This window comes from Siniperca chuatsi, linkage group LG17 (genome assembly GCF_020085105.1).
Source record: "Siniperca chuatsi isolate FFG_IHB_CAS linkage group LG17, ASM2008510v1, whole genome shotgun sequence".
In the NCBI taxonomy this organism is placed as follows: Eukaryota; Metazoa; Chordata; class Actinopteri; order Centrarchiformes; family Sinipercidae; genus Siniperca; species Siniperca chuatsi.
Genome location: NC_058058.1, coordinates 14,890,240 through 14,962,328, shown reverse-complemented (window position 1 = coordinate 14,962,328; position 72,089 = coordinate 14,890,240). Strand labels below are relative to the sequence as shown.

Genomic DNA, 72,089 nt, shown 5'->3' with positions numbered 1-72,089 from the left:
AGAGTTGTGTGAGTACTTTAACAGAGTTGGTGGAACAATAGCGTGGTGTCCAGGATGCTGCTCTCTGCCCTCTGCAACTTCGCTGGCACACAGAAAAGGGAGTGAGAGACAGTAAGTGGTTTAAGGTGTGTGTGGTGAGTTGAGAGAGGAGCATGCATCTGTGTGTGGGGGCGAGAGAGAAAGTGTGTTTTGTGTGTTGCGAAGGATGACTGCGTGTTTGTGTCTATCTCACTATGCTAACATACATGTTTGTGTCTGCCCACGCACGCATTCCTGTGTGTGTTTGTGTGTGTGTGTAAGCAAGTGTGCGGCCTACATTGTGTAGGCTCTGCACCAGCTGTGTGGGCCATGTGGAGGAGGATGTATCAAGGGGTCAGGAGCTAGAAGCTGGCAGCTGGCAGGGAGGGAGGGAGGGAGGGAGTCCAGCGCTGTATCTAGAGACCCAGACATTAGGAGCTGCTTTAACACACTGCTCAGAGTGTGTGTGTGTGTGTGTGTGTGTGTGTGTGTGTGTGTGTGTGTGTGTGTGTGTGTGTGTCAGAAGAGAGTTTTGGTGAGAAACAGAGAAAGTGAGAGGGAACACAAGCGTGTTGTGCAAGCATCCAGGTCTATTAAATCAGATAAGCACATTAACACATTAACAACAATGAAAACACACACTCCCACCTCATAAGAGTTCCTCTCTGTCGATAGTTGTCCTCCAGAGTCAGCGCACACACTCATCATCCACACACTGTGTCGAGTTTGTGGCTGAGCAGTCATTAACACCTTCAGCAGGCATCTGGTTTTCCTCTGACATCACTGATGGATTTGACCTCTGTAGTGGAGGGGTCATACACAAGCCAAGTGTTGTTTCCAGGGGCCACATAACATCACCACAACATGTCTCACACAAGATATGGAAGATTAAAGCTTCTGGGTGTTCTTTGATTCACTGATTCGATACTTTATTGAACAATTCAGGTTTATTACAACTTGGTCTTTTATTTTGTTAGTTTTGGCTATCATTTCTATCGCTTATGATAACCATGTACTCACCAAAGTCATAGATGAGATCTGGGAACAAAGGAACATTGCTGCTATCTGATGTGGCAACAAATGAGCTGTCAGACGATCAGACAGGTTGTTAACAAGCTAACAGATAGTATCTCAGATTATCTAAACCACTTTATTTGGAGTTAAACTGAAAGTGAGCACACAGGAAATGACAATAAGGATCCCTATTCCACTTGAAAACTGTATGCATACAACTATGGGAAGTAGGAACCAGGAAGTCAGTCTGTAAACTTTGATGAATATTTTTAAATTTGGTAATAATTTTGGATAAAATTAGGTTCATTCATCATTTCATCATTCATGATTTTAAAGTTTTTCTCTTTCAAATAAGTTTGTCTAATGTGGGAATGTGGGAAAAACCTTTCTCTCATACTTGTGTTTCTCGTCCCATCAAACTTATTTTTACGATTGTTGTTGTGTTACCAGATCTCAATTCAACTTGTTAAGTTTCCTGTTATTTATTACCAACAACAATGATGGCACAACTACAAGAGCAAGACCAAAGTTTGAATGCACCATAATTATCCTTAAATAATGACTTGGAGTTGCCACATTTTCTCACAAGGCAGTTGCTCTCAAAGCATTAATTTAGTATGAAGCAGTTTGTGAACATTTTTGTGTCACAAAAAGGTAAAAATTGATAAACAAAATTTGCATGACTATCCACAGTGCATCTGGGTTGTTATTAATTCACAGTAAAGCCTGTTTCATTAACTAACCTTAATTACACCAATAAAAGTTTAAGTTACAAAATGCGTTATTAGCCAATAGCGATAACAACAGTGATAATAACAAAATACTGTTATAAGACATCATTATCCACAGCAACTGTAACCCATAAATGTTATCCAATATTGTGTGTTTTCTAAACCTCACAAACCAAAGGCCATTCCAATCAAACCACCTCTAATCATTACTGTCAGTGACTCCCTGAGGTGGATGTAATGTGTCTTGCTCCCTGATAAAGCTTCTGTGTGCTGGCAGGTCTAGAAATATGCTGCAACATCTGTGAAGCTACTTGGGGTCCTAATGTTTCACTCCGCTCCCAGCTAAAGCAAACAAGGGGAAACATATTGGGAAGGAATTAAGGGCAGATTTGAGACAGGCTGTATTGTTAAGCCTTCGCCACTGACATGTCTGTTTCAGTCAATGTCTACAGACGGCCTGACCTGGCAACCGCTTTATGGACATGGCAACCCCAGCCAAGATTTGTGAGGCACTGATTTGCAAGGTCTGGAGGTTTAAAATGTACATCTATTAGGTAGTGTACTTTTTCATGGAGACTTCAGGCTGCATGTGCTTGAGGGTTTTGTTAAAAGAGAAATAGAAATAATGAAGAGAGAAAAAACGGGTAAAGACTAAATGTGAAACTTGCACTTTGCTCTAATCCTTGCTCCATCATGTGCACCTCACTCTATCCTTCCCATCTAATCACATTCATTCAGGACAATCTCTACCAGTCCTCTCACGCCTCTACACACAGAGAGATGCACACATGCAAACACAGACCAGCAGACAGACGGACACCGGCTCATTTGCTCATTTGCTAGCTGAAAAACTGAACAGATGACGGCTTCTCCTTTCGGCGTGGTGCCGGTCGTAGTGGCAGTAGCGGTGGCTGGCGGCAGCGCGCTTATCATTCCACAAAACCCCAGCCAGATGTCCCCGAGCCTGGGAGGCAGGTGGGCCGGGGCCCCCCTCTGCCGCAGCGCGACGGTGCTGGCAGCTCTTCAAACCTGCTGGGTATAACCTTTAATTCACATGCTTTTCCTGGCACGGCGGGCCGAGAGGCTGCCATCTGCCCGGCCTGTTGTGGTATACAGAGAGAGAGGAAATGAGAGAGGGAGAAAGAGTGGGTGTGTATGTGTGTCTGTGTGAGTGGTGGGGTGGCACAGTGAATGACAGAGTTGCCCAGAGGCCACCTCACAGAATATTGTTCCGGTGGTCCATCAGTTTGGTATAAGACCCTCTTGGCCCATGTGGCACACACACACACACACACACACACACACACACACACAGAGAATCATCAAAGGAAATGCAGACAGCTACAGTTTATTCATAAAATCATCTTTACTTAATGCTTACTATTTAGTTAATGTGTCATCAAGATCACACAAGATGACTTGTAATGGTTCACCAGTAGAGGAATTTAAAAGATGTCCTAATAATGACACAGCAGATTGTTGCATCAAACATCAACACCTTGTGGAGCAAACAAATTACTGGTCTCTCCATCCAGATGCTCACCAGAAGCAGGGATTTCCACTTAAATCAAACACAACTCAGATTATTTTACAGTATCCCTTTCATCTGAAAACTAGCAGAACCTTTATTGCCTTTCAGTACCCTCAATCATGGTGGAAGGGCTGCGCTGTTTGAGCTCAGAACAGATGTCATTAATAATCCCCAACATAATGAAACGCTGCTGATCCCTAAGTCATGATACAGTCAACAAACATGGCAACACTCACCCTGGAGGTGAGCAGGAAAATGGGGCTGCTTGAGTCGTAAACACGGGGAAAAAAATCATATTACAAAGTTGGGAATTATTGCCAGACTGAATTAACTGATACGATCGAGGGAGGAGTGGAAAAACAAATTGAAATGGTCTTATCTTTGGATGTGGGGTAAATCTCAAAGAATTGTTTTTGCACCATGTTGTAATTTTTCTTTCTGTATGTCCTATCTGGTGAAATGTTTTTAAATGATATGAAGAGGTTTGATTTCAGGGCTTTGAAACATAATGGAACTTTTCACAGTTAGAGCTTAGAAATTGTTTTAGAAGATACAGTATTAATAAATACATTTGTGAGACAAATGAAGTGTTTTACATCACATTATAAATGAGCAAAAAGCCTTTGATATACCTATAATCTATATGAGGTAACAAAATAAACAGCCAATATACAGTACTTGTAATTGTAAAGCAAAATGATATAGTCTTAAATGTCAACTGTAATTACACAGTCACTATTGTCTTAAAGATAGCTTAAAAACTAGAATTTACAGCATTACAGCTAATCATTGATCTGAAATTATACACCAAAACCTGTGCAAATATTCTCTTACCCATTGATACTAAAAAATATTACCCCTGGAAGATATTATAATTAATTGTTGAATGATGATTCAGAAATGATTGCAAGCATCATCACACATTTCTAATTCAGCACTGAGGCATATTGGCATAAACCCATGTCTGGGTTTGATCTTGCACAAGACAGTTTAAAGTCAATCTTGTCCCATCCCTACTTTTTCCAGCTTCAGAGGAAATAGAAGATTAAAAAAGGCGACTGTGTCAGAGGAGCAGAGGGAGAGAAAAAAGAAGACAGAGAGGAAAAATAGAGTGAGTCAGACCCGAGGAATTAAATAAAGAGAAAGAATGATAAAGGCAGAGAGAAAGAGAAGGAGGCAGAGTCAGACTGAGAGAGGAGAAGAGAAGCTAGATGGTGAGCAATACACAGCACATGCGAGAGATAATGAATAGACAGAAAACGCCAGAAATAGAAAAAGAGGAAGAAGTAGAGAAAAAGGAGAGACGAGTGAGAGAGAGGGGTGCTGCAGAGAGGCAGCCACAGGCCTGCTGTGCAGTGCATGGCGGAGACTCATCATTCAGCTAATTATGATCAGGCTTTTCCCTGCAGGCACAGCAGCGCTGGAAATGGAAAGTCTTTGTTCTCACACACCCCAATGGAAGCGATGGGGCATGGCGCCATGCAGATGAGATGTGTGTACACACACGTACACTCATATACAGACACATGCACACAAACACACGCAAGTGTGTGGCCTCATTAACACTACATGCACACACTGTGCTTACTCCCACACATACATTCTTGTATACAGAGCTCAGAAAACACACACAAACACGCAATCACCATTCACACTACACTTTTCTCTTAATGCATGTTGCTAGTCGTTTATACATTCCCCCTCACACCAATACACACCTCTACCTCTCACCCCCACTCATAATCACACAGTGCAAAAATGAATACAGACTCGAGGTATTACACACGCATGCAGACAGACACACACAAGCAAACACACATTCACACAAAATCCTACACAAACATCATCAGATTCAGCTTTTCACCAAGAATGCACAGGAACATTATGATGATACTATCAATTAAGTTTGCACCTACTGAGCCAAGTCATCCATCTCTATTATAGAATACAGACCTCTTTTAGAAAGACCAGTGGGGTATTCAATTAGAAAAGTGAAGAAAACAAGAGATTTATATTCAACAAGGACTAAAGAGATTTTAAAAAGGTAAATTCTTGCTTCAGTGACCCAGCCTTTTGGTGCCAAGTTTGAGCAATTAGGATAAATGCACAAACACAATATTCTTAAGCAGACTTGTGGGTTCAGATATCAAACCAAATTATCCATAATGGCAACAACTACCTGTCACTACCACGCTGTGAAGTTCATGGCCACTGAGCAGCACTTATTAATTGAAATTTATGGGTATTTCAAATGCTTAATTACAAAAACGGACAAATAATTGCTTTATTAATAAATAAAGCAAAAGAGAAAGCCTGCCAAGAAATTGGCACTGGACTGAATGCATAAGTAGCCTCCTTAATTCAAATATTTTACGATGGTTTGAGAAAAATTAATCAAATCTCAAGCAAATCTATTCAAACGATTTCTGAGAGCAGAAAATTGGTATGCTATTAAAAAATCCTATATACAGTGTGTAAATGTGGCAGACTGAAATCAGGATGTTAATGTGTACATTTTTGCTCTCTTAATATCAATATGTATTAGAAAAAACATCTTTGTAATTATTAAAACACTTTCATACAGAAAGAACTTAATAGCGGAGAAACAAATTGCAGGCAGTGAAAACAAAACACATATACATCATAGAAGAATTTAATTGAAAAAAAATTGTCAACAGACTATAACATCATTACCATGTAATCTCCCTGATGTATTAAAACTGATGGTAGATTATGGCAGGTTATAACCAATTTCAGAAATAGCTACTTGAAACACTAGTCAAAGTTGGCTTGGATGTTCATCTAAATCTTATAAAATAGTTGATTTGATAGTTTCCTTGTCCCTTCTACCTGCTAAATATCGCTGAAATCTCTGCTTATTGTGTGCTTGGGTGCTCATGGTGAGCAAAACTGCTCAAGAACCCTCTCAGACTGTGAGTAAGTGAGTGTTGACTGTTGCATAAAACACAAAGCTAAGAAAAGAATTTCACTTCTTGTGTTAACACAGGATGTAGAAAAGTCTACAAAACTCTATGTACAGAAGATACATCTTTTGGCATTCATCATATACAGTACATTGAATTCAGTACAGAGATCCCACACTGGTGGTCATGGGTGAGGTGGATCAAAACAGCACACACTGCAGTGACAGCAAAGAGATGTATCAGTTAAACTAGTTTAAATACCCTTCAGTTAGCTTGATTGTTGGGTGGACATAACCAAGTCAGTTTATTCGAAAAAGATCCTGAGTGATGATCAAAATTATTTGGATCAGAATAAAGGTTTATCTTCCTGCATAAAATTACTCTGAAAGCTGTAAGTTTTTAATTTGATGTAAGAATTTATTCAAAGTATTTTTTATTAGTTTTAGGTTAGGTTATACAAAATACAATTTGAAATACAGTTTGATATATTTTAACAAAGTCCCATCCGGCAATTAACCCTAACTTATTGCACCATTACAAATTTACAGTATGACATATCAAAACACAATTTCGATGGTAAGTATGTTAAACAATTTATAAACACAAAGAACACAAAAGAAAGAAAGGGGTACACAAATTAAATTGGGGGGGGGGGTACAATCTTAAATTGCATTTATGTTTTAAACAAATTGAAGATGAGTGTATCTTATCTAATGTAGATTACCATATGTCCTCAGAAGGTTCTGTATCTAGTTCTTCTTCCCATTGTCTTTTTAAACATGTCAGGGGTTCTAAATTGTGAGTAAAGAGTTGAGTATAACTGTAGATTTTGCCAATAATCTCTTTAGGGTAGGAGCTGAGCTCCAAACAGATTCAAGGAGAAAGCTGGGCGGTAATAACGGAGTGAGTTGAGTATGAGGATACAAAGCTGCGAAGTTGCAAGTATTTGAAAAAGTGAGAGATAGGGATTTTAAATTTATTTAAATTTTAATCTCAGCAGCTCAAATTATGCAAAATTATCATCGACATATACATCTTTTAATCTGACTTATCCATTCTTGGTCCAGGTATTGAAGGATCCATCTATAATAGAGGTTTTAAACATTTTGTCTTTTGCTATAGGGACATTGATTGATAAATTAGAAAGTGAAAAGGCTCATCTGAACTGTGCCCAAACCTTCAAGGAGTGCTTAACTGCTGGGTTCATAGAGTGTCTGGGTATAGGATACTATAGGTTCAGGTGATGGGAACTTGGATAAAGTATATAGCATGTAAAGAGGCAGGTCCACATGACAAGATCTCCAACTGTAACCATTTTGGGCTGCTATCTGATGCATTTGATATAAGAATTGCAAATAAAATATGTCAAATTTAAAATAAATTTCCACCGATTTTGCACATGAAGATCAGTTAACTCTTCACAAGGAGTACTACTTAGCCCGTAAAAACGATTGTAAAATGTCTTCTGTGGCTCTGGAAGATCTATGTTGAGTCTGAGAAAATAACCCTGACAAATTCATAGTGATGTCATCAGGGTTATCTCTGGGTGGGCTTGAAACATTTTTTTTACAGAAAGCTTGGAGCATGGAATTTGAAAGATGTGGGTGTTTACCGTACAGGAGTGCAGAATGCAAAGACATTATCAAGTTGCATGATGGGAATTGAAGGATAGAGATCTTTGGGAATTTGATTTTGACCATTCTTTTGCTTTATGAGTCCCCCAACTTTATGGAAGTGATATACTAAATTGCTGGAGCACTTTTTTAAAGTGGCCTTACTAAATCAAAACCCTTGACTCAATCATCGTGATTTTCTCTCATTGTGGAACCTTTTAATTATATGAAACTAACTGCCAAATTATAATTAAAAAGAGAATAGTGAACTTCAGATTCAGTCATAAATAGATTTTCGACCCTGCTACTTTCATGGTCCTATATAATTGGTCCACTGAGTCCAGTCCTTATCCACAATGATTGTTGAGAACCACTTTTCTCAGGATTGTCATATTGTGGAGAAGGCAATAATTATGTTTCATAGTACTCTTTGTGGGGTCACTCTCAGGTGGTTCACACACTTGGTAAGCAGCTCTACATCATCTGTGTGCTACTATCCAGTCCCCTAGAGCTGGCCAGCATATCCCTTGTCTCCCCACAACACTCCTGAAAATGCACTTACACAGAAAGACTATTCTTTCCACTGACAAGTTAATTGGTAAAGCTTGGAAAAATGATGTAATATTTTACATTGCCACAAATTAAGTGGGCTGTGTATCTTGTGCCTGTTGCTGGAAAAATGGAGAGGTCAGAAAGAATCTGCAGTGATGGACTGAGCCAGCGTGGCCACTTAGCCTCCATATTGCTGATGAAGCAATGTGCATCACAAATCATCTGAAGGAAAAGGGTGAATGTGGGGAACATTGGAATAAGATAGGCCAAGAAAGAAGGAAATAGCTTGAGGAGAGATGTGATTAACTACATTTTGAACTGTGGAGAGCAATAATCTACTCTATGCAAAGGTTCTGATAAACAGCACCTCACTGAAATTACCTTACGGGGAGGAGGAGGACACAGCCTATTTCACAGTGAAATCTCATTGTACTGCAGCTTACAAGAGCATTATGTCAATTAGCAGAACCATATCTGCACATTGATACTGATCCAACATTATTACAGATTTTCAACAGTTTGCCAAAAGGACTGATGCTTGGTCTTACCATAAGTTAAATTCCATGAACAAAGTTTGTTTACTGCTTTCAAATCATTGCTGGCCTGGAAAGGTGATGAACAGGCACTGATTTCATGCTTAATGCATGCTTTATACACTAAGGAATACAGTTGATTTGCTACAGTCTCCAATGTCTCTAGCTGCATACAGACGTGTGCCACTGGCAAGTACTGGCAAAGAATTACATAAATAGTTGTGCTTTCATGCAAGGCATTGTTCCTGTCCATATTTTTTCATCAAGTCTAGCATTGTAGCCCCCTGGCAGACAGAGAGGATCTCTTGGCATGGCTCTGCACCACTCTCTGTTTCCCCTCTCTTGTTTACAGTACAAACACATCTGCCTTTCACGCGTAAGTGGCTCCTCAGAGTTGTGTAACGGTAAACGATATCCCCCTGCTCCCTGATAGAGGTGTGAATCACAGAATAATGTCCCCAAAGCTGAGAGGACTTGGCAAAAACACACAGGATGTTTTAATGAGCTGCTTTTCATTGGGTGGGTGCCTAGTGTGTGTGTGTATCCAATAGACATATATCGTCACACAAATGCAACCAAGACTTTTACATAGATTTAGTGACTGGGCTTTTTTTTTAACCAGGTTTGTACAACCGTCTTATTTTATTCAGTGTCAACAATAAACTTTAGTTGTTTGTAATCCCTGCACATTATTAGCTCCAATGAAGTAAATGATTGAATGAATGAAAACTTAATTTAACATAATGATGAAAGCTTACTGTAGTTGGACTTTAGTAACACCAACAGTGACATGAAAGTAAGTGAATGTGTGTTATATTTTGTCGCCGTTCAATGAAACCCACATATCGCCAAGTTCGTTGATTTGGAATTTTTCAGATGAACAGAACAAGTAAGTGTTTCTTTATGTGTTGAGAAAATTCCCCAACTTGTTTTTTTTTATTATTATTTAAAAATGGCATTGCTACAAAGCTAGAAACAGGGCTGTCTTTCTTAGCTCATGAAAAGTTGACATTTTCGAGATACATGGTTCTCATATAAGTAATGTACATACATTTAATGATACATAAATATATACATAGATAGATGTTTGCAAAAATGTTGACAAACATCATTCAATAAAAAACAGACATTTATTTTCTAAATCATTACTGATGCATAGTACACACACAAAACTGCCTGTAACCTTTGTGAAACTTCTTGCTGCCCAGACTCTCATTAGAGCTGAATCAGTATGCCACAGAATGGAACACCTCTGAGAGGAATCTTGATGGGGGAAATTATGTTCCATTACCAGGCAAATGCCTTTTGCGTAATTATTACGTGCCGGACACAGTTACAAGCCATTATATAAATGCCCTATTCATACTGTGCATGCATATTGATGCAGCTATACTGGCTTATTACTTCGCTGCAACTGTGGTTGTTGATGGGCAGATGATGATGCTTTTTGTTCTGCAGGGAAGTGATGATGATGCACAAATGCAGTATATACTGTATATACATATATATATATATATATATATATATATATATACACACACAAAAATGCACCACTCTGTATGTCAGTTTTACCAGCTGATAGCAATCTGCTGAACAGATTATTCTCTGAGACATTTTTGGTTCTGGTCTATTTAGTAAGATCTAAAACTAGAATTCAACCACATTGAGAATTTGAATTACATCCAAATTAAGTCACCTATCTTACAATAAGCTGCAAACCCGAGCCAAGTCCTCCTCCACCTCCCCTTGCTGTTTACCACAAACCAACACCAGTCTTTTCTCATCTGACAGGCTTGCTGATTGTCCACACATCGGTTGAGTTTCCGTGGTTACTCAGCTCCACAGGAAATGCATGGACTTCCTATGCATTGTCCATCAAGTTGCTCACTGTATGTGAGGACTTTAAACTTAAATACATTAAAGCATCCCCCCACTGTATGTATCAATTACAATTTCATAAGCACATAAACTCCTTTAGCCCATTGTGGCTTTAACAATGTCATTAAACTTATAAGAAACATCCACAAGTGTAAACTTGGCCTGAATCGACCATTTTCAAACAAATGCAGCTAACAGTGTCATTGTGCAGGAGCTATACTAAGTCTATGATTCACTCTGTACAAAACAACAACAGCTAAATCAAAGAGCATCACTCTGAAATTACACATCTCTTTCATTTGCCAGAACACTGGCATGTTGGGAAAGCTGTCGTTGTGTTGGAGTGGGTTTGAGGTTTTGATGGTCAAATCAGATACAAACACTGTCTCTCCTCCTTTTGCTCTGTCTTTCTTAAACTCCCTCTCACTTCCTCCTCTACAAAGTGCGTCAATGACTGACAGAGCTGGCCAGAGGCATGTAGAGAGTGGACATCCAAACTGTGAGGCAACTCCCCAACAACCCAACTAAGCAGATAGTCAGTCAAGTAGTTGACCTCAGAGCCAACCAGCCAGTCAGCTAGCCAATGCAGCCGAGCGTCTCCTTCATGCTTCCAGCTCTCTGCTTCCTCCCAGTAGCTACAATGTGGGATTGTTTACAGCTCTTTTTATAGTCCAGTGAATAAGCCCTTATTTTCTCCCAATCTACCCCTGCTGGGAGAGCCAGCCCAGACAGTGGGAAGTGGCCCTGGAAAGTTGTAATTATATTTGGCAATGTGTGCAGAGCCACACAAGCACATACACTTACACTTACACAAACACACGTACACACACACTGAAGTGTTTAAACACTATCACTTGCACTTATGCAAAGACACCTGTGAAAGATGGTGTACTTACAGGTGCAGTACCTACACAGTGCTGAGTGCTTGTCTGCAGTGAATACACATTATACAGTCACACACAATTTTACTCTTTTAAAAACAACATGCACAAAAGGCCCAACGCCATACCCACCTTCAAAGAAAAGCCAAGCCTCCTCCGCAGCCTTACAGCTTTGCTTGAACTCGCCTCCCTCTCTGCCTGAAACATATATTTAACGAGCACTCTGGTCCATTTGGCTGGCTCCCTCCACGACGTGAGTGGACAGTGAAAGATCATGGGATGCGTGACGACTGCATATCTACTTGCCTGATTTGGCGTGTTGCATTTGCATCAACCAAATTGCTTCACACCAAGAAACACCACCAGTTATTCAGTCCTTTGTGAAGCTCCTTGCATGCTTCAGTCGAATACATCTGATATTTTTAGAATTTACAGTAAAGTGGTATATGTTGTACACTTCCCTGCTTTCACACAGAGATAATAAACTATATTTGTAAGACAATGAATATCATTCCAATGTATCACTATACATTTCAATACAATACTTTTGAATATGTGAACACTAACATGGAAGTTATCATGCATCTAAGTGCTTCAGTGTAGGAAAGTGTATTTGCTTCTGAGTCAATTTTTTGATCTTTTTTTGTTTTCCTGTGATGCCTGAAAGAACAACAGTTGATCTAACAGTTCCTTGGGGAGCAACAATGTGCAAGTGAATGCAATTAATAGTCAAGCAGTGATAGCTGTGTCTGTACATATGCTCCCACAGAATCTGTTACTGTGACTGCAGATTAAACTGATTTGTAAGAAGTAATCTGGGTGTCAGACACTCAAACTAGGGTCATAGCGAAATAATGGGAACAGTGGGTGTAATCGTTTTGCCTTTTCCTCCAGCAGCAGTTCCAGGGTTCCTCTTAAGTGCTCTTTGTGTCTGTGAAACATGTGTGAATATGTCGTAATCCATTGCTTTTCACAAATGCAATCCAGCCTTTCAGAGTAACAACATTAAATGAGATGAAGAGGCCATCAATTCTGCCACAGAAAATTTTCAGCGGAGGGCAGCACATGGCTCCAGTTGAAAATTGTATTGAACTGCAAGTGGGTAAAAATGGTTTATATTCTCCCTCTCCATCTTACCTTCCCTAGTTTGCACTTGTATTTTTTTTAACAACGAAGCAAATTCAGAGAATCTTTTCATATTCAGCTGATGCTTTCACAACACAATAGCTATGGGCAGAGGATGAATCGGATCATAGCTCTGCAAAGAAACCATTGAAGCACTACAGGAATCCCATTTATCTGTGTGTGGTACTCAGATTTTGTTATCATGCAACGTCTCCCTCAGCAAATCGGAGTTAACATGAGCAACCAAGCCTGATTTATTTGTTTTTTATACTGTCAGTGCTTCAACAGCAGGTGCAGAAGAAATAAAACAATGCAGTATTAGTGGCTACTTTTTGAAGTGCAGTATGCTTTCTGGTTTAGGTGGATACTTTTATGCATGACATAACCATTAACAGGTCACGGTATCACAGAATAGTAGTCGTGGTGGACTACAAAGAGCTGTGTATACTGAAAGCTAAGGTTTCTATGTGATGAATGTTTACCTCATCATGAGTCATAAAATAATCAATATAAATAACATTGACTGGTGATAAACTGACTTAATCCAGAAAGACATCATGAAAGGCAAACATAAAAAAATTCACTGTCTGCTCTTTGTGTTCTCCAGCATCACTGTTGCCAAGATTGCCAGTTATCATCAATCAGAGCAACACCTGATTTCAGTGTGATGTGGATAGATTGTACATGACATGGTCAGCTTGGTAGCTCGTTCGTATATCTCTATCCAGCAAATAAATGGGCGGGGGTGTGGCTGTGGCTTGGTGGTGGAGCGGGTCGTCTACTAATCGGAAGGTCGGTGGTTCGATCCAAGCTTCCCCCACCCCCATTGCTACCAAGGGCTGTGCCTGTGGTGTGTGTGACCGAATTAGTTTCCTTGCACTGACAAGCAGTTGGCACCTGCCATCAGTGTATGAATGGGGTGAATGTGATATGTAGTGTGAAGTGCTTTGAGTGGTCAGAAGACTAGAAAGGTGCTTTATCAAGTATCTGAAGCAATGCGTATTATATTAAGTAAGACATACTGTATTGTAATGTTTAGTCTCTGTTTAAAATGTTATTTATATTTACCTTGAAACAAGCATAAAAATGTGCTATGTTGGACACAGATAATAACACATACATAATTATATACATAATACAGTATTTATCTTTCTACAAATCAGTGTCAGGCAAGCTGAAAAGGTTTGCATCAAAGAGCTTTAAGAGTTCCCTTTAGTAATGGTTTAATTTAATTGAGCAATGCAGGGGTCATTTAGGCAACAGCTTTCTGTGTTAAACTGTAACCTTAAGCATTATAATTCGAGATGATTTTTTGAAAGATTTTCTTAATTTCATTGGAGAAGAGCAGAATTTTGTCATTTAAAGAACAATGTGATAAAATTAGAAAAACTGTGTTTCAGTGTGTGCTATTAATTTTATACAGGTGTGACACCACAAAGATAACGATGATAAAATAAGAGTCAAACCTGCAAATTAGCTGTGCATGCTAATTCAAATACTCATCCATATGTTCTGATTTATTTTTGCATCTCATTATCATTATGAAAAAAAGCGTTAATACAAAAAAGTGACTGAAAGCAAAGACGATGAAAAGAAAAACAAAAGGGAAAAAGAAAAGAGACGCTCAAAGGTGAGACAGACGAGCAAGTGAGGAGGGACGGGGTGTGTGGGAGACTGGGGAGGGGGAGCTGGATGAGCTTACCCCAGGCTTGTGGGTGAGTCAGGGGGCAAGTATGCAGGGGATGCTCCCTGATTCACCCTGGTACTGGCTTGTGTCAAGGCCTGGGATCCATCTGCCTCACCCCCGTTTTACACTATCTGTGGTTGAGGGAGGAGAGGTTGGGTCAGGGCTGGGTGTTTGTGTGTGTGTGTGTGTGCCTTTGTGTACATTGGAGGTAGTTAGTGTTAGGACTGAGAGGTGTGGGGGGTAAACTTGGATTGAGAGGGAATATGATGGTAATTAGTGTGTATGTGGAGCAGGGTTAGAGGGGCGGGGCCGAGGCAGGAGACATGACCAGGGAAACTCCGACTGAAGCAGAAACAGACATACAGAGAAAAAAAACAAAACACAAGCTTCTGCCTTAATAAGTCACAGGTGGCAGAAATGCATGCGCGGATGCACGCACACACACACACACACACACACACACACTGGCCAGGTCTATTTAGCACCTGTAAATGATTTGTAGGGAACTCTTCACTCTTTATTTCTCTCTGGTCAAGGTGATGGAATGATGAGGACAAGGTGTGAGGAAGGCCATTCTGCCATTCTTTATCTAAAGCTTATACATGTATATAGTCGAGGTGGTGGGAGTTTACTGAGGGATATATTTCATATTAAATCTGAAAACACCCTTTTGTGCTAGCTTGAACATGGTGATTTATAAGACTCTGAGCAGCTTTGTTTATTTTTGGGAAGGAGAGTGGGGGGAGGGGTGACAATGAATCCCAGCTGAGGAATATTTTGAATGCTCTGCTTCAGCCTGCTAAACTGCAATGAGCACTTTGGGCTCGACATTGCAAGGAACAAAACCAGCTAAAGTAAAAAAGACAAAATACTGTGAACATTTTCTTTTGTACATTTTTCGATTACATTTTCTGTATTGCTTTTACCATCTGTTTGTGCAATATATGTTGTAGGCAGTTCATTAATTTTCTGTATTGAAAACAGGAATGTTATTTGGATTTGATGGTGTAGTCCCTCATTCGTCCAGGAGTGTTCTATCGTAGAAAAGGTTTCAGAATCAAGACGTTTCGGCTCCCATCCAGAAGTCATTCTCAATTGTGAAAAATGAAAAATTTCACAATTGAGAATGACTTCCGGATGGGAGCCGAAATGTCTTGATTCTGAAAACAGTGTCCAGATGACTACAACTGAAACCTTTTCTACGTTATTTGGATTTGTATTCAGCTAAAACTGGAGGCATGTTTTGTTTGTTTTTGTCTTTGACAACCCTACTGTTTGGATATTGATGCACCAAGGTCTTTGTACAATAATGGATATAACAACAATATAACAACAATTGTCAAACAAAAACTACTTTTAATTAATCGAGCTGTCAAACCCACATCCTTTAAATGATATTCATGTTTGCTCATTGTTTGTCATCTGAAATTGATTTTTATTATTTTTATGGTTTGACAACAATAAAAAGAGATTTATTCACTACTTTGTTAAGGGAAGTTTCATTTGTTATGCCAGATGATTTTCACACCATATGTAAATAATGGACACCATTGGCTGCTACAAAAATATTGGTTTAGTCTGAAAATCAAGGCCAATGTGATTTGCAGCAGACTGTAACTTTCCTCAGAGGCTTTTATATACAAACAATTATTATGAGATTCAGGAAGAACAAATTTATATAAAGCACACTATTTGTCCTTAACAGAATGTCATGTTGGGATTCAGGAACATTCTTAGTCTTTTGAGGGCTTGTTATGGAAGACAGCTGCCTTATTCTTGGTAGAAAGATAATTAAGATGAGTAAAGTGTTTGGGAACTAACCAATCTGAGAGAGAGGGAGGCATGTTGTAGTTTGCATATTGTAGTTTTAACAGCTGAAAAAGAGCCATCCAAACATACAGTATGTGATCGTGCATATGTAAATGTGATCAACAATTCTGTGGTGGTAGACAAGCTGAAGTCGGGTGGGGTGGGGTGTCTGATGCAGCGGATGGACAGTGTGGAGACAAACACAAGATCAGCTCAATGGCCAGCCATAGGGGTGTGTGTGTGTGTGTGTGTAAATAATGAGAAGGCCACAGGTGTGTATTCTCTAATCCCATCATTAAAAACAAGTCTGGAACAGATAGGTGTCACATACACACACGTACACACACACTCACATAGTGCCCTCTGATGTGTACTAAATTTAATGACACACCCACTGTGGTGTAAGAGTTGTCCTTCAGAAAGGTATTGGTATTAGGCCTGACTGTGTAAATGCCACTTTAGCCCCAAGGCCTGTCAGCTCGCTGTCTCTCTCTCTCACTCACACATAGTGTGTGTGTGTGGGTGTTTTAGGGGAGGATATTTAGAAGTCAAATGCAAATATCACAGGAAGTTTTTTTTTTCTCCTTTGGAGAGTGGACACCTGTGTAAACTGCCATGTCACTCGATGTGCCACTGTGTGTGCAGACAGCCCAGACAGCCGTCTGTCAGGTGATGTTGATTCTGTGATAACGTCAAGCTTTTTGTACACAATGACTTCAAGGCACATTTTGATGATATAAACAGCTTTGTAGGGTTTAGCTCCATTGGGGCCTTAAGTGTCCCGCCAGTAATATTTCTGAAAATTATAATCTCTGAAGGATGACAATAAATTCTTAATGCTATAATAATAATTTTGCTCCAATGAAGCTGGTACGATGTTTTTTGCGTTGCTGAGGTAGTTTAAAGCATCGCAAAAGTGTCTGGAATACCACAAATCAACATTACAAGGCCTTACAGTGTACTAAACACAGGACAATGTTTACACTGGCAGTTCTCTGCACTTCAAAGAATAAATCAACTGGCCCTGAGTAGATTAGTGTCAAACTGTTGTGAGTGTTGCTTTGAGATGACAGAATGGCCAAAAAAAATAATTACAGGAAGTATTTCAAAATCTATTTTATACTTGTATAAGTCAGACTTTTTTTAATCAAGGCTAAAGGCCAGTTTCGCCTTGCGTCATTCATGCGAATTTGACCACTAGACTTTTTGTGTTTATACAGCCAATGTACCGACTGTATGAACATTTGCGGTTAGCTAGCTAGCAATGGACACACCGGCTGTGTGTGTGGGAGTGTGCATATGTGTGTGTTTGTATGACAACTCAGCCTCTGACTGAACTCACTAGAAACTCCAATTCGTTCTGTTATTATCTTCCAGTGTCTCTCCTTTTCGTCAATGTGCGTTCATGAAGCAGATTCATAAAGCCTACCAATAAGCGCAAATCTTGCGCTTAAATTAAGACATTTTCAACTCTGCTAATGTCAGTATACCAACATGCTTATAATGAAAATGCTAACTGAAAAATGACATTATGTCACTTGTTCCTTCCTCCAACATCTACACATCAAATATACAAAATATTTAAAACAAAGACCTATTAACAATCCATATTGATAGCACAAAGCATTTGTATAATGCATATACAAGTTTAACAGCAGGACAAAACCCAAAGTCAAACCCTTATCTAGGCACAATAAACCCAGCATCTGGCTGCCATGAAAACATATTTGAACACTGACCATTGCCCGTTGTCTCACTACCCTTTGACAGAGAATTTTCTGGCACCAAATATCTAAAATGACAGAGGTACAGAGATAAAAAAAAATAAACCAAGAGAAAAGTTCTCTCTGAATGGCACTCTTTGTTCCTCTAAAGTCCCTCTGACTGAATGATATCTGCCCTGATCTCTAGTGACCTCTGACTTAAGGGGACAAGAAAGAGGGAGAGTCGACAGTGGTGTGCAAATAGAGAGGGCAGTGTGTGTGTGTGCATTTGTGGGACACAGAAAGAGAAGAGCAAAAGGGAGAAAGAAAGAACATATGTGTGGGTGCCTGCGCTCCTTTTGCCCCAGGGGTATAAGTCCTGTGCCTCTGTCTCTTCTAAATCAAAGACAGTACAAAACTATGATCTCTGAAAGACCCTCTTGCTACCTTGAAAACATATAGGAGCTGCTCCGTCTTTCCATTGCTCTAAAAGTCTAAATCTAAAAGTGTCAACATTCCCAAAAGGAACACATGAGATCAATTATTGAGAGGCCTTGCTCAAGTAAAGACTAGAAAGTAAAGTGATGAGCAGGTAGACCTTGACACAATCACAAACCAAATTGTGTCACAGAACGACACAGACACTACATACAGTTTCTGTGCACGCGGTCCCCGAAATACTGAGACTGTGTTCTGGCTCGTTACCCCCTGTGTCATGTGATATCTGTTCGGGTTTGTTTCACCCACAAAGAGGGAACAAGTGAACAAGATGGAGAGGTGAACAGAAAGATTGATAGCCACCATCTTCTTGGACCATGTATCATCTGCCATTGTCGCTGTTGCCAAAACACAGTGACTGCTGCTTTAGCCCGTTAAATGTCACTGCTAATGATGTGGGTTGCGCTGCTAATGTAACTAATGTGTTGTTCCTATGGGGTTTGGCATCCTGACCCAGGTCAAGACCGTGCCTGTAAAACGTGAAGATGGAAGAATGGCTAATTGTTCATCATCTGTTAGGGCTAAGTATAGAGAAGAAAAAACTAAATTGAGGTTGAAATCACTTTCAGTGGAACTGCCAGTTTAGACATTTTTATTGATAAGAATAATGTTTTTTTTTAAACATGCACTAATTAATAGTTTTTATGTTAATAGCCAATCAAAAGACTATGTGTCATGTGAAATGAATCGCTCGTAGTGAAAAACCCACATAAGACTTTCACCTTTCACCAACTCTGCAGCTTCCCTCAGAACCACAGACCTTTATAGTTTCCTTCAGCTCATTATATTGCTTTTATGGCTGGCAACCTTATTGTTTTGGTTCAGTCTTGCCACTCATCTACCTCGTTTTCTTTGGTGGAGTTGGTGGAGACCAAAAACAGAGCTAAAAGACAGTGAATATTAGAGTTACATTCGTCAGGTGGCTAACACATTAGCCTTATCAACTTTATAAGGTAATATGTCAATGTTGTGTTTACAGCTTGTTCCGCTGCCCCTAAGTGGTTGAAAAAATTTATCATTACTGCTTTAACAACTGCACACAAGTTTAAATAGGCAAATAATATATTCCTACAAATAAATCTTGTCCAAACAATGAAATTAAAGTGTTTTAAATTACAAAACAAGTAAGGCAACCCCTGTATCACTTAAATGATTAAATCACTGAACTTTTATTTCAACTAGGTAGTGACTAGAGAGCCTGATGGTTGAGAAACAATCAAGTGAGTCACTATTCTATTTGAATGCACTCATCAGTGCTTGCCTACTCTCTGGAACAGTGACTCACAGAGAGAGAAGGGGGGAGCTGAGATCTCCTTACTTATTCCAGTGAAAACCACAAGAACCAGGAGACAACTGTTTGTGCTATTCCCTCAGGTAATCCCATGCTCACTAGTGCATGGCCAAGCAGACCATCGTGAGAAACACAGCAACCCTGCTCCGTTTCTTGGAGGCTTCTCTTTGCTCACTGATTATCACTTTGTCTTTGTGTCCCACACTTCAGAGACAATTTAAAGACACTTTTAAAGTCTCTAAGACAAGACATTGTAAGCAAAAGGTTGCTCATGTTTTTTGCTTATTTAAAAAATAGTTGTCTATGCTGCCTTGAAAGGTACGCTGATCTAAACAGACAAGCCATGGCCAAGTTTGGCATCTGTCACTGAAGCTTATTTACTGAGCTCAGAAATCTCTGATGCATACAGCAGCTTTTGTTGGCATGATAAACCACGCTTGAAAGGCAAAACAAATGGATGCCCAAAACAATCAGCCTTAGAGAATCCAACAGAAGTACCCGATACTTATTAGCTTAATGTGCTAACAGAGTCCTCAGAGCTCTCCATTTCCATTTAACTGATGTGTACAAGAGGCCTCATTCTCAGGTGAGTCAGTCTCAAGTGGACTTGGATGGTTTACTCAGGGTGTTGAGTCTCCTGGGAACTGCAGGATAGGATGTCAGCTGCTGCTTCCTGCTTTAGCCAGTAACAGGAACTGGCTGTGGTCCAGTGTGTTCCTGTGTGTGTGAGTGTGTGTGTGTGTGTGTGTGTGTGTGTGTGTGTGTGTGTGTGTGTGTTCGCTGTCAGACAGAAGACTGGGCAACAAGCCCAGGTACAGCAGAGCCCAGGTGTTCCTCTATGAAGAACACAATGAGCGTGTGCAAACACGGAGGGACAGACAGGCAAATGGAGAGGGATTGGTATCAGAGAGCACACCTGTTGAGCACCTGCGCTATCCGCTCATGACACACTGATTTATGGATGCAGCAGTTGTAAACACACACACACAAAGCAAAAACTTGCACATGCACATTTCCTTCAAACCACAATTATAACACTGTAGAGACAGATCAACGATGTCTTTAGTGTCAGTCAGTAAGAGTAAGTCATAGTTTTCTATCAAGAGACTCTCTCAGACCTCTAACTACTTTTAAATCTTTTCAACTTTTCTGTCACTTTCTACCTGCCCTCCCTGCCTTCCTCTGCTCTCCCACTGAGTTCTTCAGTATCTGTGTCATTAGGCAGCGCATCAGGGATTAAGACGGCGATGGGAGGATGTGATTCGCAGCAGAATCCACTAAGTCTGGTATTACCACACACCTCACAAAGCACAGGGGAGTTTCTAATCCACCGCACAGTGCAATCCTGCTAATGCATTCATATCAGACACACAGGCAATAGAGGTCGGCCGAGAATTAAACACCAAAGTATTTCTGTCAAGTTCAGCGTTGACATGGTCATGTTTGCGTTTCACATTTAAGTCTGCCGATACCCGCATTCTGATAATGCAGTAAAAACATAGGAAGATGATTTGTAGGACAAAGACCTGTATGAAAAACCATGCAGAACTTTGAATAGACTAACAAACACATATTTGTACTACACAATAATATTCTAATCTACATCACGCACTGCATTGAGAATAATATAGTACTTAAAGGTTATTAGATAATGAGTTACAGCTTTCAAATATGCAACATACCATTCAGAGTCAAAGAGAAATTTTTGTTTTTATGTTTTTGTGTCATACCTCTGACTCTGGATATATGCACCTAAGTCCCTTACATGATATAAATCTACATATTTTAACTTTTAAGCAGAACTGCAGACACAGTGAAATAAATGCAATAAAGTGAGAAATCAATGAGAGGGGGGAGAAAAAAGGGGGAAGGTGGGGAGAGAGAAAGACGGAGGAGACATTATGTGTGAGACTAGCAGTAGTACTTTGTGACATGCATCATCAGTCCTGTCTTCTCACAATATCTCCCTAATGGGAGCACAGCAGTGGGTGTCTGTGTGCACATGTGGGTGTGTGTGAGAGAGAGAGAGAGGGAGCGATGAGTCTCCCTGTCAGAATGAATTGTGTAGACTGTGTGTGTGTGTGTGTGTGTGTGTGTGTGTGTGTGTGATAGAGATAGGGACTAAATGAGCTCCTGGCGGGACTGACCCTCCTCACTTCTCACTGGTCCGTCAGAGAGACTGAGCGCTCCACTGGAGCATGGCCACAGGCACAGTGCTGAATACTGAAAATACACACACACACACACACACACACACACACATGAACACACTCAGGAGAAAGGCAGCTGCTCACATACACACAAGCACACACAAAATGAAATAGCCCCAAAACAGAGGTAAACACCATCTTACAAACTAAACAGAAAATACACTGAGGTCATTTGTGCATTTATGTTCACATGAAATCATGGACAAAAAAATGTCTCAAAATGCACGTTTGTTTATGTTTTAAACAAATACCATGAGAGCCAAACCTAGCATGCTCCAAATGTGCAGTGTCGGGTTCACCAGCAGTCATAATTATGATTCATGTCTCGGCAAACAGTCGTGCATGTATGAGAACGTTTCCTACTGCCTAAAGTGTTGGAAAGTGCGGCAACATTACATATTGTATGTTGGTGTGTAGGCTGTTGTATGCAAGCTTCGGGCTAAGTTTAATTACTCTTGGCGACACACCTCACATGACTAATGAGTAGGATTTGGGTGCACGGCGTCTAGCTCATTTGTCACAGGATGGTAAAGCTTCAGTGTGTTCGACTCCTGTGGAACGCTGTTAAGGTTGTGCTAAACGCTAATACAATGCCACTGCCTGATTAATTTCAAATGTTTGACTTGCAGTGCACAGAAGTCAGTGAAACCCAGACAATTAGCAGTTAGAGATATGTCACATTACATGTACTGACATTCATGTCCCTTTTGTCATTGTTGTGGATTAACTGCTGTGTGCATTTTGAGCCTTGCTTTTATCAATGAAAGGCCTTGATATGGCATGCAGACCAGTGAAGACATTACTATAGTCAATACAATTTAATAACCCATTACTGATGTTGTTTATAGCTTGGAATTGAAGCGATCTAAGAGAAATAATGGCAAGCTTATACCCCATAAAGTAAATTGACACTAGGATTTTTTTATTCATTAACTTTTAAGACTCAAAGTAACGACTGCAACTGCATTTAACAGCTAAATATAAACCTTCAGGGATAAAGAAGTATAAAACATTACTGGTAGTTAAGATAATGTCAAGGTGTTATCTAAAGTATACAGTGCCTGATCCACTGCTATTCTGTTTAATTGCAACCCTTACTTTATAATTGTTTAATATTTGCAATTACAGTAATAACTTTGCAACATAAATGGGCTTATATATTAAAGCATTTGAAATAATCTGATACTGCTGGCTGTTGAAGCTTATGACACCTTCTGTCTGCATTAGAGTCATTAGCTAAAGTGTTCAGTTTTAAAGGTGGAAATTTATACAACATGCTAATTTTCTCTAATGTCATGTAGCCAGAAGGTGACGCATATCATGGTATACAGTTCTAATCTAATACCATTCATTCAAATACATTTATTGAAAACTGAAAAAGTCCTTTAATTTTCTTTTACATTATGCATTATTTATATATCCTTACAACAAGAAGATAGTTTGATTTAAGCAATTTAACAAAAGAAATACAGAAAAAGAATTCATAATATATCACGCAGTATGCCGTAACCGAATAATAATGACAAAGCAAACCGTAAAATGTTTATATACCACACAAACTCAATAATAGCACTAACCATTACTCTATTGTGAAAAATATCTTGCATCTCATCTTACCAAACAAGGGTCTAAATAAATAGGTTGTGCTGCCAGATCCTTTTCATTGTGCTAATGTCAGTAGTTGGTAATGGTGACCTTTTAGATAACAGGAGTCATGTTTGAAGGTCTATTAGGTCGGGTTATCTATTGTTAGCCATGTGAGTGACTCACAGTGGTGGAGCAGGGTCAGATAAAAGCCACTGGGTGAGGGTATGGGTGCATGTTTATCATAATGGTTTCTTGGACATGTAGTCTTTTACTAGAGGTCAGGAGGTCATGGGAGAAAACCTCAAAATCTGTCTCACATTTCGAGAATCATGTCAGCCAACACACACCAAGCGACCCAGTGGAGAAAAAAAAAAAACATGTTAGGAATGAATGAATGTTAGGACGTCACAAGGCCTTTTGTGTATTTGGTATTGGCCTTTTATGCATTGTACTAATATAAAAGAGTCACATCCAAAACAATACATCAAGTGCCTTTTAGACAACAGTATTGCTATTGCTAGTTAGGCTGAGAAAAACATGGAATAGAAAGTGATAATATGAAAGATTGTGCAATTACAAACAAAAACAAAAAGCCCCTGACTGTACTCCTTTGCTAACAAAGAAAGAATCTCTCAAAAAGTGGACTGAAATGGTTAATGGAAGGTCAGTCCTTGCACCAAGTACTAGTGCACAAAGAGTTAACTGAGATCAGTGGGATAACGAGGCTTAGACAAACCTTCATATTCTGTTCTATAGAGACAGACAACAATACATACATCTGACAAGAAGGAAAATTATCAAGGTGTTCCTTGTGAGAAACATATGGGCTCACCTCTATTCAGTCATCGTTCATCTCTGTAATTTCCATTCAAATGAAAGAACAGGATCATATTTGTAATGCTAATCCTGTGGATGTCTGTCTCCGTGCTGCATGTATGTGCGGCAGGTACAGCGTGTTGTTCTGTATTCTGCACACATGTTCCATCAGAACGAGGGCTTTGTGGATTCTAATCTCACACTTTGTGATCTCCAGATATCCGGGAGGAGCGGTTTGTGCACTCGAATCTGAGGCAAGTGTTTGTCTCCATGTGACGAGAGGTTCAGCAGGAGATTTACATTTTTCTATTAGTGGGACGTGACTCCGCAGAATATGATTAACAGAGCTTGCTCTCGACTGTAGTTTGGAAGACTTGTGTAAAAAGAGGCTCATTTCCTTTGCTGAATGTAGATTTTGCAACAAAATGTTATACAAGAGGTCACTGACCTGAGGGAAAGGAAAATCAAAGCTACTCTCTCAGATCTAGGCTCAGGAAAAAAAAGAAGAAACTAACATTAATGGATGTAGAACCATAGTATAAATAATGTCAGTATAATAATGATTACAATTCCATTGCGTGTTCCCATGCAGAAAATAAAGGGAAAGAAGAAATTAAGTGTCTAGATACAAAACTATGCAAATTTCAAAAGTGGCCTGAAACTTAAGTTATTTGATGCATTGTGTCATTTCTCCAGAAGAGGCAGTTCATTGTCACTGTGTCACCAAAGGTGTATAAAAAGGCTGACAGACTGCATCAACCAATCCCAAATTAAACAGGACATTAAATCACCACTGTGGCCATTAGGACAGTAATTTGACTGTATGTGTTCATTCTTCATCCCCCTCTCATCAGAAAGACAAGAAAGTTGTCAGCACTCTGGCCACCTCTTATTAATCCACATCCACATCCAGGTTAATCTCAGTGCTCAGGTTGAGGTAGAAGAAGGCGTAGACACAGAGGACAAAGAACAGGATTGCTGCGATGACCAGGAATGCATCCTGAGAAGGAAAGAGAGGCAGTTTTAAGACACTGTGTTCTTCTGTAGAACTATTTATATAACTGTCTGATCCCTTGTCTGTCTTTACGCATAGGTGCAGCTCTACTTTGTGTTTGCATGGTTCTGTAATTATTGTGCTTATGTATTAGTGTTGTTATGTCTATATTTGCCAAATCCCTATTGTCTTTCTTTTCATCTAAATTCGCTGCATTCCTAATACACTTTTTTATCAGTCTGACTTTGTGTGTAAGAATATATTGTTTGTTAACTTGTTTTGAAAAGTACAAAGTAAATATTAAATATTCAAACTGAATGTGCTTTTAAAGACAAAAGTAATTATAGGACTGTCAATCATCACACTTTCATTTCAGCCATTAAAGTGAAAATCTGTCTTAATACAAAGATGTAAACTGTTCAAATAAAATTAAGCCTGGTCCACACTATTGCAGGTAAATACTGTATTAAACAATTTCTACAATGTCCACACATTGAACAATCTAAACAACAGAAATCTGTCTAAATCTTAAAAGAGAGGACCTCTTCTTTTATTTCAGAAGCGGCTGGCAAACAAACACATTGGTGCATTGCCGGTAACATGTTGAAAACCATTTGAGCCTTTTGACACTGCTTGTTCTTTGGAGGGAACAATGTTTGACATTCAAATTTATCTGCAATCACTTATTTTGTGTTTCATTACAGCTGATCACACCATACAGGCTGACTTATCTTCCTGTTTCAGTGGTTAGATTACAAAAACTGAAAAACTATTCTGTAATTTTAATTCTTGAATTGCTGCATTGAGACTTCCGTCAATCCTACTTTAATCAAATCCTAATATTCTATACTTGTGCAGTCACTTGTGCAGCAGTTTCCTGTCCACACAACAACCCAAGACTGGTGTTTTTAATGCCATCCACACTGAAGCGCATTTTTTTACAGCGTTGGAAAACACACGCTTAGTGCTCATCGAAGGCCAAAACAGACACAGAAATGGATGTGTTTTTTTAAATGTACCTGCATTTGTGTAGAAATGGTTTCAGACTCTTTAAAAGTAAACCAGATCCCCACAGTAGGTGTTCTAACTCTGATGGACCCATTTGCACATTAATGACACAAACACTCTCAGCTGCTTTGAGAGATTCACTGTGGGAAATTGCTACCTGATGAAATTAAAGTAGGAGTCACTGACAGTAAATATACTGCAGTGAAATTATGTAATTTATAATAGCATAAATGTCATATTGTATAGATTTACATCAAGCCAAAGAAAAAACACAACATGACGTAAGTTATGGTGCATTAGAAAACTACAGGACCTCCCCTAACCCCGGGGTTGGGTGCACTGTGCCAGGGCTATGTTACGTTTAGCTGCACTTTTCCAAAAACAATAAAAATTGTATATTTATTTGGGGTTTGTATAGCTTAGTTTGAGAAAAGTGTGACAACACATCACATACCTCTGAAGAATTAATCATTCATTTGTTGCAGGTTTTCTCTGATGCAAAGAGATAAATTAGAAACCTACTGTGGAGTAAAACTGGAGCCACATCCAAGAAAAAAAAAACTTTCAAAGTGTACAGTATCACATTTCAGAAACCAAGCTCTGAGTGACCGCAGTATTATAATCTATTCCATCTGTAATCAGTCTCCACAGTTTCCCGCCATTTTTACTGAGAAGTTTCTTCAACAAAATGGCCTATTTTATATAATTTTTTTGATTTTCTATTGGTTAATTGTCAAACAAATTGAGGCTTTCCGGAGGAGTGGCATTCAACTTGAAAATGGGAATTTGGAGCGCTCGTTCATTATGTGGCGCTCACTCGATTACAATCTTCATCAGTTGGAGTTTCATTAGGGCCACTCAGAGTATTGAACAATGCCAGTTACTCTTTATCAAGAGAACTCATTAGCAGCAAACTTTCTAATCAACACTGGAGAGCTTGGAGAGCTTTAAAAGAGTGTGGAGTACAGTCTGATTGGGGGTTATTCAAAAAGAAATATTTGATTTGAGCATGGAAATTAGTTTTTATACGCAAACTGGGCCACAACAACAAAGGTGACGTGACAAGTGAATTCAAAAGATATGATTGTAATCCTACTATTCATAACGTGATTCCAAGTTTTGCAGATATCTATAATCGTATTCTCATATATATGGATTTTTTAACACACTTGGGGGGGAAACTACCTGAACCATGACAAACTAAATTAGTCTGCAATGTCTCTTTATGCCGTATATTCATGAGTGACATGCTGAGGTACAAGGTTACAGTGAGGGAAAACGACAAACAGGAAAGCAGCAAACAAGACAAGACTAAAGAGAGAGAAACCATGACAGATGCAAAAAAAAAAAAAGAATATGAATGACAATTTGAGAAAACAGAATCAGTTTAGTAATTGCCATACGTAGCACGCACACAGAGAGGGCTGCAAATTCAACCCACTGGCCAAACTGCAGACAGAAAAGACAGAATGAAAAACAAGAGTGAGAACGAGAGAAAAAACAAGTGAGAGATAAGGCTCGGCACAAATGAGGGGTGGTGGGGGGCTAATAATAATTCCTCTCTGATGAAGGGGGTGGGGGTGGGATGGGGGGGTGACAATTAAAAGGCGTCACAGCATCCACAGCTATCTGTGTACATGTTGTAGTGCCTAGTCATCAGCGGCATTGGTCTTCATTAGCCTCAGCCCACATTTATCTACATCCCGGCAGCCTCCAAACAGCTTTAAGTCCTTGCTTAATTGGAAAACTTTTGAATTTCATGCACTTTAGTTTCATATATTAACCGCCAGGCTCCCACCGCTTGATTTACTTTTCTATTTTGCCTAGGCCTCGGAGAAAAGAGAACTGTTATCAAATCACGGAGGCTTGATTGTTTTCTGCTTCTTCTTGTGTTCTCTCACAGCTTTGAAAAACATGTCAAAGTGTTTGTAATTCTGCCGACAATATTGCAAAGAAAATTTTGTGTTTCTGACGCAGGTAAGCACTTTGTTGAATTGCCGCTGAAACAAAAAGAAACCAGGAAATTGCAATCCAGGTTTTTTTCCCCTTTTCTTTGCTTCGGGTTTCAGAGAGAAAGAGAACAGCTGGTTACAGTGACATGTCTATGAAAACAAGCTGGAGGGGTTTTGGTGAAAACACTTGAGTTGTAGGAAGCACCTGCACTTGATTGAGATCATTGTTTTCGAGTAGAGTGGCCCACTGTGTTGACTCTTGCCTTGTCTCACAAACACATTTATTGTGCGCCCACACATACACACACACTCAGATGCAAACACACAGCCTCTCTGCCCAAATTCTGATGGAGACCCCTGGATGGGGCCCAAGCACATCATCATCTTCATCGTGTGGCTCTGTCAGCGCCGGCAGCAGCTGCAGCACACTCGGCATGCTGGGAGCTGGGTTCCTGTCACCCTGGCGACAAGCCACAGCTCAGCAGACATCCCCTCATCTGGTCCGCCTTTTATTCTCCTCCTGGGTTTGTTTGTGTGTGTATGTGTGTGTGTATGTGTACATCAGTCTGTATGTGCCTACGTGCTAAACAAGAGAAATTCAATGTGTTTGTGGCAGATAGACACAAGCTACAAACAACTGTGTATGGTAAGCATGTATCCTCTGAACAAGTCACAGCAACAAATAACCAGCCATTAGGTAGGTATATTTCATGACTGATTAAATAAAAGTTGATGATGATTTTAATAATTGCTTGGTGACTGTAAAGGGTGACTTTCCACCTTGATATCATTATACTTCTTGTCCAGGATTCAGCAAACACATCTTAAATCCTTTTTTTTATACTAATCCATTTAATATCCTTCTAGGGCTGCAAGTAATGGTTATTTTCAATATCAATTCATTAATCTATTTTTTTTTAGATAAATATTTATGTCTATGTCAGAAAATAGTAAAAAGAAAATGCCTATCACCATTTTCCCAGAGTCAGACGTTAAAATTGTATTGTCCGGCCAATAGTCAAAAGAAAGACTAAAGAGAGAAATAAAAAAATCCTCACATGTGAGAAGATAGAACCAGAAAATGTTTGGTATATTTGCTTGATAAATGACTTAAAATGATTATTTGATATCAATTTCTTTCATTAGACTAATCAAATAATTGACTCATCATTTCAGCACTAATCTTTTGAATCAAATCATAAGCTGCTATCACAATCCTACAATAAAAGGACTAAAAAAAATGTTAATAACATTAATGTTTAGCTACTTTTTGTCTGCTGATTATCTTAACTGAAACAAATAGGCCTTTTACATAGCTAAAACTCTTGCCCGTTCCTCGTGCTTTAGGGACAATTACAAAAAACATCTCCAGGAAGAGAAAAAGTCTTATCACCACTATCACAACTTATTGAGTCTTTTCATAAAGCTTAAATTAAATAGCACAAAAGGCCATAAAACCTACAAAGTCCCATGTGCTAGCTGTCAACGCTCCTAACCAAATCTAAAGTGTGAATGAGCCTCATAAACCTAATGGCCAGCACAGATAACAGATCCAGTCTGCTTCAGTGAGAGGCTGAAGGCTCAAGAATTTATTAGCAATGACTCTTGATGGTAATTACTGTGCCTGTTCATCAGAATAGCTCCTTCAAGACAAAATATGACTCAAAATATATTTGTATGGACATACATGTATTGCTACATGTAAAACTGAATTGATGAAATTGGGTGGAATCACAAAAAGACAAAAAATATTTATAATTCTGTGCAACAACAAAAAAATATATATAGTCTTACAACTTACACACAACATACATTCACAAATGGTAGCTGGAAGATACCCAGAGTCATTATCTGTATCCTCCATCCTCTGCCAATTCCAAGCATTTTTTCCCCAACTTTCTAGGCTCTACGGCTAAATAAGACCGAGGGAAAACAGTGCAGAACTGAACAGAAGGCTAGTGTGCCAATTAGACAAGGCAGCAGGCTTGTTTCCTGTGCTGCAAGCTTGTGTGCTGGAGCTACTTCGAAGGTGCTCCTTCTTCTTCTTTTTCTCTGAGGACGGACTGCAGCCGACTTCCTGCCAGTTTCTTCATCTCTGCTATCGTGACCCCTTGCCATCCTGAGTGTGAAGGAGCTGGGCAGTAAAATGTGTCCACGCTTGCATTCAGGCAGCAACAAGCTACCTCTGTAAACACACCATGACTCAACGTATGTATAACAACACGCACAGATACAACAAGTGGCTGGTTTCCGCCACTTCTGAGGTCAACGTTTTTTTGCAGCCCGACAGATGATCAATGTTGTGAGAACAGAAGTTCTCCCTCTCTCACTTTCTTTTTCTGAGTCTCTCCATCCTCTTCTCTGCCAACTTACCCAGACTGCCCTGCTACTAGGACAGCCCTAAGACAGCCTGCCCTGGCAGCTGCCAGATTCTCTGTGCCCGCATGTCTGCTGGCCCTTCTGAGATGCCAGCTGCATTTGAGACCAGCATCTCAACCAGGGACATGGTGAAAGAGGGAGAGGAGGAGGAGAAATAGAGGGAGAAAGAGAAGATATACTCTTTGCAAACAGCAACATGCTGACAAAAACTGCAGCCAAATCATTTCTGTCAACCAAAGGTTCAGAGACAGAGCGGGGGGCTTTCTACTGTCATCACAGAGCTGTGTAAAAATCACAACTTCATATAACGCTAAAAGGACTCGATGGGAAAGCAAGCGTGACCAAATATCCATTACATCTGGGCTGAATTTCAATCAAACTCAAGGCCAAAGGGTCTAAGTCAGTTTAATATGCTCGTCCCAGAGGTATTTTTAATCCGACCTCTGAAAATCCCCCTCGTCTTGGGTGTGAAAAACCTGAATTATTCATAAGCAATATCAATATTTCAAGATATGGACTAATCTAATTGGATTAAAGACGTGCTTAATGAGGCCTTGCGTGTCTAAGAGATGCATATTTTAAAACCTGACCATTTCACCCAGTGTTTAATCCTCACTATGATTTGTTCATCTCTGTGTACTACGTGCCAACTGAAGCTTAATGAGGAAGTGAAGCCTTTTGGCTTTTGATGTAATGTAAACAGAACCAATTTTCAACGCCACAAAAGGAAAATAAACATGCAAAAAAAGAAAACATTGAATGTGTCTGAATTATGTTTTCTTACAACAGATTTTTAATTTTGAACAGCTATAAAAATCACTGATTCCATGTGATGGTATCTGCAATTTCAAAGAGGATATAAAAACCTATGAGGGTAGATTCACAAGCTACTTCATTGGCAAGGGCTTACTCTATATGGAGAAACCTTGAAATAGTAAAACTGTTTATTGGTAAGCCAACTGATTCAGGAAAAGCATAAACAGCAGTGCCACATTTGCCAGAGTGATAAACATGGAGTCATTCATCTTTGCCTGCACAACAGCTCCTAATCACTGCAGTGTGACAAAGCAACGGAGTGAGACTCACTTTTCTATTCTAGCAACACCCTTTACTTTCACATTACCCAACTCTATCTATCTTATCACATTCTTATTCCTTTTCTTTTTCCTCTCTGCTTGTTATATTTCCCACCTCTCTCTCCCACTGTCTCTCCTTGTTCCTTTCCATCACTCCTTTACCATTAAAAGAATAAGGAAACCCTTGAATTTCAATCCTTCCAGGAATTCATTATGTGTTAAAAAGCTGTGTTATGTCTTCCTCTTTTTTGTAGACATGATAGAGTATTGTAAACTTAATTCTATGGAGGACTCTCCCATTCCTTCCTTTTCCCAACGATAGTTTTCAACACTTGCACGGATCTTCAAAGGATAGGCAAGCAGACAGACAAATGGAAAGAAGATGGTTGGCAGAGAGAAAGCAAGCAGAAATAATGGAAGACATGCAGATATAGACTTCAGTAGTCCTAAAGAGAAAGTAAGTTTAGGCCAGTCTCACCCTGAATCCAGAGGAAGTCTTCTTTGCTTCAGCTTTCAGCCGTGTGGCCTTTAAGACCGACTTTGTCTTTTTGCAGTCCTGCTTACCTGAAAGAAAGAAAACAGTTGGGGCACACAAATCAAATGGCTGAAAATTTTTGAGTAACAGGTTTCATTCATTGTTGCCAGGCAAGCAAAGACTCCTGGAAGTTACTGCACCCAGCCAAGAAATAGTCCCTCATCTAGCCCTCCAGGGAACCACAATTTGTCGCTTTTACAGTTTTTCTAATAATTAAACAAACGAGATATAATGTGTTTTTTAGTGAGTTTTGTTGATACTAGTAGGCAGATTTTTTACCTTTAGACAGAGCCAAGCTAGCTGTTTCCCCCTGTTTCCAGTCTTTATGCTAAGCTAGGCTAACCATCTCCTGGCTGTAGCTTCATATTTAACAGATATGACATTGGTATTGATCTCCTCATCTAAGTCTGCAAGAAAGTGAATAAGCGTTTTTCCCAAAATGTTGAACTATTCCTGTAAGTTCTGCTGCAGTTCCAAAGCCCAACTACAACAGTGGCCTCATAATTACTCAAAATAACCAACCAAATAACAAGTAGAATAACGCAACTCATGGGACTAGTGACCTCTACTTTAAAACATAATGTCAAATGGTAAAAAAAAAAAAAACTGAGGCAAGTGAGGGGAAAAAGGCTAAATGTAGCATTGAAATTTCACAATTATATTTACCCACAGGACGCAATCTGCACATGCATCCAAAATAAAGAAGAATTTTTTCTGGCCTGAGCTGCACACAGTTCACCTGTGTTTGCTTGACTTCCCATGGGCTCAACTCTCAAGGGTGAGTCTTGTGGGCAAACCGGCCTCCTGGCAAAGCCTGTGTGTTTATGTGAGTATGAGTGAGCGTGCTTCACATGAGGCAGAGCCAGCTATCTTGGTCTAATTAGAAACAACACACTGCAGGAAAAAGGAACTTTGCTAACAATAGGGGGGAAATGCAACAGCTTGCTGAACAGTGTGTGTGTGTGTGTGTGCGGGTTCTAGTACTTTTATCTTAGATACACAATGTTGTTTCAGAAATTGAATTCAGGGTTAAATTTAGAATTAGGATTAGGTTAAAGGGTAAGAGTTGAAATTAGGCAAATTCAGATGGGTAAAGTTTAAGTTATTGGCTGGGGAATTGATTGACAGTCCTCATAAGGAGATAGGTACAATAGAGGAATATGTCTGTGTGTGTGTGCGCGTGTGTGCATGTGTGAGCGTGTGTGTGCGTGTGTGCATGTGTGTGTGTGTGTGAGACAAAGACCAAGCACCCGGGTCAGCGTCCAGGTTTTATCAGTCGGTGATGTGACATGCGGAGGCCGCTTTGAGTTTTTACTGCCACCCAATTAAGCCTCATTTATATCCAAAGGGAACAAGAGGAGGAGGAAGGAGAGCAAGGAAAGCATCCATATCAATCTGGAAAGGTTGTGGGAGAGAAAAGAGTGAAAATGAACTAGTGAGAAAGGAGGGGTAAGAAAGTGTTTACGCGTTGTGATTCTGAAAACAAACAGAGCTGCATACCACTGAGTATCATGTCTCCTGGGAAGCAGAGGTTTCCTCTTCTGGGGACAGCCACGGAGAAGAGAGGAGATGACCATTAGAATGGCATTAAGCAGCTGCTCTGTCTCACTACACACACACACTTTCTCTTTTTCAGAGATCTTGCACTCATTTCCTATCTCTTTCTCTGTCCCCCCTGGTCCCGGACTCCTCCTCCACCTCCCTCTGACTCAGTGGAGGGCTAATAGAAATGGGGAGCATGTTGCCATGAGCAGACAGTGAGCTAGTGGGAATTCATTAGAAGGGCCACTGGATGTCTCCTCCACTTGTCAGAAGGTGGAGAGGAGGAAATTTGATTGGAGGGCACCTCAGGTTGCTCACCATTCACAGAAATTGTGCAGGGACTTTCAGACTGCAAATGACTGGTTGTGATAATGTAAGACTAGAGGAAGCTATATCAAATGCTATAAATCCCATATCAAAAGGAAGAAATACAGAAAGCCACATGTGAAATGTGTAAAAATGTACAGAGAAATATTCATATGGTAATTATCTTATTTTGCATGTAACATGCAGAGAATTGCTGAAGCTTAACGGGCCTCACATGGCAGCTATAAACAGAAATGTGTAAAGCCTGTTGAAATCCTACAGTATAATTCAACTCCTGCAAATGGCCCGGTCACACCAGAAAGTGGCACAGGGAAATTAATCCGTCGCCGTTTGTGAATATGTGGTTCTACAGGCTTGGTGACATAGAGACTACTAGCAGGGCTAGGTAAACTTCTCTAGCAGCCGAGGTAACCAGTAACACACTAGCCAGATGGAAACATGCGAATAATGTCATTCAATAAAGACTTACTGAAAGGGGAAATAGCTCTCCAAGCTGACGAGCTTGCCAACTGACAGTGAACTGGCTATTGGTCAATGGTGCAAATTCATGAATTCAACCAAAGTTGAACTGAGTTGGCCTGGTCGCAGAAATTCCATTGAAATGAACTGATACAACCATTTTATATGCCTGTGTGACTGGGCCATTATGCTTTTAAATATGAACAACAAACATTTACTTGACATAAACATTTTCTCATATCCAGGATATGTGGGAAATGGTATCCTCGCATACAGTAATGATGACTGAATGTGCAAACCAGGTTACCTGGGGGAAAATTGGAGAAATCCATTATCTCTGTTTTGCAACCTGTCAAGTTGTACACTTAGATTTAACATTGAAGCCCACAACTGAACAAGCTGTACTTTCTGTTTTGATACCAGTTCACTTTGTCTGGCTATCTGTGTCCTCAATGTACTTTTTCTGAATCAAAGTGTCCAAGGATACTCAAAGACAGAGCAATATCAGAACTTAAGCAAGCTGGGGTTTAAATTTCAAAGGCAGATTTTTTTTTTTTATCATTTACAACATCTCCCACAAACGGTTTCCTAAACATATACCTGTGCTGTTTTTTAACTCCATTTGTGGTGCTAAACTTGTTCCTAATCTACATGGAGTAATTACGTTTATGCTGCAAAAAATCATCTCAACCCAATACACCCATAACCATCTGGTAAGAATCAATACTTAATTGGAGCAAAATCAGAATAACTACACCAAGTAGGAGTATGAATAGTTGATATGGAGGCAACATGCCAGAGAATTACATCAGGCTGTACAAGGTATTGTAATGTTGTTGTATTACAGCAGTGCACTTCTTAAAGCCTCATGTTGCCTTTCTCCTGTGGTTTGTTTGCGTGGGTCTGGAGCATGCGCACGCACACACACACACACACGCACACACACACACACACACACACACACACACACACACACACACAGTCCTGATGATATTGCACTGGGCTTATGAGCACACCTATATGTCATTTCTGCTCCCCTTGCTGCGCCGGCACTGTAGACACTTTCTGTCACCAATTATCTACCTGCACTGGGCTACAAGCCGTCCTCCCATCCCTCCATGCTTCTACCTGCCACACTGAAAAGGCATCACTGTCCTCCTGTACAGCAACGACAATGCCGTGTCTCAGAGGAACATTAGCCCTTGTAAGGCGGCCTAGAGTGCCTGCTGAGAGGCTTCCCTGAGTGTGCCTTTCATTGAAGTCATCACTGATTTCATGTCAAGAGGACAAGAGAAAAGTGAAAGTGGCCCTCTCACCCACACCACTCACTGCTCACTGTACATTCCCTTAGATGTGTGTTTCATGGTTTTTCCAAGCTTGTTTGTCATTGCATTTACCTGTAAATGGTGTCTGATTAAGACTGAGGAGAAATTAGTTTTTATCTTGAGCTATTGTTCTCCTTAGCATAACGAGACAGGTAGGGGGTATTAGCTAAAATTAGCCACATGCGATTGAGCACTCAAGGGAAGGAGGGGGGAAAGGTATGTGATTTGTGTGTCACACAAATTGGCCACTAAAGTGAAGTTAGAAGATGGGTAGACATCTAAGAGTAGTGCAGTTTGTCTGAATGAAAAGAAACATCAGTAGAAAAAAAGAAAAATGGGGGGACAAAACATGTTTATTCCTGTGCCGTATATACTCCTGTTTAAATATACTGTATGTGGACGCTCAAATTCTATGCCATCTTTACCAGAACATGACCACATCAGTAATGATAAAACCTATGTCAAGATGTTGCATTAAAACCATTCCTGCCAACTGTAAATCCAACAGTGGAATACTACTGCTGGTGCAGAGTGAAAAGACGTGTGGATGATATACTAGCTTAAAAGCAGAATTCACAGTACTAACAAGAAGCAGTAAGTTACAAAATACAGTACAGGCGGAAGCGACATGTGATGGAGGGCAGAGTCAAGATTTGGTTGCCCTAAAGTTGCCCTTATAAATTACTTATTGTTTTCATACCCATCTGATTCTTCTTTAGAGTCTTAGTTGTGTGAATCTGTGTCACCAACAGGAAATATTTAGTCAAATTTTCAAAATAAAAGAATCGGCATATGATTTGAGACTGTATCATTGTTCAAAACTAAAATGATAACATTTACAATATGGTACACAAAATGAAGTACAACCTGATTAATTAATCGTTGATGAGTTACTAGAGAACAGACTCTAGTACCTCATCATTATCTACTATATAGTCCTCAAATCACTCTCTTCAACATAAGCCATATAAAATTGTTTTTGTGAAATTTTGCCCATTGATAAATTATTTTAAATTTATCTAAATTCTTTTAAATGTATCTAGGTTCATTAGTTCACAGTTGAGGTTCTGTACCACCTTTGCCCCATTTTGTGCCAGGAAAAACCCTGCATTAATGGGTTATACTATACAGAGATTTGAGTATTCCTTTACGCAATGTTAATATTCTGATGGGCTTGACAGGTAAGAAACTATCTTTGACAGTGTCATAGTAGAACCGTCACTTGCCTCATGCCTAGTCATAATTCTTGCTCTAGGCAATGCATCTATTTGTGGTAAAAAGTCAAGTCTTGCACAATTTCAAGTAACCTCATGATACTAACTTAATATCACTGTCTACCACATTTAAATTTCAGTCATGCATCATGTAGTAAAAGACTGCTGCTTCATCATTTAAACTGAAAATGTGTTACTTTTACCAGTAAATAAAGAGCTGATCCACCAGAATTACATTATTGAGACACCCACTATGGCATTAACTGTTTCCCAAGTTGCTTGTTTTATATCTCTGTTAATGTTTCCATGTGTGAATTAACTTTGCACATCCAAAATCAGCTACTGCAAAAATAAGTTGCTCATCAAAGTTGCATTACCAACCCAGTATACCACATACTGCACCTCTAGCTCTGTTGGTCTAGCACATGCAGTTCATTTTAAACTCTTCACCAAAAATTTCATCCCTAATTGAAAATCAGTGAAACACATGCAACCACGACTTCCATATGTCAAGCCCTTTATGCTGGCTTGAAAAATATTTACAGGTTTTTACAGGACCAAACAATTTAGTAATGAACTCTAATGCCTAATTATCCATTAATTCATTTCTATTTAAATTGTACCATGTTTCAAACAAGACTGGTGCTTCTTTGTTGGATGTAGGTCTGTGACTTCGGGCTGGGATAGTTAAAAAAAAATCCATCAATCATGTAAGGTGGCATATGTTTGAATTACAGTAATAACATTTACAGATGCTAGCAATAACAGTGTTTGTTGGTTTATGTAAAATCCTGCCAGTACTGTAATGTTTAAAAAGCTACTGTACACAATTGTCATGAAGGCAAAATTACAACAAACAAGCACACAAGTGTGTCAAGAGAAACACAAACATACCTGAGGAATTTGCCATTTGTGTTTGTTTGTGTCTGTGGTGATTAGCTGTCCTGCATACACACTACATGCAGAGTGATGGGGTGATTTGGACAGACAGACCACTGTCCAGTACTCTCTGAGAGCCCTGGGACAGTTCGGGCAACACACTGACAGCATGTCTGACAGTTCCTCATACTTTGCTTTGCTTCTGTGTCTGTGTGGCATGGCGGCCAAATAGTCAGTGACCACATGGTGCGGATCACTGGCATCTGCCAGGATGCATGGTAGTGGAACTGGAGGGCTGTTGCCAGACACAAGGGAGATATTTATGCCTTGTCCATTGCATCATGTGAGGCGAGGAGAGGGGGAGGCAACATCTCGCAGACCACATAAGATTTAAAGTAAAAGCATACAAAACAAGTAATGAATATTGTCTGTAATATAATGACAAGAGGAAACTATACCTTGATGATATACTGTAGCCTCACTACGGATGTGATATAAATATTTCGCCTAATTTCTCGCATTTAATTGCAAGAAGTACAATTTTGTGAAATGACCTTCTAAAGCCAATCATTTCCAATTTGCCATTCTGTACTTGAAATGTTGGGTATCTTTATCTGTGTAGATAATTTTCCCTATTTTGTTCAGCAGGCAGCAGCAATAATTACTTGAACAGAGTGATCACTTGCACTTCCATGTAAGAACACCACAGCTTTAAATCTCCTGAGGGCAGCTTGGCACAGTCAATTACAACAGGCTTAATAATGGTATTTAAAAAGAGTGTCAACAGTGACCCCTTGATGGCCATCTGACATGACAAAAGCACTCCAGCAGAGATGATGGTACAGCTCAACAACCTGGACTACTGCTGATGTTCCATGAATAAGCCACCCTATTACGATTTCAAATTACCATGTGTGGCCAGTTCCAGCTCTCAAAAGACCCTGCCCCATGCTATCTTTAAAGATTTAATTTTCCTCTCCGACATCTCCGACGTCCCCCGCCCCCCGGTTATGTTAGGTTATGTCTGTCATTTGTCAAACATGCCGGGTTTTATACAACAGCAGTCTGTTAAGAGCTACCTGTGGGCTAAATAATCCTATTCTTGAAAATTAGAGCCGACCAATTTATTGGCCAGCCAATATTATCGGCCAATATTTGTCTATTGCAGATATATCGGTATCAGCGTATTTGTTCTCCGATATAAAACTGTTTTCTTTTCAGTATATTAAGCAGAAAGAAAGCCCTGTGTTAATATATTTGTGTCACTAGTAAGTTTATCCACCACAGTGCACTGTCACTACAGTGGCAAGCAGTGTAACATGAGAGAGCAGAAGCAGTTCCCAAGAACTCGCTAAATGTCTGTAAAATACAGCTGGTGTCATGAAATGTAACAGCCACTGCACTAATGGCTAAAACTAAACCAGCAAAAATGACAACTACCAACATAAATCACCATGTTCTCAACAGACACATTACTGCTATGGCTACAATACAAACTTTCAGCACCGCGCAGCACAGCTGAGCAGACAAAAAGTGGAGTCAAAGCTGTGTGTTCACGGTAAGTTGCTAACTACTGTAACTACTAAACAATGAACCAATCATTTTCCTTTTCAATATAACTCTTTTCATTCCAGCTCAAAAATTCAATATATCGGCTGCTATCTCGGTAATCGGTGAACGTTTCCCCTCTGAAATTGGTATTGGTCTCAAAAATCCTATATTGGTCGGGCTCTATTGGAAACATACACAATTGTCATGCTAGAGAAATTGAACTCAGGTGTGATAAACCACAGTTAACTTATGTTTTAACAGGTGGGGCAATTACTTTTTCACACAAGGCCATGTAGGTTTGGATTTTGTTTTCCCTTAATAATAACATTTAAAAACTGCATTTTGTGTTTACTTGTGTTATCTTTGACTAATATTTAAATTTGTTTGATGATCTGAAACATTTAAGTGTGACAAACATTGACAACAGTGACAAACGCAGTATCTTTGCTGTTCCTAGTACTGTACTTTTCTGGACTGAGATGTCTGGTGTTCATCCAGGGATCTGCTGTAGCCACTCCTCCAGTTTGGGGGTCACTGCCCCGAGTGCTCCGATGACCACGGGCACCACTGTTGCCTTCACCTTCCAAGCCTTCTCCAGCTCTTCTCTGAGCCCTTGGTACTTCTCTAATTTCTCATGTTCCTTTTTCCTGATGTTGCCATCACTTGGTATTGCCATGTCAACCACAACGGCTTTCCTCTGCTGTTTGTCCACCACCACGATGTCTGGTTGGTTCGCCATTACCATTCTGTCAGTCTGAATCTGGAAGTCCCACAGGATCTTGGCTCAGTCATTCTCTACCACCTTTGGAGGTGTTTCCCACTTTGACCTCAGAATTTCCAGTCCATACTCCGTGCAGATGTTCCTGTACACTATGCCAGCCACTTGGTTATGGCGCTTCATGTATGCTTTCCCTGCCAGCATCTTACACCCTGCAGTTATGTGCTGGATTGTCTCAGGGGCCTCTTTGCACAGCCTACACCTTGGGTCTTGTATGGTGTGGTATTTCTGGGCCTCTATTGCTCTGGTGCTCAGGGCCTGCTCCTGTGCAGCCATGATGAGTGCCTCTGTGCTGTCCTTCAGTCCGGCCCGCTCTAGCCATTGGTAGGATTTCTTGATATCAGCCACTTCAGTTATGTGCCGGTGGTACATCCCATCTAGGGGTTTGTCCTTCCTCCTCCAGCACCTCTTCTTCTGTTCCCCATTGCCTGAAACATTCACTGAGCACATCCTCTGTTGGGGCCTTCTCTTTGATGTACTTGTGGATCTTGGATGTTTCATCCTGGATAGTGGCTCTCACACTCACTAGTCCACGGCCGCCTTCCTTACGGCTAGCGTACAGTCTCAGGGTGCTGGATTTGGGATGGAACCCTCCATGCATGGTGAGGAGCTTTCGTGTCTTAACGTCTGTGGTCTGTATCTCTTCCTTTGGCCACCTTATTATTCCCGCAGGGTATCTGATCACTGGCAGGGCGTAGCTGTTTATTTCCTGGGACTTGTTCTTGCCATTGAGCTGACTTCTTAGGACTTGCCTTACTCGTTGGAGGTATTTGGCAGTTGCTGTTTTCCTTGTTACCTCTTCGAGGTTGCCATTTGCCTATGGTATTCCAAGGTACTTGTAACCATCCTCAGTGTCTGCTCAGGGAGGTTGCTGTGGTCCTCTCTCAGAGCCACCAGCCACTGTGCATCGCTGTTGTGTAATGCCTCCCTCTCCCATATACTCTTCCAGTACTGTTCAGTTTCCAGCCTTGGTGGGTCTGCTCTGCTGTTATTACCCTGCCCGTGTTATTACCCCTGTACACTTTCGCAGGTTGAGTTGCGAACAGCCAGTTTATTCTTCTGGCTTCATTATCTCTCGTGTACCTCTTTAGGCAGCTGGCCAAGGCTTGGAGCCTTTGTTTAGCAGTTTCGAGTGCTTCAGGTATGGGCATCTGGTTGTACCTCTTAGGTACTTGTTTGTTCATTGCACCTCTCTCGGCCTTTGTCAGTTGGCTCACTTCTCTCCGTGCCTCCTTGATTTTAGCCTCCAGCCTTCGTCTCCATGGTGGGTACTGTTTCTCATGGCTCCCATGGTTGCTCTTATAGCCAAGCATCTCAAGGATCACTGCTGCTGAAGTGTATATCAGCTCATTGGTTTCAAGTTAAATATCCTTTAACATGTTAAATAATTTAACATGTACATCAACCAATTCTACTACTGACTGACAAACTATAGCTGGCTAGCTACCTCGCTAATACAGTAAACTGTTGTGATAAGCATGAGTGCCGTGACAGTTGTCAGGGACAGGGTTATATTAAGAGTTATATTGAAAGGGAAAATGATCGGTTCATTGTTTATTAACTTTCCAGCAATGTATTTAACAAACTAGTTAGCAACTTACCGTGAACACACGGCTTTGACTCCACTTCGTCTGCTCAGCTGTTCTGCAGAGAAATTTCTCAACAGACTATCTCATGCCTGAGAAAGACAAATATTGCTATTGCGGTTAGAATGACAATGACATTTTTCATGTCAAAGAATTAACATGAAAAGGAAAGAACTCAAAACAGAGGTCATCTGTTACAAAAATTACATTGTGAAAGTGACAAAAAACAAAACAAAAATGAGCATTAACAGAAAACATTTTGGTTAAGAGATTATCTCCTGTTAACACAAAAATAACACCAGGAAATATAATACCTGGAATAATCAGAGGATGTGAATCACAAGGGGCCAACAAACGATTATCCACCGGGATGAAAGGGACCAGAACAATGCCGTATAGTTGACACAATCTTTAGTAGGGGCGATGTGGGTTAGTGCAGAACATTTTAATTGATAAATTAAAGGAAACAAGAAGGTAACATGTTTTCATTAAGACCACAGGGGTGTGATGTTTTTGAAACAGAAAATCAACCTGTAGTAGGTGTCTGTCCACATTACCCCCTTGCAAATTGATGAAATTGAACAAAAGCAATAAAAGACTAGAAACATTGTGAACGGCTTCTTGAAAATGCCCGGCTATGGTGAACTTCACTTCTTTCCTTCTAATGGCAAGAAGGTTTTCAATTATATATGTTCTGACATGCATATTTGTGAACTACATGAAAGACACTGCTGTATATAGTGTGACTGACCAGTCACAGAATTAAATAAAGCCATGACAGTTATGCAAGCAACACAAGAATGGTATAGAAAGAAGACAATTACTTCATTAATATGGGTATCTTTTTTTCCCCACTTCTCTAGTCAAGAAAACAACTTCAAGGCTTTTAAACCCCTCTCAGGGGTATTTGTATACAGGGATAACACATCTAAAGTAGCTGGTAGGGTGTCAGAATCCTCCCGATTAATGTTCCCTTTGGACAACAAATCGAAGAAATCACCAGTATTTTTAAAATAAGACGGCAAATTGGATAAGACAGACCACAAGATATGATTCTGAAATGTGCTCAGCCAGCCATTGTTGCAGAGTGTCTCTTGTTTGTTTGCGTCAGTCATAGCTGCTCACAATTATCCAGCTTTGCCATTGGCGACCTTTTGGTTTTGCTCCACAAGAGGAAAACAAAAACAAAAAGACATGATATGAGCTGTGATCTTCAAGCCACCACAGCTGGCATGCTAAAGGGGATCAAACTTTTGATTGATTCCGACCATATTGCCTTAGTTAGTCCTTTGTGATGTAAGGGGAAAGATGGGGAAACAAAATACCGCAGGATTGTGGTATTAAAGTTTGACAAAACAGCTTCTGACATGATATCAAAGGGGCAGTTTTTTAAGTGTGTTATTCACTGTCCGTCAGTAATGTGACCTTAGATGCTGCTTGTTCGTCTCTAAGTGGAATTCTAAACTTCCACAGCTTGTACACTGGTTCTAATCCAGTGAGTCTGGTTAGAATTTATTTTCGTTTCCCGGACTGTGCAAAGAGATTATGTTCATTTTTGCATAGCCAGTATTAATAAAGGTCTTCAAAATAGTTGGGCTGTTAGGCAGTTTGTGATATATGTCAAACTACCACAGAACTGCTCAATGCAACACAGTATGATGTGTGATTTATTGAGTGTGACATTAGCTTGTTTCAATGAGAGAACACTGAGTTGATTACTGTGTTGTGGTAAAATCGCCCACATCAAGCACTGAGTTATGATTTTTGTCAAAGACCAATCTCAACTGTCAAAAAGCATCATGAACTAATTTACAGAACTTATTGTTTTAATTGTCAGTTAATATATTGAATATCTTTTTGATTAAACTATCAATCATTTAGTATACAAAATGATATATTTATGGAAAATGTCCAGAGAATTTATTTTATGTTATGAAACAAAGAAAAGCAATCAGAGTATTTCTTTAGATCTGTTTCTAACCAATGTCAAAATATCAAATCGACTGACAAAACCAAATACATTACTTGATTTGGTTACATTGATTTGGTTACATTACTTGATTAACTTAACTTGACAGTTCATGCACTATTACTTTATACCGTATTATTATCAACCAGTAAACCCACTTTATACTTCACACTTTTTTTAATTTTATACTTATACCCAGTTGGTACTTAATTTATTTTCTGACCTGTATTATAGTGTATTATATTTTTTGCTTAGTACTTCTATTCCTGTGCGCACTGACGTGATAATGAGCTGCTGTAACAAAAGAGTTTCCCCTCGGGGATCAATACAGTATTTCTGATTCTGATTCTGATTCTGATTTAATTACAGTTGACTAATCTACTGTTGATCAACAAATTGATTAACCAGCACTAGGATGAATGAAGACTCACCGATCTGTTTTCGGTACTGATCAACTGGTAATCTGGTCGCACTGGCATCCTTCTTCCCCATTCTCCTTCCTCAGCCTGACAAGAAATGAGAAGAAAAACCACCTTCTGAGTGAGAAAATTTCACGCTGAGTCTCAATGTTACACCTGATCGTTTAGTTTAATCAAATACGGATATACTGTAGCTCCATTCCTGTTACTGTACCCTGAAATAACCACTGTAAGAAGGAGCCAGTTTTGATCAGTCAGATGGTTTATCTTTCATATACATCTGCTAGACATAATTCAATTAATTCTCACCACCTTCCATGTGTGTTATGTTCACAGTATGTGCGCTTCCTATCCATTTAATTTAGTCTAACACCATTTCCCTTCACACCATGGGCTCTCTTTGATTACCCTGACAGCTCACAGGGAAGATGTAGACAAAGAGCTACGAATAATACAAGTAGTATCCTTAGGCTCCACATAATTTCTTTATTTATTTTTCATGTAAGTATGCAAGTGTGTGACTGTGCTTGTGTAACAGAATAAATGCCAGTGTATGGGGCTGTGCATTTATGTCAAAGCATGAGCATGCATAGATGTACAGTTACCAGAAATAACTATGCCAAAGTGCTAAAACTCAGTGTCTGTGTGTGTTTCTTGCGTCCATCCAACATACTTGTTTCTCAGTGAACACTCTGCTCTAAATTCCAGAGAGGCTCCCTCACAACACACTGCATCAATCAATATTGTAGCCTTTTGTTTAAAATAGTTGAAAAAGCAAGTATGAGTCAAGGGGCAGGCCTGTGCTTTCTGATGATACTGACGTCCCTCTGACAGGGTCCAAAATTTACTTTTTGGTCTATCTGCCAATGGCTGTTAAAGTGAAAAAATTTTACCGGCCAAAATATAAAAGCCCATCTCTCCTTAGCTCCTTATCTGTGAAGCGCCACTTCTCGGTAAATTTTCTTTTAACCATACTTCCGCATGCTCTTCATTTTTCCTTTTAGGTTAATCTACTCCAGCAATGTGCCGCCACATACTTGCAGACTCTCTTTGCAGTTAGTGCGAAATTCTCCTGCGGTACTGGTAATCGAGCCAGGTAGCTAGCTAGATAAAGTAAGTGTAACCTTAGCGACGGTGGACAGCTAGGGTCAGTCAAAAAATTGAGATACAATTATTGACAGTCATACTTTGCATGCCGCCACCCGTGTGCAGAGTCAATGCAAAACAAAATGTGGTCAGTCAACTTGTGCTGTAATGTAATGTAATGAGTGTTTGTAGTGAAGTGGGCCTATTTCAACAACCCGCCAAATGGTGGCTTACCTCATTTATTTTATTCACCAGATTTTTACTCGCATTTGGCGAGTGGTGGGTGCTAATTTTGGACACTGCCCTCTGACCTGTTCTCTGCCTTGAAAGATTTGAGCACAATTTGAAAGATATGCACAATATGCTTTGACAAATAATACTCAATATCTATCGTGTCCTGCTAGTCTAATGATATTTGATTATTATTTTTTAAAAAGCATGTTTAAGTATGACAGGGAGAGAAATGTGTAAGCAGGTGTGCACAGGGGAGAATAGAGAGGCGAATACGAAAGGAAAAATGTATCTATGCACATCCTAGAAGAACAGGAGTGGTGAAGAGTCTAGAGATGCAGCCGTGGATAGAGGAAAGAGACTGAATTAGCATGTTCAAGGAGCATGGCTGGCTGCCTGTGCTGACTGATACCTTCTCATGGGAGATTGCCGCCTCGGGAGACCTGAATTTTACCTTACACTAAAAACACTGCTTTCAGCTATTATTCAAACGCTGTTTAGTGCCAGCAAAGGAAGGAGGCGGCTGTATGCACAGCTATTGTTCTCCAGCGTTTGGAAACCAGAGTCAGCAAATTAAAGGAAGTGAGAGGAGGACAAAAGGAAGAGAGGAAATTGTCCAAATGTAATGTTTACAGTTGGACACAGTAGGCCCTCAAATTTGCTGGCTCTGTACTGTGCAGCAGCATCACAGTATTAAATTCTAAATTGCCAAAAGCAACACATTTGAAGCCTCTGTCATCACCTGTGGTCATTCCACTCTAAAATTTCTACACGAAATTTCTACACTACATAAATTTCTCTATTTTGCATTTGCAACAGTGGGGTATAAAAACATAGAAAGGTAGTGTGCTGACTATTAGAAAACATATCTAAACATAGTGACAGGAGCATTGTTGGTGCTGAGAAAATAATAATTTCCTGTTCATTTTTGCACCTTATATGCATAGATGACAAGGCTGAAATTATATTCTAGTCATTAACAGTGTTTATCATAACCTTAATTTCCTGGCAACCTAAACTGGCCTAGCAAGTAAGTAATTTTTTAATGGTGGCTTTTAGTAACATTTGTTTCCATAATCATAAGGACTAGCTTCCATCCACGATGGAACTAGGTGCACTTTGCAATACAAGTTAATTTCAAGTCATAAATAAGTTTTTTTATTTGCTTTGCACATGGTTACACCACTAAGTTTCAGTCTAGGAAATACTGTGAGTATCTAAAACACCCACAAGCAGATTGCACTGAAAGAACAGAAACAAAGTACGCTGTATACGGTTTCCTTACGACTTAAATCCAGAAGGCATGCCGATAAAACAAGAGCATGACTATGGAGTAATGCTGGGTGAAAATACAGTTGCCAGTTTGTTAGGTACACCTCATTATAAGTAATAAAGTCTGATACATCAGTCCTGTAATAAAACATACCCTCATGAAGGTTATAATGTTAAAAAAAAAGAGAGGTGTTGATTCAACTTTAATATTTAGTCTACCCTCACCTATATTAATGTGGTGAACAAAATATTTGTACTGTAGTATAGGTTACATGCAAATTTTGAAGCATATCTTGATGATTTAGGGCATTATGGTAACTGGAATTCAGAAGTATAGCTTTCTATCTGTCAGCACTGTTAACAGACTATATGCATGCATTTGCACTTTGTTTTTCTCTGCAGTACCGAACATGGAGAAGAAAATCTTACTCATATTAAGTTAGCTTCTGAGTAAATGGATAATATTCAATTCTACAAAACGTAAAATATTCCAGTGGAGACAGCTAGTCCTCATTCATTGCATTCACGAATATACTTACACTGTTCTTGTTTATCGAGAGAATATGTCGCTTAGTAGAGGTGTCTCTGCATTACCAAATGCCTGGTTGCTGTATGTGGACACGCAAGGACGACAGACTTGACAGTTTTATTGTACTTTGATCCAAATTTCGCTGGAATGCCAACATACCACTTCTTCCATTAAGAGTTCCTGGTTTACGCGTCAACACTGATGACAAGCAGCCTTTTCCTCCAATCAGACACGGGTATTTGTCAAGTTGACCAATAGCACGAGCAAGAGGCGGGATGTTCGGACAAAAACAAAAGGAGGAGCGCGTGACGAGTTGATAGTCGGCACACTCCCACTTATTACAAGACATAAAACCTCCTGGATCCCACATCTCTAGGATATATTGCATTTATTATTAGGGTAGACAAAGTGATAGTTAATGACGTTACAAACAAGCCAGTTTCTGGAAAATAATAATCTGTTGTGAAAATTATAAAATAGTTATACAACTAATTATAGAAGTGTATTGTGTGCATAAGTGAAGTACAAAAGATCAGCGGTGAAAAGTAAATGTATATTTACTCGGGTATTATACAGTATTACAATACTATACAATTATGAGGTACTTTTTAATCCTTTAAACTTCAACTCCAATACATTTTAGAGGGAAATAATGTGTACTGTACTACATTTATCGGACAGCTGAAGTTACAAACTTTGTAGGTCAATGATTGTATTTACATACAAAACATATGATCAGTTTATAAAATATAATGCATTATTAAAGATTGAACTACCAGCAGTGTATAAAGTAGTAAAAATATGCTTAATCTAGCAACCACAACACTAGAGTACTGTTTATATATGAATACATCAATTACAATGATAAAATAATATAACACTGATAGGGACCACTCTGCATAATGAATACTTATACTTTTGATACTTAAAGTACATTTTGTTGCTAATACTTATACTTGGGTAAAACATTTGAATGCAGGACTTGTAATTGAGTATTTTTATTGAGTGGTATTTCTACTTTTACCTTGCTAAATGATTTGACTTCTTCTAACACATGTGCAAAAGATCATCACAAAGACCTTGTGCACACCCTTACATTTCCTAAAATTGAAACATGTTATTATTGTGACAAAGACATATGTTCTATTAATTAAAAAGTCATATTAGTTTGACATGTTGGCCTTAAGTCATTCTTGCCTGGTCAGATTACAACAAATGGCATAGTTATCCTTGTTGAAAACAGTAGCATTACGCTATGGCAATTATAGGAAGCAACAGCCAACCTCATCAAAGACGAGGCAATCTCACTGCATGATGTTCATTTCTGTTTCATCAGTCTTTTTATATTTTTTCTTTGTTTACTGTGTAGAATTTTATTTCCCCCCTAATTGCATCCAGCCTCATTGTTGCCTGGGGCATTGTGCAGATTATGGGTAGACTTGCCACCGCTTGTAACTGATTGAAGTTTAGAATGATTTTCTGCTCTCCCATGGGCATGCAGCACAGCAGTAACTAATAGATGTAATCTGCCTATAATGTGCCTGCATAATGCTTTACTTTATATGAAGCTGCCATTGATAGTGAGCACTTTAACACAGCCCCTTGATGGAAGAACAACTATTCAAATGCCATTTTTCAATGATGATATTTTTATCTACAGAAATATTGCCCAAGAAATAGGAAATTGTGCTGCATATTCACGTAAATGGTTTTCATGCAACCTTAAGTACACTTAAGGCCTTTACTTTTACATACTATAATTTTATACTATATAAACGCATGCAATTCACATATGTACAAGTCCAAAAAGCTGCAATGACAGTTAAGTTACAACAGTTAACAAATATCCTCAATAAGAAGCCTGAAAGGGTTATCTTAATATGGCCATCAAAATCAGCATGAGTGTAGTTAATGCAGAGCTCAAATGTTCTCTTGTTATACTAAATGTGTGTGATTAATTTTTCCTGTTGAGTGAAACAAACCAACGTGCTGTGCCTGTCACATTGATAGATATGAAAAGCATTAGCATCAACTGCTAGTGTGAATGAAAACTAGGCAGGATGGATTTGCCTGATGAACAGTTGTAGTGTATGGACTGTGCACATCACTGTAATGTATAGATAACACTAGAGGAGATGAGAGGGTTTCCCTCTGGGCCTGCTAGTGTGAATTTCACCTTGTTAAATTAAATAGAATTTCAGCTGTACAAATGTTGTTGCTGTTTTAAGTCACCACACCACAGAGACAGTATTAAATAAGTTAAGCCTTGGCAGTTTTCCTAACATGATCATCCAGTTTTTGGGATCTATTTGTGTGTGTGCCTGTTTTTATGTGTGGTTTCTCTTATTTCTTTTCTGTCTCTCGTGCCTCCCCATCTCTCTCTTTGAACCTCACTCTTATAGAGTCACACTCCCTCTATTTCTCTCTCTCTCCATCCCTCCTTCTCTCAGGCAGTTAGACAGCCTTTAATTGCCAGACATTAAAAAGAATGCTAGAAAAGAAGAATCCCCTGGGGCAACTGGCAGGCTAAATGGCAGCTCTGCTGCCATCGCCTCCTCCTACATGCAGCAATGAAGACGTGTCAACATAATCTTGGGCAATTTGCAGTCATCATCGGGGGACTGATTAATTTTCTCAGTGAGTGTCAGTTGTAAACAGCAAGATTGTCTTTCTACATTTTCATGTCTTACTTTAAATGTTTCAAAGCAAGGTGGTGATCAACAATCAACAAAAGGCATTCACATAGATATAGACCTTAATCCACCTGTTTAAGATATTGTTAAATGAGGACAATAGACCTGTTTTTAAAAGAGGCTTAAGGCCCCTACACAATGTATAATAATAGAGATCTTACAGGTTTATTGTATGTCACACTGTGTGAGATATATCGAACATTTTTGTCACAGTTTCTGTCAGAGGGTACGATGTCAATTCTGATGCATGTGAGATTCGGAAATGAATTACAGAGACACTTCAACAACTCATGACATCCACCTGTGCCGCTCTCACGTTTTGACAATGCAGCCAGTGTATTCTGCATCATTTCATGCCGCATTCAGATCAGTTGGTTTTTAGACGTGGGCTGTAGTAGCAGTCATACTGCAAGAATTTGGTCATCAATTTCTGACAGTCATTGGATGCCAAAGCTCTAAAACAGCAATTGGTGGACATGCTTCACAGGACCACAGGTGATCAAAGTTTCACCACATTTCTCTCATGATTGTCAGTTTTCACCTAGGACAGCCCAAAATCAAAATTGCACAGTTGAGGCCTTTAGACATGAATCCTGATGTCTGATGTAGGGCCCAAATTCTGGTTTTAGTTGATTCAGATTACCCTAATAGACATACTATCAAAAGACATTCCATAATTAAACTGAAATAGCATTCCATAAAACAATGTTTTACAATTCACTATCCTACAACACACATGTTCACACACAGAAATACATTCTACCCTCTAAAATGTATTACACTGAAGTTGAGTGTTCCCTTTTCATTTCCATCCTATATTATTATTGGTTTGGAGGAGAAGACAGAATTCTTTCTCCTATTTAATATTCTTACCTCGGTTTTCCCGTTATGCCTGCAGTGTGCAGTGAACCCCCCCCCACACACACACTTCTATCTCCCAGCCCCAGAGTTCCCTCTCATTGACAGGGAAACTGTATCAGCACAGATACAGAGTGAAATGAATTTGGGGTTTATGAAATGCAAGACCTCATATAAGAAAAAAAATTCCACAGACCTAGAGAGATAAGTTATCGTACAACAGATTTAGTCCCGTTTCGCTCCAGTCATCCTGTATCAGAGCATAGAGACTCTGGTGGCTGGGAGTTATCCTCCAGTGTGTGGGGAGAGTTTGGATGTGTCAGGGCTATCATGGCAGACATCCCTTTGTCATCTGCAGCAGTTGGCAAAGACTTGAGAAGAATGGTATGCAGCGAAGTTCCAGGATAATACACAAAACCAATAAATACAGAAAATTCATACTTTACCGAGCTTGTGTTTATCTGTTTTGCCAAATGTCTTTGTGAATAATTGAAACAAAAAGGTTATTAAGTGAACATGTGTAGCATTAGCCTCAGTCTTTTGCTACTAATATTACATATGTAGCCATAAAATGCATATTTACATCTCTTTTACAGGGTTCCAATTTTAAAATGAGTTAGTCTGAAATATAAAAAAATCAGCCAGAGATGAGATTGGGTTTTTCCATGACATCCATTTATTCATTAATTTGGAACTATTATCTACTGGCTATTAGAGGAACTACATCTTATGTGACCTCCGCATTGGCGTTAACATTCAGCTTTATTTTTTTATTATTAATCTGGATCCCCAATAGCTTCCACAAAGTGGTGGCTCCACATGTGCTGTGATGGATGCTACCAACACCAGGGATGATATGCTGCCTTGCTATTCCTGTCTCCTTCATCCACAGTTATTTAAATGACAATGCGGATGGTGTATCAGCTTTCCACAACAAACTCCTATCTGAGAGCAGTCTACTTCATTCTTCCCAACACAGTGCTAGCCTATGTTCCCAGCAGTGTGCGGTGGCTGCCCACATTGAGTTTTAGTGTTTATGCAGGTGCTACAGCTGGAGCTCTGTCCCCCCATGGACACACTGCAGACAGGCTGACACGGCTAGAGTATTTCTTTTCACTATTTACTCTGGCAAGTCAAGTCTGGGCCCTGCTGAGAGCTATTCTTGAGGTGCTTAATTTTTGTCACTTTGACTCATGTGGTGATCCACACCAGGACAGACGCACTAATTCTTTCTTTATTTATCCAAAACACACTCACACACATACACAGGCACACGATAACTGACTGACTCACTCAGTAAAATACCCATAATAATCCACATGACACACACACACACAAACACACACAACCATCCACATAATCGTACACTACTCTGACAACAAAATTTGGTACATCCCACCACTACCTTGCCTAGTTGTCATAAGCTGTAGAGTTCTGACATGTTAATTTCAGCCCTTAGTTGACCCCCAGCTAATTATCCTTCAACTCTGTAAACACTAGTAGCACCAGTTAACACCAATTAATGGGCACTAATCATTGCCAGATGCTGCACCTTGAGTAATTTGCCCCACTTCCTACACTTGCACTTACAATTTCACACATTCACATGATTCTGGAGTTCTATGGTTTGTTGAACCCCCTCACAGATTATTAATCAAGGACATTTGTGCACCACTGATTTCCTGCACTTGTAGTGTTTCACATACCATTATACACACACCTATATGGGTATATAAGGTAAAATTTTTCTCTCATTTGATAATCAAACCTGAAGGCCTTCCTTATTCTGAAAGTAGTCCAAATGTTGCAATATCATAGCTATTACAGTAGTTAGTTAATGCAAGTGAATTTACATAAATATAACATATATGTACAGTATAATTATGACTATAATCATTTAAGTTTTGGAGGTGCTATTGCCATAAAGACAAACAAAGGAATCAGATTTTCCTCATACTAATAATCTACAGACACAAGACACAAATGTGTAAATATCCTTTACTATGCATGCATTGTTCATATTCCTTTAAACACACACAGAGGAAGAATAACACTAAGAATAGTTAAGCATCATGAACACACATTTTACTAGATCCCAAAACAAAATAATTTCTGAGCAGCAAATAATCAAAAGCTTATTCTCTCCCCCATTTCGTCTGCTCCAACATTATTCTTGATTTGCTGCTTCATTGTTTGTATTGATTAGTCGAGTGCGTACTGCTTGCTATCTTGCCTGCCAACTGTACTGTTGCCAAGGGAAAGCATGAACAAACCTCTGCCAGCACCAGCCTCCGCCGGCAACAGCTGTGCCACATATGCTGCCGATCAATATAAACAAACATGGCCTCCCTGCACCAGGGATAAGGATTGACAGGTATGATTCATCTTCTGTGTGCCACTGGTGGGAGGTGGAAGTAATAATAAGCAGAGAAAGATCTTTTCCCGTTGCGGTACAACCACTGGGGTTAGTAGGGGTAGGTCGGAAAGATCATTCGCCTCCCAAGGTAACTGGCAGGGTTCCCCATATAACCCCTTGCAGTTTTGTTGAGGATTAGAGCAGCATGAGTCCACCAGGGCTGTAATTTGTGGCGTTCCGTACACAGAGCGAGCAGCAAAGATGAATGAGGAATGGGCATGGATCATTGGTACTGTGCCAGTCGCACTGAAACTGAGCATATTCAACACAGACAGTAGGGAAGTTCACAGTATCCAAATGATTCATGGCACTCTGCTTTTTAATAAGTACTTTGTAAGCTACACCATTTCAGCATATGAACATCTCATCAAGTGAATGGTGTTTGATGCATTTCACTACCAAAACAATGATGAAATTTCTATGCAAGCACCATTTAAAGATTTTGATCATTGCACTGTGGTCCTTTGAGGCTACATGACAGAAGTTCAGCAGCTTGTACAATGCTATTGTCTCAGGGGCACAGCTGAAGACACAGGCCATGGAGGACAATAGCTGCATAGAGTGGGTATGACGTCCCCTTGATGAAGAGTAATGGCTTGAAACAATATTTCCCCAAGGAGTAGAATTGAAATCTGAACACTGTGATATGGTTTCATCGCCATGCTATTTGGAGATGTCAGATCAGTTTTGCTGGGGCCAGCACTGTATCAAGGAGCAAAGCACAACCACAGGAGGAATGGATAATATACAGATAGCAATGCTGTTTTCATCAGCTGCACCAAACCTGGGATATCTCATGGTGAAGGGTGAATAAATATAGTTTCTGAAAGTAAACAGTAAGTAAAGTCAAAAGTCGATGGTTTTCATAGACCTGTTTAGTGCAAATGTTCCTAATGCTTAATGACATTGATTCAAGATGTTTGGTATGATCCATATTTGGTCAAAGTAGCAGTGACTTACTGACTACTCTAGATTCTTACTTCTTTCTTTTTTACTCTTTCTTATAATGAAATACAAGCCATTGACCTGCCCACGCTGCAATGTAAAGTCTGAAGTTTTGAAAAGCTTAAACAAAGCTTTGCCTGATTTCTTTGTATACAACACGCAGTCCCTATTTGAGTTTAAACAATAGTTTGCTTTCTTTGAGTATTCTAAGCAAACATATTCCAGTCTCCAATTCAGCATTTTTACAGCTATCATAACTAATGTAATACTTATAATACTTAGATCACATCATGCTTATTTTTGTAGATTTGACAAAAATGATCTGAGGTGTGTTCTTCTAACTCCTCCATTTTACTTCAATAAGTCAAAAATCAAAATTTTACAAACTGTGGGAAAACTATTAGACACACAATAGACAGAGCTTAACTATAAATGCTCACAAATCTTAAACAGTCTTTTCTTTTGGTGACCTTGACCAAGGTGGAGGTGAAAAGGGTCCTTTTTTTAGCCGTTTTGCCAAATGGTAATAAAAAAAACTTAAAACTTAAATTCCATGCAATAATTTGATTCTCTTAAAACTAGATATTTTGAAACACGTCTCCCTGAGCTAGGATTATTAGCATAATTAATAATAAAATGTCTTTAATCAGTGCTACTGATACGAAGCTACTTAATAATCAGGGTTGATATTTAGATAAGGGTTGATTGGTGCATTTAAATCAGGCCCATTGTGCGGTGCAGTCATTAACAAGACCACGACTCTGTTGGAAACCTCCATCACGCAGGCTGTCAAAAGTCACTACTGACAGTTTCCTCTGGCAACCTCTTTGCTTCACACACTGACGTCACCACTAGTTACAGCTGCAAGGGATGAAGTCAAGAGAAGTCGAGGCACACGACGGTTATATTAGTTAACTGATGGTTTCAACCACTGATCTTAATGGGCAAAAAAAATAAATGAAAATCAGAAGAGGTAGCAATCATTTCAATGTTAACAAGAAACACTCAGAAGATAAGGTATATTGTTGAATCCAATGCAAGCATCAAAATCGAATACTAATGCATTTGCTGTCAAGGCCATGGCAACAGTCTTTTTCTTGCTTATTCTTTAACTAGAGCTGCACAGCTGTGGAGATAATTTATTTGTTTACTTTATTTACCAGTCAATTACATTTTAATGTGACTTGCCTAATGTCCGCATTCTTTCTTCAGATGTGGCCCATGTAATGACTGTGATAGATAAAAGACAGTTTAATTACACAAGACCCTAATTGTCTGCACGCAAAGCCTCCATTACAGTCGACTTGAATCTATACCATCATCGAGGGGGGATGAGGATAATTTGAAGTGTTCATCTGATGGCTGATTTTATAGCTTCCTTAAAACATGAGGTAAATGTTGCCAGTGGGGCCACAAACAATGACAACACAAAATATTTGGAGGTAGAAATTCAAAATAGCTACCAAAGCTGGAAATTGGAAGGATAGAGGGAATGTTTGAGCTAGCACCTGCGCCTCAAAACACAACAGCTAAGATAAAAGATGATGAAGATGTAATGTATGTTTTATGGCAACAACAGCTGCACTCCTTTCTGTTTCCCAGTGACATACACAGCAAACGCCCACACAGTTATCATTCTGTCTTGCACACAATCACTAGCAAGAAGTTGTTAAGAGGAAATAGAATATTCTGGTCATTCCTCACAGTTGCTGGGTGTATTTTAGTCCCAGTGTGATGCCATTCATTACTGCCCTGTCAGAGCTCTCACGACTCGGGGCTCAACAACTAATTGAGATGACATTTCCAAATACACACACACTGCCCACGCTGCTATGAGCTACAAGCGGTTACAACCACACAAACATAGAGCCCTATATACTCAAACAATGACATAAAACCTTTATTAGAGGTTATGTCAACAGAGTGGACTTCTGGTCCAGCAGTGCCTGCATTATTTTCCACTATTTTCCTCTGCACTCTTCTTATTTTTGAAACTTTTGGAATTTCTCCTAATCTTTGATGCCCCTTTGGTCCTGTACTGAGGCAAAAATCCAAAGTGTTTTGAAATGGGAGTTTAGACAAAAGGCTAGGGAATAAAGAAGCTAGAGTGAAACATGGACAGAAGATCAATTTACTTTCCCAAAGAATTGCACCATTAATACAGTTGCCATTGTTCTCTTGAGTTCAGGGCATTGCTCCCTTTATTACTGCATGCAGCTCAAGCTACAACTTCAAAGCCTCGCCCATCAAATGGCAGCTTTATGGGAAAAATTATCAACAAAAAAATTATTCTGTATAATATAGTTCTATCTTTATCATGTAGATGTACAACATATAATACAGCATTAACTTTATTTTCACTTTTTGTTGTACATTACGTCCTTCTTTAAATGAACATTAATCAAATTTGTGAATTGACTGCAGATCCATTAGTGGGAACCTGCCCAGTGTGTGCTCATTAGTGGAACAGGTAATAAAAATGTGGGTATCGTACTGATAAGATTGTATAGTGATGATTTATTTACAGATCAGTATTTTCCTAAGAATTTCCCAATATTTCATTTATATGTTTCCTAAGGGTAAAATATTTGTATGTCCCTTCCTGCTATCATGCACACTTTCATAATGAGGTATCCACTGCCTTCCTCCATCCTACTTTGCAGTGAACACAACTCAGAGGAGTCGTAATGTGTCATGTTTGCGGGTTGGCACACCAGACACTGATTGCACCGCAGTTTGTGCTGCCACACGGAGAAAAGAGACAACAAGCAGGATCAGTTTAAAGGTCCAGTGTGTAACATTTAGGATGAGCTACTGGCAGAAACGGAATACTGTATAATATTCAAAGTATGTTTTCATTAGTGTATAATCACCTGAAAATAAGAACCGTTTTCATTACCTTAGAATAAGCCATTTTTATCTACATAGGGAGCGGGTCCCATTCCACGGAGGTCGCCATGTTCCATTGGCATGTTTCTACAGTAGCCCTGAATGGACAAACCAAACACTGGCTCTAGATAGGGCTGTTCATGAGTTTCCCGGCCACTGTAGTTTCTCCTGCACACTTGGAAGGGGAGGATGATGCGAGCGGTATTCAATTTCACCACTAGATGCCACTAATTCCTACACATTGGACCTTTAAGCTTTTAACTCAAAACTAAGAATAGAAAAGCATTAAACTGAATGTCATTTTCTTCATTAGAATGTTTATTGGGTGTTCAAATTTCCTTAGAAAGGGTATTATTCATATTAAAGCATGTTAGAGGTTGAGTTACATGGGGGACACACAAGGGCAAAGGCTTGTTTCACCTCATTTCAGGTTTCACCGCCACACATGGCTGCTTATAATGTATAGTTGCTGTGTTTTCACTGACTGCATGTTGTATGGTAAAAAAGAAAGAAACTACATAACAAAGGATGCTGTTGTGCTTTATATGTGTGGTTTTTTCTACCTTTTGTATGGTACTGTACTCTTCTCAAGGAACATTTTGGCCTCTAGTTTCTTACTGTTGTTAAGTCGGCAGTAGCATGAACACAGTCTGCCATTTCCAGTGTAATGTGTCAGTCAGCAAGTGGAAGTTCCCAGGACCCTCAACCTGTCTTTGAACAAGGTGGACTACCAATAGAAGAGGCCATTTACTGGTTCTTGACTGGTTACAAGGAGAGACCAGTACAAAATTAAACAAACAGTATTGCTATTAGTTGTCTAACTCATTTAACTCTCTTCACATTTAACTTCTCAGGTATTTTCTTTATTGCCTAGCATAATGCTCTCTAGCAGGCCCCTCACAGTGAAACATCATCACAGTGAAACAGTGTTTTTCTGTTTCCATTCAATGAACTTCAATCATTGCAGAGCAGTTAAAGCTTGACTACAGGAGACTGAAATACAGTCTGTGTTGTCAAACATATCCTGCAAATTCTGTTGAGTATTTTGAAGCAGTGTTTTTGACTGTTTGAGCAAAGTTCTTGGTGGATGCAGGATGGATATTGGAATGCAGCCTTGTGCAGTCCAGGCCAAAGCAATAGCAAACAACTGCAATCCTGCTTGAGACTGAGGTTGAAAATGTTAATCTGGATTTAGCAGTAAAAATTATCAAGTCCTCATTAACTGCAAAGCTCTTGAGTATGTTAGAAACAGAATGATCAGCAGTGGGGAAAAAAGGAAGATTGTACACACACCTGGAATGTGCACACAGACAGTGAACTACACACACACTGAAATGCATCATTTGTTCCATTCGTCAGTGATGTCAAGACCCGATGGTCTTCCCATCTGTGCTGCAGCCAGATGTCTTCCCCAGAAAAGATCCAAACCCAAAGTGTCTTCTCCTCTGATCACCCGGGAAATGGCATCACACTCCACTGGCACTGTGACCAGAGTGCCAAAGAGTAACAGTCCATGCCCGCGAAAACTGACCATGGAACAGTTTTTGTGCAGCAAGGCAAGTTGAAGATTGGCCCAAACAAATATCAACACACATTATAACACATCCACATGATTCATTAATCATATTTACAGATTTAAATAATCAATATTTAGCTGTAATGTAACACATGAAATTCACAATATTTTTATATTAGGCAATGATGTTTTCCAAGGCCACAAATTACTGATTTATACAAATTTACAAGCTGCTAAATTATTAGAGGTATCTACGATATGAAGACGATTAGGACTGTCTGTATCCATAACTGTCAAAACAGAGGTAATAAAGTAGTAGTTGTTATCTAAATTATCCAAAATGATCAAAATCACAATACATCAACAGTTATTTTTGTTAAATTATTTATTTTAATTATTTCTCAATGTAAAAACTGGGTAGCATTATTAAACCAAAACACATTTGTTTTCAGATCATTTAATAGGAATGACCTGGGGTCAGATCTTTTAGTTTGTTGTTTCATTTGTTAGTCAGCTAGAAGCAGTGGGAAAACATTTGTATTTGTTATTGACTGAGGGTGCTGAATAATGATTTGATTAAAACACAGACATGTACACACACATTCATGTACACACGTACACACACGGTGTCCTCAAAACCTGGGAGACATCACACATGAAAGGTGCTCAACATCAGAGGGAGTCAAATTGGCCTTGGCTGGGAGGATTGGTCCAATCAACCTCCAACCGTATAATTAGTAATTAGATTGGGATTAGAGTCAACTCTGAGTGGAGGAGCGTGGCCAATTTAAATCAGCATATGAAATGTGATTAAATTAATAAGAGAAAAATTGAAATATTAATGTCCTTTTTTCCACTGAGTCTCCGTTTGATTTGTTTGAACTTTGGTTAATTATGGACTCACATAGAGTAAAAGATCGGTGGCTATTTTTAATGTTTATTATATTGTACATTGCTGCAGACCATTTTATCCTACAGAACACCTCCCAGAATCACACAAACATGAGAATAGACGGGCATAATAAGACAAGTCATCTTTTAACTAAAATTAACTCAGAACTTGACAATGCTAAGGATCAATATGATACTGTTCTACATTTGTCACGGACACGCCAGGCTCCACCACCTCACAACCACAGCGAACTCCCTCACCAGAATTCTAATCAGACACCTGTTGCCAATCACACACCTGATCCTCATCTGCATCACCTCAGCGCCAGTACAAAAACACCCCACTCACCTCAGTCACTGTCCGGTCTCGTTTCAACAAGGACACTACTCTCTGCCCTGCCCGACAACGTTTCGGACTCCAACTTTCAAAAGTGTGTTTCTCCTCTCCTGAATTCCTGTCTCCAGCTCCGTATTCTCCTGTCTCCAGTGTGTGTTTCCAGCTCCCAATCTCCTACCCCGCTAAACAAAGGACGGTATCAGTAACCATCATATCCCATTCTATTCACTACTTGTTTTACCTCGTTTGCAATAAAACATTCTGTCTCCGGCTATTCTGTCCGTAACAACATTATTCTGAGATTTTTATAACTTATGTTAAATAATTTTCATATTGTATAATATTATTTAGCAGCTTCCATCAAATCTAGCTACATATTTACACTCAACAAGCTCAAAATTGCTGTTTTTTTAGTATAGGGAAGATACATATCTTGGTAAAAGAGCATTCATGTGAAAGAATAAATCTACAAAGCCTGAAATTTTTTTTTTTGTTTGTTTTTAAATTATTTTAAACACACACATTCAAATACTAAATTTTAATGACTTAACTAGGCAGTACAGTTTTACTTTTTTGTTAATGCCCCTTTTATGCTTCCTTCTCTTCTCTGTGACTGCTGTTTTGTGTTTTATGTAACATTTGTGCTACAAGTTTGGTCAAGAGTCCCTCCAAAAAAAGATTTTGATCTCAAGAGAGTCAAAATGAAAGAAATAACATATCAAACTCCCTTATCTGAAAATAATGTACACTAGACAGAAATGATCCCTTGCCAGCTGATTTGAAGGTTAACGCTGCTGCCTCAGCCCCTGAGGGTCTGCCCTTCCCTGAGATTGTCTAAACTTCTCTGACATGTTGCAAAAAACTCATGTTCACCTTGAGTGTTTGCACTTCAGTTTCCTGAAGTTTTTACGGAGTCGAGTAGGTCAGAGCAGATTTTTTTGGACTAATGGCCACAGAAACAGGAGTTGGTGCTTGCTGCACAATTAGACAAGGTGATTGAGCTCCTTTTGATTCAAGCCATAGGAGCCGCAGAAAATTTACAATCAGCCTACCTTTCAGTTCTCCAGTAACCATTTGTGTCAAAAGTTTCCTGCATGATTACTGCTTAGGCATTAAAAGGATTAATTCTTAACAATATGCCTGTCATTATGATCTGGATTTTTTAAAAAGATTTAATAAGCGTAGTGACCAAAGGGGTTCTTATGTGAAGCTGACAACCATTCATTAAGGGCAGGTATTTCTCCATACCTATTAAGACCTAATTTAAAATTGGTCTAAATTCCATTATTTAAGCTTACACTGTTCAGTTTAGACTTGCAAAGAAATGTACATTGGAGATCATTCCTTTTGAGACCTACTGAAGATGTAACTTCACTTTCCTGGCAATAAAAGGTTTCAATAATTTATCGCAGGAGTTCTGCTATATTTGCATTTAAACCTGTGTTAGACACTGTTAAGCTTTTGAGCACATATGACAAATTCATCTCCAACAAGCCATGTATGAGGGGAAGAAGTTAAATATTGAAGATGTGTGGTGTGTTGAGTTGTGTTTCAGCAACAGGAATAGTGAATTTTTACCAACAGCCAGGTGTGTTTTACAGAAAAACAATAACCACGAGTAATTCCTGTGATAGTGGGACAAATAGGAAGGCAAAGAGAGAGGAGAATGATGGAGAGGAAATAAAGAGAGGGTTGCAATTGTGCAAATAAGTATATACCCTGTTTGAGTCCCCTGGCTGTGCCCCAAGCCAACTGCCTCACCCTCAGGTAATATCTGGTCCAGCCAATAACTTGATGTTGTATCTTTTCTGAAATACATGTAGAGTTCCAGACTCAAGACAAGTTCAGCTGGAAATAGAAGCAATTATTTTCCAAGAACATAGGGCAGCTTTTACAATTGCTTGCATTTTGATGAGAATGTAATTCTGCAATTGACTGTTAACATCAGTGGTAGAATGTAACTAAGCTGCTATAATCAATATTTTTATGTGAACAATGGTTTACGTCTACGTGTAATGTAAAAAAGGTTGCTCATAATGACGAACACACAGAGAATTATCACATGACTCAGCAATTCCCCTCAGCTCTATGGAGCGTTGCAGTGTCTTTCAGCTGGTTGTTTTGGTTTTCTGGGGTGCAAATTTACTTTTTTGGTTCACTCTCACAGCTCTCATCAGTGTCATTTTCAGACGTAGCAGGCCATTGTTTCCAGCAAATAAATTCTTATAACCCACGGTACGCTACCTGCCCAGCACCCAGCTAATAGACAATGTTAACACCTAGCTGGTGAACCTATGCATTTAGCTGCTTAAGAGCCAGATCTTTTCTTCAGGAGTTTCTTCAGCGTTATCAACTTAAAAGATGACAATATGTCAGATTTAGTGTTGACAGCTTGATTCCTATGCCCCCATGTGGCCAAAAAAATTATTTCAGCTATAGTTACTAGTTATTTTACAAATTAATATTTTAATAAAACATGAGCTTACAAAATATGATTAAACTACCCGACTTTATATAAAGTAGCTCCACCTCAACCAGCTACAACAGAAAAATGCTACTTTGCACATTAATGCATCAGTACTAATAATCTTATAATATATCATAGTATAACCCTCACATTTTTCTGCATTAAGTACTTTTACTTTCGATACATTAGGTACATTTAGGTAAAAACGTAATATTACCGAAGTAACATTTTCATTGCAGGACTTCCACTTGTAATCGAATATTCTTACAGTGTGGTATTGCTACTTAAGTAAAGGATCTGAATACTTCCTCAACCACTGGTTAACTGGTTTTTTCTTTTCTTTTCTTTTTGCACGGCCATTCTATTTAAATCTAATTCAGTGGGCTATTTCATTACCATTAGGCACTGAAGTAAGCTAAAAATAAATAAACTATGTAACATTTGTAAGAAATTTAAATGTTTTTGACAGTTTGATCACAACACCAGAAGATGTATCTCATTTATGCCAGCCTATTGTACACTACATTTATTGAAGAGGCATCCGTTATGTTTTATTAATGAAGATGCCTGTACTACAGGGGGAGTGATAGAAAAACTTGCACACACCGCTTGCGGGACGCGATCGCTCAGTGCATTAAAATGTATGATACAAGGGAGTTAGTGAGATGGTAATCTACGTGGAGAAAAAATGAATAAATATTGAAACATCTTTATGAAATATTAACGCCAACACAAACAATGAAAGTAACTAAGGGATTTAGGAGTGGCCAAAAAGCCTGCAGGGGATACATTTTCAAAGGCAGCAAAGCTGTATACACTCTTTTAGACATTTTTCACTAGGGGGGAATAGGAGCAATTTTCTGAAGCATCTCAGATGAACTGCTTCACAGCATGAGAAAATAAATATTTCTTTGAGATCACAGGTTTCCCCTCAGAGAATCCTCTGTTTTTAATGCATCACTGGGAGACAGAGGGGTGGAAAAAGAGCCCTGTATTAAATATGATTACTCCTGAGATGTTTGATTTATGGTGGGTGTATCTTTTGATGCAATATTTACCTAAAATAGCACTTGCAAGAAAAGAGGACTTCTTTTCTGATGGGCCGGTTTGTCATGCAGTGCTGTTATCAACGTATTCAGTGTTGAACTGGTAAAGTTCCCATCTGTTCCTTTGATTTGCTTGTCATCCTATCATTCCCTGCTTTAGTGATTAAGCAGTGTTTGTCTTAAGAATGTGCATCTCATCACTAGCTTTTGTGTTAATACCCCTGTCCAATAAATATTAAGGAAGATTTTACATTCAAACCTGCACTGGTTCATATTCAACGGGTTTGTGCTGATCATGTTTGCGGAAAAGGTCATGTTTATCAAGTTCTCATTGCCAAAACAACTTTTAGCTCTCCCTTTGTCTCAGAAAGGTTTGTACTGCAGATGTTGAGCTGATACTGTTGCATTGATCAAGCTGGCAAAAACATATGGAATACTGAGATCCTCCTGGAATTAGAAAGGGCAAGACAAGTATAACCTCCACAGACACCCTGTCACTGCAGGAGCAAGAGAAGGAGACAATGCCAGAATGCTGATTGATACACCTTTGATCTCTGTACAATGTTCTGGGAGCAGAGCTATCAATTGATAGTGAAGATTGTGGAGAGAAACTTTCTCTTTTGGGAGAAAGACATTTGAAAGATACAACAAGCTATCCATTCAAAACCAAAGTGATACACTACACATGTCTGGAAGTTTGAAGTGAGTTTGAAGTCAGAAAGAATGGGAAGCAAATTTTAGAGTGACTGCATACTGAATCAATAAAAATAAGTAGACAGACAGGATTTCACTCTAGACGACGTGAATTGAGGCAGACATGTCTGCGCCTATTGAAAATATTTCAACTTAGGCAAAAAATTGGTGCTTATCCCATGGCTTGATAAATGTACTCCACAAACGTACAGACACAAAACAGAAAGAGACTGGAGGAAAGTACAAAAAAAACTGGAGTTCCTGGTGAGTTCTGCGATCAGTCAGAGTCTCAAAGTTTGCTTTGCGTTCTGTCTGAACACACATTGGGTATATACCTCCTTATGCCTTTAGAATGGAAGGCAATCCTTTTATACTGTACGTTCTTTTTTATTGTTTTCTTTTTTCAGTAGTCTGTCACAGAATTGTTGTAAGGTGTACTTCTGTAGTACCTGATAGCTCTAGGCCTGTTGTCATTCTTACTCCAGATCTCTGGGTTTGGTTTGTCTTTTTGCAGCCTGACGTTTACACACATCTCTCACTCATCCACTTTCAATACTACTATCACATTATTGCTTAAGACAGGTGTCATTTCAAGTACTGTAGGCTGTACAATAGATGATTAACATGCACCATTCCTAAACCCGACTGGACAAACACACCACCTGGTCTTCATTTCTGATAACAAAAAAAATTGCGGTAGTTGCAGAATCATGCTTCACTTTATATGAATAATGTGAACTGTATTTTTTGTTCCATTGTTCCTGTATTCAAACTCACTGTTCTTTGTCTCTCTGAGCCTTCTCTGTCCTTTGTGTCTTTATTCCCACTTTTCAATCCACGCCATTTGTCCTTGTTTTTGCTGCAGGTTAAGGCCTTTTTGTAATTGTCTGCTGGCTACCTACTGATCTCTTCATTGCCCACCAAACCGCTAGAGCACAAGGTGTCTCCATGTTCTCCATTCAGTGTTGTAGCAAGCATGATGTGGTGCAGGAGTGGAAATTCATGGTTGGAAGTGGAGGATCCAGTAGAGAATCAAAGCAATATATTCAAGACAAATCTATCCAGAAGGTTAAACACAAAGCATTTTGTGATGACAAATGACAGCAAGGTCAAGGATTGTAACTTTCCTCCACTCGGGGAGGTCTTCTTGGCTCTAAATTTAATTGAAGTTTTGACAGGATCCATCATTTTAATTGGATCAAGTGTAAGGTAAATAACACCATGCTGTCTTATTAAGGACCAGAATGCTGGTTTGGTGGCAGGGTATCTACCTTCCTCACGCTCCTTTACACAATCATGCACATACATTAAAAATAATCATGCAGTTAGGCATTGTGGACACACTGCAGACAGAATATAGAACATGCATTGTTTTATTACTCAGTAAGAAAGATGAAACGCAAGACAACAAGACATTATCTCCAACGCCCAGGTCACACCTCCTCCCCCTCCTTTCGTCTTCCTTCGTCTCACCACCGTAAGATATCAGTCTCTACCAATCCATCCTACCCACCTCCACCCTTCTGCCAGCTAAGTACCAGGCCCTCAGGTAGGAGCCTGAGGGATGGGAAGAAACATGTGTGTCTCATGCGTAGGAGTCCACAGCTGCATGGCGTGTCTGCTTCCCCTGCCTGTAGACATGCTGCCATTCATTGCCTCATTACCATGGAGGAGAGGAGCAGAGGATGGGTGAAGGTAGGCTGCACAGACTGCAATCAACTCCCTGTTGCTGTTTTTGTATGCACTGCATATCACATTTCAGCTTCTTCATGCTCCATAGCCTCCAGTACCAAAAGTTACCACAAGCTGACAAGTAAAATAAAAAAAACACTTAGTTTGATGATGGCGTGAATCATAAATTTGAACAGGCAGGTGAGTGACTTACTATTGATTTTACATACTTTCAGTGCTAAAGTGCTGCTATAATACCATCTGTATGGTATTGTGTCATGTTACGTACACATGCTCATTGTCATTTGCCATTATATGTCACCTATTATGATTTATTATCTTCCTTTCTCTTATGACATGGATTTAAAAGTCAGTTTTCTAAGTTTACTGCCAGCCTTATGGTGATTATTGATTTTGTGATGTCGCCTGTACAACCTTTAATGGCAGAAGGGTAGATTGTCATTGCAGCCCACAGACTTGCAACACACTGACTGCAAAGCAACTCCTCTGCAGTCTGTATTGGACATTATAGTATCTAACTAGGCAGGTCATTTGGGATAGTGTGCGTGGTGTATAAGAACTAAATAAAATGCAAGAATCAAAAAACAAACATCTCAATTATGAGTTGTCAAAACAAGACACACACAAGATGTGAAATTATTCTGTTTATCATTGCCAGGATATTGTTTAATTACATTGCCTTAGATTGTGGGTTTCAAATCATACTCGCTAAGCAAATAATGTAACAAGATGGATTTTCATATGGTGGCGTCTCCTGTGTTTCAGTGCTATTTAAAGTTTGGCCATAAATTAAGCAGTAATGCATTATTCATGACGCCACTTCTACACTCTCCCGGGGGCTTTATGCAAAGTGGGGATCTCTCTCTCTTTCTCGCTTTCTCTATCTATCTCTCTTTCTCTCTCTCTCCTTGGCAACTTTCTACATTATCTCACTAATGGTCTGAGTCAATGAGTCACTCTTACACTCACACATGTCAAAGCCAGGGGATCGTTTGGGTTGTTGAGCCAAAGTTAGCTGTAAATTAATTGTCTCTTCAGAATACAGTGCAGAATGTTGTAGGGAAATTCAAAAAAGCTGAATATCATTGTGGTCAAAACACTGATTTGTTTTGATTTAAATGCTAGACATCAACATTTGTTTTCCTTTATTATATTAATGTTGGTTACAGTTGCCTGCAGTAAAGTAGCAATTTTCATTCAGCAGCAGTACAGACAGTAACAAAGAAATCATATTTCATATTCACAAGACTCTTCTGTCTAATTCGCCTGCAAACTAAAGCAAGCTGTAAAACCAATTTGCTCCTGGGCTCCTGGTTTTGTGCAGCCAAGTCCAATCAAGTGTGAGTGATACACACAGAAATGAAAGACAGCAAGGTATAGAAAGAAACGCACAATATAGAAAACAACAACCACTTTCTCCGTGCACGTTGGAGAGCCGAAGGTAGTAAATGTGGAGTTGTGAATGTAGCATCGTGTTCCTCTCAGTAGGGGAGGGGTGAATAGTGGACAGACCAAGGCTGCTTACCAAAGCCTACCAACGCTGAAAGGAGGGGAAAAGTGTTGACAGCAATTTCACCGCAGGCTAGGAGCACACACAGAGCGCCCCAGGTGCCCCGGCCCATACACAGTGTCTGATTGCAGTAAATTGTGGTGCTGTTTTTCGTACACAAACAAAGCTTACTGTGTGTCTGGTTGCTCCGTTCACTGAGCAGGTTTGTTGAGGATGGAGGAGAGGCAGAAAAGTGTCTTTGTGAATATTAGGGTTTTAATGTGAGATATATCATATAATCTATTTCTAGTATGTTTTGCCTTTTGGTAAGGTAGTAAACAGCATCAATAACATCTGATATTGTTGTAAAATACTTCATGGTATTTGATATTGTGGGTGTATTGGAACTCCATTTGTGAATCTAAATTAAGGTAAGAGGAAAATTTGCAAAATGCATTATTTATACATATGTAATTACTACAATATTCAAATACATTGGAAATGTAATTTTGCTGTGAAAGAAAGTGCTGCACGTTGCTCTGGTTTGTTCACGAACAATCCATTATGAAACAAAATGCACTCTCCTAACTTGCATTTTACAATCACACTCTGCCTTTTTATCAGTCGGAGCTTTTTATCAAAAGCTCAGAACACTTAAAAGTTATTACACCAAAATGGTGTATGAAAAAATGATGAAGCATGGCCATTCTAATAGGCTGCGACATCTCATCTGAGATTCCCACTTCATCTAACAGTGCACTTATTTTCCAGAGAGCAAAGTATTTTCCTCCTATCTCATCCATCTCGCTTATGCAAATGAGTGTCTTAATTTGGTTAGGGGCAGAGTCATGTGGGAGATAGAAGAAAGTACAATCTTGTTTACCTTAATGGGGAATGTTTTCAGCCCAGTTAGCCAATACAGAGGCTCATTTAGTCATGCTAGAAGCAGGAATGAGGAGGCTAATATAACATGAATTTGACCACAGCATAAGAAAACATATTGTGTTTGAAAATGAAAACAGTAAAGCATTGGCTGCATACTGAAATACTTATATTTATATCATATGCATTATTTTTATATAATATTATCTTGAATGTATGTGTTTTCAAGCATATATTTATGTACATAAGGTTTTACAAATGAACAATTAAATTAAACTTATCACAGTTGCAATAACAGAATGCATTACATAGTCCATAAAGTCAGTGTCCCTAAAGATCATTAAATATTTGTTTTTTATGTGTCACTACTCACATGCGGCATAATATGTAATGTAATGTGACCCTACTGTGCAGATAACCATGGAGATGGGAACAATTCCTCCACAGAAAGTAACAGTAATGATCTAAAATGGTAGTGAGAACAAAGGGCTGAGGTATAATAATTACAGCTGCCTTGACCCCTGTGATAGCCACACACAGCAAGAGGGCATGGGAGAATAATTATAGTCAGCTGTATCCAAAGCATTTCACTGTGAATGTCCACTCACTGTGTGGTAGGTAGTGCTCCTTTGTCATTCTTTCTTTCCACTGTGTGCTTTAGCAAAAGCATAAGATGAATGATTTTTTTCTGTGGCTGACATCTTTTCTGTTCAAAGACAGTTTTCAGTGATTTCACAGTCTTAAGTCTTAAAAGATGTGCAAATACACATGCATGCACTCGGCATGCTTATACACATGAATTAAATAAAACTAAAATCTGTAAGTGATTAAAGAATTATCAATCTAAGATATAAATCTGGAGAGGAGGAACTAAAGAATAAATTAATGTCATATTCATTTTTGCGTATGAAAGGCTAGAGTGGACAGGAAGAGGATTTCCTCATGATCATGAGAAAAATATTTTGTTATCCCAACAGAACACACTTGTTATCTTGAGATTACAATATCATTATTTTATGATCATGATAACGAGTGTGTGTGTGGATATTTCATAGTCTGGATATTCCAAGATGTCAAAATTTGTGATCACGGGATAGTTACTTTCTCTTAATGTAATGTCTTTTCTCACAATCTTAAGAAAACAGAGCTTCTTATGTCGAGCTCATGAACAAGTTATGCCATGATCACAAGAGCAGAAAACATGAGAAATAATTACTTGTACGTTCTTGTACTTCTTCTCTAGCCTTGTGTGAGCAATATCTAATCAATAAAATGAAGTCAAAGCTGTATATTTTCACACAATTACTGAAATTCCATTGCATCACTTGTATCAACAGTATTGTGTCTTTATTTACATTAATGGCATTAAAACTCAGTCAAGGGTTCAATGTAATAATAAAATTTCATTTTTCTCAATACAGAAAATAAGCAGGCTAGAAACTCCTAAATAAAAGTATGTCTAACTAAACACAAATGCCAATGGGCAATTACTGTCCTGCCAATGTTTATGTATGTGCAACCCCTAACCTTTAACACCACCACCACCCACTACCTCTCTATCTCTCTGCAGCAGTTTCCTCTGTCAGTAGAGCCTGAGAGTAGAGTCACACCAGCACGCTCCACTGGGCCCTGTGAAAGGTTGGTGTGAAAGGCTGCCCGAGGGACTGTGTGTGTGTGTGTGTGTGTGTGTGTGTGTGTGTGTGTGTGTGTGTGTGTGTGTGTGTGTGTGTGTGTGTGTGCGCATGTGTGTGTGTGTGGGTAGGTAAGTGGACATCCAGGTTATCGCCTTGTAGCAATGCCAGCTACAGTGCATCATTACCTGTGCACTTTGATGGGTGTGACATTCACCTCACACTCCACTGTGGTCATTCACCCATTCAAGACACACACACACACACATGCGCCCGTACTCGCTTAGGCCTACTTTGGGGACGCATGTAAAAACTACTCCTCTTTGGGGACACCACTTTCTGAGTGGTTTAGAAGGAAGATACCACCATCAACATATTACAAATGACAGCCACATAATGAAAATCACTACATATTTTTCCAGATACAACCATCTTTTGTATAAATTATACCTTAAGCTTAAGGACAAGTATTATTTAACAACCTTTGGGGTCACATGGTTAACTTAAGTCTAAGAAACCTACTTTAGGGGAGTTGAGAGAGCCCCTATCGTATGGAAAAGAATTAGGGTTATTAATATTTTGAGCTTGTGAAATGATGTTCACAAATAATTTCACAGCCTTCAGTTGTATATCACCGTTTGTGTGCAGGTGAAAAAAATTTGCATGCACATATCTGAATGTGTGTCTTTGTAAAAACGTTTTGTGCACACAGATATAATTTGCACATGTGTAAAAAAGTTTTGCAGCTGTAGCAATATTTTGTGTATGTGTACTTAAAATATGTGCAGGAATATTTTCAACAGTGAGGTTTCACACAGTTTGAAAGCAGACACACAAATGTCCTATCTTTTTATGCGACACTGAAGTTACAAGCTACAATCTACAAGTTACAAGCATGAATTTTGGCCCTGTTTTAACGCCTGTGCTGACTAGCCAATCAGCACATTGCCCACTGACCATCCAATCATAGGAAGTCAAACTGTCCAGTCAGGGAGCAAAAGGTTCTAGTGCATTCTGTTTACTTCATCCATGTATGCTGGAGTCAACATGGAGGAGCCAGAGGAAAACTCTTCTGGGATACAGGTGGGTTAATTAGCATGGAACATGCCAGTAAAGTTTTACATCGCAATTAACTAGATAAATCAAGACAGCTGTGCGTGCATCCCGGAGTTACTTAATTTGCATATTAGCTAATGTCTTGGCTAGCTACAGTCTGTTGGCTAACGTTTGTTGTCCACATAGCTGCAAACAGCTCTCTCTATTAAGGAGTTCTGCTCCTGTGTGTTTGATATTAAAGAAATTTAGCAGCTCATGAAAGAGGTGAATGACAGATGAAACAAATGTTCTCCCATCATAAAAACATAGGACTGGGCGTACTTTGCTGTACTGACAGTTCACTACTGTCCCCTTTCAGATTTGAAGATTGTATTATTAGCCTACTACTGTTACTTTCCTGTTCACTTGGTTTATTTTCCAGCTGACGTGAACATGTACAAGTTGGACTGGAAATTGAACCTTCTCGACCTTTAGCTAACTACCTTTTTTCTCACATTAAATACCTGCAGCATTATATCTTGAAGCACCTGTTAAAGAATAGTCATACTTTCCTTAATATTAATGTTACTTGTTCAAACAGCACAACAACAAATGTAAGCCAATAGACTGTAGCTAGGTAAGACATTAGCAACAACCACACAAACTAAATATGCAAATTAAGTAACTCCAGGATGCATGCAGTCTTGATAAATCTAGTGAATTACAATGTAAAACTTTACTGGCATGTTCAGTGCTAATTAACCCACCTGTATCCGAGGTGATTTTCTGTGCAAAAGATAAATCAATTATATAAATAATATTTTTTAATTTTTAAAACTTGCTAATTATCGTGATCTTAAAGATCATCAATGTGAAGTCCTCTCTTTACAATATCAGCATATGATACCTGTGGTACCCATGATGCAACATGTTGACCTCCTTCCTTGGCATTGTTGTTGTGCTCCAAAACCACAAATGTAATGTTTTATTGTACACAACCAATATATTGAACACAATATTAATGATAAAAGATTAAGCTATTAACATAGCAGGATCAGAAGATAGATGCTTTTAGTAATCAAAAGCGTAGCACAGTA

General features: G+C 39.3%; 1 protein-coding gene across 1 annotated transcript; it reads right to left on the bottom strand.

The window, feature by feature from the left end:
* Positions 1-23,359: 23,359 nt before the first annotated feature.
* Positions 23,360-47,712, bottom strand: triqk (triple QxxK/R motif containing). The gene is made up of 4 exons (XM_044172295.1): positions 47,523-47,712; positions 44,407-44,481; positions 32,289-32,374; positions 23,360-25,401 (listed from the first exon to the last, which is right to left on the bottom strand). Exons 2-4 carry the CDS (start codon positions 44,465-44,467, stop codon positions 25,294-25,296), a joined length of 255 nt encoding a protein of 84 aa, XP_044028230.1. The 5' UTR covers positions 44,468-44,481; positions 47,523-47,712; the 3' UTR covers positions 23,360-25,293.
* Positions 47,713-72,089: the final 24,377 nt, after the last annotated feature.

Bases quoted from the DNA above. Each gene is read 5' to 3' on its own strand.
- triqk (XM_044172295.1), bottom strand. From the start codon at position 44,467: ATGGGGAAGAAGGATGCCAGTGCGACCAGATTACCAGTTGATCAGTAC. The intron at 32,375-44,406 runs GTGAGTCTTCAT...TCTTTCTTTCAG, and splicing joins TCAGTACCGAAAACAGATCG to GTAAGCAGGACTGCAAAAAG. The intron at 25,402-32,288 runs GTGAGACTGGCC...TTTCCTTCTCAG, and splicing joins AGACTTCCTCTGGATTCAGG to GATGCATTCCTGGTCATCGC.